The following is a 57,946-nucleotide window of genomic DNA, read 5'->3' as shown; positions in this document are numbered from 1 at the left end:
GAGAACATGAATTGATGTTACCATTTCTAATTTTTGCAAGAAACTGGGAGGGAAATTCAGCAGCCTGGGATGTTCTTAGCTGTTTGAGGGGAGGTGATGCAGAATGTCTGCTACAACGTCAATGCAAAAGCCTGGTAGCAGGACGTGGCCGGCCGTTCAGCACAGGCTTTGCCTGCACATCTCCCGTGTCAGGATCCAACCGGGCCACAGTTCATCCCAGGAGGTCCCCGTCATCCTCTTCTTTGGACAGTCTGGATTTCTTTGAGCATTTGGTGAGAAATGCTCCTGAGCTGCAAGCACAGATTAAACAATCCCCTGTTCTCCATGCCCTTTTGGAGCAGTGATGTTCCCCTCTGCCTCCCACACCTTGAATTTTAAAACACTTTCCAGACTGTCTCTGCATGAAGAGTTAGCACTCCGGCAGATTGCAGAGGGAGCACATCGAGGACTGCTGAGTCTGGTGATTTTATCACTAGCAGGGTTTTTATCCACTCTTCCTGATAGGCCAGAGCAGGAGGCAATTCTATCAAGGGTCAAGTCATTATAATCCTTATTCTTATTCTTATTCTTATTCTTATTCTTATTCTTATTCTTATTCTTGTTCTTGTTCTTGTTCTTCCTCTTGCTCTTGCTCTTGCTCTTGCTCTTGCTCTTACTCTTATTAATATTTTAAGCAAGGTGCTTCCTCACAAGATTGAAAAGAAGAGGTCATTGGAAAGCAGGATGCAGCAGAAGGGAGTCCCCATCCTTCAAGTGGTTGTTGGTAGAAATCTCTGTGATTCTTAAACACCATTCTTCCTAGGCCAGCCTCCTGATCTGTAAATCCTGGAGGAGATCAAGGGACCACAGAAGCTTGCTCAGGGCTTCATGCACCTTCGACAGCATTAGGGTTAGTTATTGTGAGGATTATTGCAAGATCTTCCCCTAATGCTCATGGTCTAGCCCAAGGAGGAGTTTCTGTCACCATTGCAACCTGAGATCTTGTGCAGTAAATGCACTCCTGGATGCAATAAAGTTTTCAAGAGCGGATTTCCCTTGCATTTGCCCCTTGTTCTCCAAGAGGGAGAAAAGCCATGTAGGACGGCTGGCCCAGGGGTGGCCTGAGGCTGTGTGTCCTGGCTGTGCTCAGAGACAGCCCTGCCTTGGGACGAGGCTGCTGAGGCCACCGGCGCTTGTGTGGATGTGCCCAGGCCACCCCGAAGGATGCTGAGCGCTGCCTCGTGTCCTGCATGCCCTGTGCAAGGGCATGGCCCCGCACTGGGACACTCCTGGAGAACAGGGGCAGGGTTTGGGCTCAGGCTGGATCACCTTTTTCCAGACACAGCGGCTGGAAACCTGCAGCTTCAGCCCCTTTGTGAGCTCCTCCCAGGGAGAGGATCCCGCTGTGTCTTGTCCCTTCCAGAAGCCAGCCCTGAACATTGTCTCCTCTCAATGGAGTAGCTTTTCATGCCGTTCAAAGGCTGATTCTTCCCAAGATCAGAAGAACATAGGCGGAGAGATGCTGTTTGATTACGCCTGAATTTTTTTTCTCTCCCCTCCTCCAAAGATCATCACGAGCTCCAGTTCATTAGTGTTTGTATAAAGCTCCGGGTGGAAAGTGCCAGATAAGGGGAAAGGCTCATCACATGTTATTGTTGCCACAGTAGAGGAAATATCAGTAGCAAATCAATCTGCCCCTTGATGTGCAAAGCCCTATTCCACATCTCTGGAGCAGCAGTCGCGCCGTGTGGGTACCACTTTATAGTCGGAGGAGCTGAGCGAGCAGCTCAGCTGCAGACTGCCCCACTTTGATGCTTTTTAGAGCGAGCTCTTTCAAGAGCTCCTTTATGGATGAGTTTTCAGTTAATTTTAGCAGCAATGAACAGCAGCTTAACACAGCTCAGGGGAGCAGGGGTTTTCAAAAGCAGGTGTCCACATTAGGCACTCCGGTCAACATCCGGGCAGCCACGGAAATGGCCACGTGGGATCTCACTTGCAGCCCTAAACTTGCTGTGACCATATTCCAAACCAGCAGGACAAATGCCAGCTCCATTCCCAGAGCCTGCTGTCATTGAAACTCTATGGGGACATCTTAACTCTGTGACACAGTAATGCAGCTTTTAGCCTCTGTATCTTCTGGTAATAATTGGAATTACTGTCATCCAGCTGCAGTGCAGTTTCATGATGGGAACACAGCTCTGTTGCTCTGTGTCAGGTTTTGTTTTCATTGGGAGGGAAATGACAGGCAGTTTTACTTATTGCCTCATGAGGCTCCAGGTACTGGCTGCAAATCTCTCATATTCTTGTTCTTTTCTGATTCTTGTTCTTTTCTGTAGCCATTTCCTTTGATTCTCCAAGGCCTTGTTTGCGTGGTGCCAACTGACACCTGGTGCAGGAATGTCACACAGCAGGAATCAGCTCGCCCTGCTCTGATCCAAAGCACATTAGTAGTTGGGAACAGATTAACGTCTCGGTGTGACTCAGACACAAGCCGTGTCACCTCTCCCAAGCAATGCAGTTCCTATGCTGTTGAGGGGTCCCTTCAGATCTGACTTCCACCTAGATGCAGGGTCCTCCAGGGATCCAAACGAGAAGGAAGGAATGCGATGGCTGATCAGCAGCTCCCTGGAGCAAACGCCTGCTGCACAGTCAGAAGCAGCAAGACTTCTCCTTCTGAGAAAAGTAATTTAGGTCAACCTGAAGCATCTCCAGAAAAATCAGAAATGTGGAACCTGCTTCCCCTCTATAGGGAGAGTGAAAAGCTCAGAGGTCATTGGAGAAGAAATGAGTGTTTGATGGTCACACAAGGGAGGACCTGCCACAACCGCTGGTCGCAGAAGGTGACAACATTCTTCTGCCTTGTATCACCAAATGATGTGAAATGTATCCAGGGATGAACAGCAGCAAAACACCAAGTCAAAACCAAACCGAGGGTTCCTACCAGGAGCTCTCTGCCAGCTGTCTATTAAAACTAGCAGAGTCACATCTCTGTACCCAGCAGCTTGTACCCAACTGCTGAGAATTGGTGCAATGCGGGAAACTCCAGGCAAATGAAAGCGTCTCTCTGCATGCTCTTACTGTAAGGTTTGTTTTATGACCCTTGGGGAACTGGAGATTGTGTTCCGAGGTCTTGAAACTCAGACTTACTTTACTGAGTTCAGCTGGGTAGGATTGCAGAGCCAGCCGACATCCTCAGGCTCCTGTGACAGCAGGCAAGCACAAGACACTGGAAATAGCAGCCACTTCAGAATAGCCATCTCCTGTCACATATGAGCTAATTAAAACTATTGCAAGCCTCTAGCATATGCATGAGCCCAGAGGTGCAGGCTCATGACAGAGTCTGCATTAAATACTAGAAAAAATAACTTTTTTTGTGATAAGAATGTGGATTGTGGTTTCTGCAAATTCCCATAATCTTTCCCTCTCCTCTTCCCAAGGACATCACAAGATGAGAGTTAACAGAACTATTTGCTTTTGTTAGGCTACATGTTGCCTGAAAATCCACAGGAAATGGCACAGAGGGATACTCCCTTCTGCGAGGCTCCAAAAAACACTTCAAGGAAAATAATGAGCTCCAGTTGATTATAACAACTATTCTGTTAAAACAAAAGGGAATGAAAACATCTTGTGTTCTCGGAGCAGATGTGTTGCACTGACACAGCCCAAGCAGGACTGAGCTCCCGTGTTGTGGAAAGGCCCAACTGCAGCAACAGTGACTAGAAACACTCGGATGCTCAAATACCTCCTAGCCAAGAAGCTGGTGTGCAATATTCCCAGGAAGGTGTGCAATATTCCCAGGAAGTTGCCTAGTGTGTGGCTTCACCTCATTGCAGCAGTTTGATGCAATGTGACAGCCACGGTGATGGCTCATCGAGCTCATCTTGGCTCCAGCTGTGGCCAACCGCACACACAGAGGAGCCAAGCAAGGCTATAGCAGTGCTCCCCAAACATAGTTTCCCAGCTGATAAGAATCCTCCCGCCACAAGGAAGAAATGGGGCTTCTTTGTATTTAATAGCCCAATAGATTTTTCTTCCATGAATTCATCCCATGCCCGTTTAAATGCGTTGCCTCCATCACATCCTGTGGCGAGGCGTTCCACACATTAACTGCGCGTTGCACGGAGCGCCACTTCCTTTTCTTTGCTTGGAACTTGCCTCCAGCTACTTTTATTTGATGGTCATAGTCTTGTATTGGAAGAGATAGTGAGTAGTCACTCGCTCCACCCTTATGTGCCACCCAGGAGCAGGCAGGTCTGTGCCATGCCTGCGTCATCTCTTTTTCCAGCGCTTCTCCATTGAGTCATTTCTCACAGAGGCTATTACAGATCTGTGCTCATCCTTGCTAGCCTTCTTTGAACCATTTCCATCTCCATTTTGAGAGGAGGAAGTGGGAGGATGCACAACTGCACCCAGCATCCTTGATGCAGGAGCATTGCTGACTTACGCAGTAACACATCATTTCCTACCTTGTTCTTTCCTCATTCTTGACATCCATTTTTCTCCTTATTTCTTGATGACAAACTCCATCAAGCCAAGGTTACTCTTCTTCATTGCCTGCAACAACGGGGCTCTGGGCACTCCTCTTAACCAGTGGCTGTCCAACAGCAACCCATTAGCCAGGCTCTGTGCTGAATCAGCAATTGCTCTTCCTCTTGCATGCTCCTTACTACCTGCTGCTTCAAACAGCCATTTTCCATATCTAAAAATGTGACCCCAGCCCCGTTTGCCAATGGGACATTGAGCAGCCTCTGTGCAGAGCTGAGGGCTCCCACTATCACCAGGTTTCCTTGCTATGTAGACTCAATCTACAATCTAGATGGCCGTGCTCACTGCCATCACGCAGGTGGTGCTCTCAGTAAGACCATCTCACTTCTGTGCTTATCCCACTTGGGCCTGAAATACCTACAGTGTTTCTATTTGATTTGTTGACACCGGTAAATTGTTTATGTGGTTTGACTCCCAGGTCCCTTTAGCCCATGGCATCCATCTCTGGCAATAGAAGCAGCAATGCAAAGGAAAGGCGTTGCTGCTTACACCACGCACAGAGGAGGTTTCAGCTGAGGTCAGGAGCACGAGCCTAAGCACGAGCCTTTCTTGCAGATGGGGAGGCAGTGAAACCTCTCAGCTTGCAGCCCAGCTCCTCATCCACAAGACACCAGCCAGGAGGGGAGGGAACCAGGGGCAGCTTCCTTGAGGTGGGTGTCCAAAGCGGGGCAGCTCCCAGGTTTTGCATTTTGGAGCACTGCGTGAGTCTCTCTGGACTGATTAAGGAACTGCATGTTTTCCTCCAACCCTAGCAATGAGGGTAATGAACAGAAAGAAAATGTATCTTTTTTTTTTTTTTCATCAGAATACACAGGCTACCTTCCACCATGGTTGATGAAAGGGATATATCCTTAGCTAAATATCCCTTTTCTCCCAAACCTGACATTCTAGGCCTCCTCTTATGCATGCAGTACGGGCTTTCATCTCCTCGGCCCAAGCAGGAGCCCTGGGGGCACTGGAGGCTCCTGGATGGCTGCCCACCCTCGTGGCCTTGCTCTCCTGGGCTCGAGACCCGCGGGCAGCACCGACACAGAGGCTGGAGAGCCAAAGGAGGTGGCAGAGCTGGAGCTGGGCCCTCATCTACCCGGATTAATAATGGAGACATCCCCTCTGATGCCGCAGTCATCTCGTGGCTGCAGGGAAGGAGATGAACTAATTGCTAGTGACGCACAGTGGAGCTCTGCGCTTGACTGGCAGAGCGCGCCCGGGTCAGGGACTAGCTGCTTTGACAGGAAACTCTGCATTGCCGGAGCTGGGATAACCTGACGTGTTGGAAGGGAGGCTGAGCCTTACGGGAACCCCCAGGGCTGGGGCTCCTGCAGCTCTGTGGAAGCTCCAGGCAAAACGGTGCCGGGTCAGGCGAGGAGAGTCCCCGCTCAGCTGCCAGACCATGGTGCCACCAGCATGAGAGACTCTTGGCCACTGTTTTATGTTCTGTGGCATTAGCTGCTATTACTGTTATTATTATGATTATTATTAGCTGGTCCTATGTCTCCGTCAACCTCTTCCAGCCCTTCTGGGTTTGCTCTCCTCCCTCTCCCTGTCACCCGGGCATGCAGCAGCCCCACCAGCACTGCCCTGTCCCATGAGACCTTCATGCCCCACCTCATGCTCCCACCTCTCAGCAGCCTCTAGCAGAAATGCCCAGTTTTCCCGGGCTGTTTGTTCATCTCCTCATGAAATGAAGGGGAAACCCAAGAGCCAGATGGTTCCACTGAAAAGACTCTTGGCCATGGACTTCCCCACCCCATGGAATTCCTTCAGTGTATTTGCCTGGAGGAGCGGATCGTGATGGGACTCCAGAGGTGATTAATACAAGAGAGGCAGGGAAGTCTCTATGGGAAGTGCCTCCACTTACCTGCTCGCGCCCTCACCTTGTGCAGGAGAGCAACTGCACCCTGGGGGTGTGTGGGGCGGTGGTGGCCTCTCTGAATGCATCGTGCGCCACTGGGAGGTGGTGACGATCCAGCTCTAGGAGGTGGGTGGTTCTAATGACTCAGCCAGGGAGAAGGCACTGGTGTAGTTGGTGTAAATAACTCAGCAGTAGAAATGGCCAGAGTTTTCTAAGCTCTTACCCTTCTCAAGTCTCTGTAGGATCACAGGAAAATAAAAGTTGTGTTTTGTTATTCAAGAAGTTATTGCTGAGGCCAAGAAATCTAGCAGATATCGTCTCTGGTTCTTACATTCACAGGAAATCTGTCTCTGGGATTTTAAAGCATGCATGTGTCCAGACCCATGGCCATTTCAGTAGCTAGTGTCACTGTCCAGCCTAGCAAAGGGCACCAGCTGGCACTTCATGGGTCTGGCCTCCTGCTCCCTCTGCACTCAGCAGAAGCACCGTGGTCCTCACCAGGATGGAGCACCTCATGAGACACCTCTCACGAGGAACATGGTTGCAGCCAGTGCCTCATGCTGGGGCATATTGGTGACCCAGACGGGTTGGACCTGGGTGGGTCCTGGGGCTTTCGTCCTTCCTGCTAGGAGAAGCCGCAGCAGAAGCCCCTCTGTCCATGGGGAACTTCTTCTCTTCCTGGAGCATGTAGACTCTGCACACTTCTGTGTCCTTCTCAGCTTGCCAGCCCCATGCATGAGTCTTGGCCAGAGGAAGATGCTCTGTGCTGTCCTGTAAACACATCTGCACAGAGGTGTGAAGACACCAGAAACAAGGAGGGCCCAGTGTGTGGGTCCTTAATGGGTAGGGATGGGAGTTTTGGCCAATCCTTATGCAATAACCGGTTTGCCAACTGGCTAGTTGTGCTCTCCACAGGCTACCATCCTTCACCAGAGCAAGCAGCCACCACCATCTCTGCGCTAATAAGAGGAAGGGAGGAAAATATGTATCGATGTTGTTTAGTTAATTGAGTAAGAGATTAAACAGGGATCCCAGCAGAACCTTGATCTGCACTGGTCACAAGAGGGTGAACACCAGCAGACGCCTTCGTATTCACTGGGCATCTAGCTTTTTCCTCAAGCCACCGTTCACCAGCAGCTGGTCCAGCTGACAACAGGGCTTGGGCCAGCTGAGTGAAGGGCCCCAGGCCACCACCCCTGGGAGGGCAATTGGGGATCTTGGGGTGGAAAAAGCAGCACAAAAACAGTAGGATCTGAGTGGGAAGAGGAGAGACCGCAGAGACTGCGGGCATGAAGGTTACAGTGCTAAAAGTCAAGAGCTGGGAGCTGCTGTAGCCTTAGACGGGCAGAGAGGGGCTGAAGCCTTGCTCCTCCAAGAAGAAGGCCTGTTTTTCCTTCACCTTTCTTTTCTTTAACTCTTTCCATCGGCATTACCTGCTGTAAAGACCCATGGAAAGGAAGGCGAGGAAGAACAGGAGCATGAAGAACGGCTGCTGTATGGTGGGAACAGAATCGCTCTCCGCGCGGGGCCATATGGACTGGCTGCCCAGCACCTTCTCCAGCATCTCCACACCATTAACAAAAGGCTTTGAAGGCCAAATGGCCCAGGCAGGAAGCCTGGGAGGAAGCAGGAGGGCAGTTGTGGCCGTTTGCCCACAGGAAATGGCTACCTGGGGTCTTAGTTCAACTTCAGGTTTCTTTTCACAGCAAGGAGAGATGAGGGAAAGGGCTTGTGCTGTGATGAAGTGACACCATGGAGGTGACAATGCAATTAGAGAGGAGACTGGCCAAAACAGAGAAAGGGATGTTCTGCCTTGTCTCACACTGCTCACCAAAGAGACCATTAGTCAGTGAAAAGAGGTAATATATCACACGGCTAAGCCAAACACAAGCTTAGAGTCCATAAATAAACCCCTTAGAAATAAAGAGCTGACATTTAATTTATTCTGCTTGGATCAAATTCTAGCTGCTTATTTTTAGCCTCTTCTCTGCCTTGGGGTGGAAGCGGTGCCCCCAGAGCAATGAGACCAGAGCCTGCAAGGAGACCAGCCAAGCTCTAGCTGTTCTGCTCAGGACGAGGCCCTCGGCATAGCCCTGATGAAGTAGGTGGGAGTAATTATCACGGGTGGGTTTGTGCAACCTCCCTTTCCTCCCACGGTGAACTTCAGCACGGGTTACGTTCGCTGACAGAAGAAGACAAAGAAACTGGAATGACATCTATGTGGATTTTCAGGAGTTGCATATACCGATGGCCATTGCTGATATGAAGAACTTGCATTTCACTGTCTTTTCCTCATTTTCCAGCCCCTTGGCTCAAATTCGCTTGCCTTACCCAACAGTATAGTCCATACAGCACACAAGAGCAGCGGTGTTTGAGGCAAAGTCCACTTCCTAAAGCTGCAATGTGGGAGGAAGTTTTGCAATTAGGATGCACCTGCAAGCACATTCTTGAGCTGCTGTTTTTTTTTTCACATGCATTTTCGTTTCCAACATGAATGGCTGTTAGCAATGTGTGCTCATAAGGTCCTTTTAAGAGGGGAAAGAAAGAAAGAATAATTCCAAAGAACAATAATAGTGGAAATGATTCAATAAAGGAAACATAATTTTCCTGTGCAAACATGTAGCTCTGAGAAGAACCCCCCTCACACACCCAACAATTATAAGGCAAATCCAGAACTGTTGCACTTTGCACGGCTGGAAGTTGCGTTTATTTTCTGAGCAAGCTCTGACTAACTCAGAGCATATCTGATGTGCTCCCAGAGGAGCCCCTGGCAGCTTTAGCTTTCGTCCAAATAGCTTCATCCTTAGGGTCTGGGTGTTTGAACCCCCCTGCTCTGGACGGTTCACAAAAAACAGCTTCTGAGGGAGCAAGGAGAAGCTGGGAGGGACGGAGGGGGCGGCAGGTTCTTGGCAGGGTCCAGGTTTGCTCGGCTGGGCGGCCGGCGCGTTCCTGGGCGAGCTCAGCTCTCGCTGCAGGGACACGTCAGCCTCCCGCATGGAAAATATCCCTCCCTCGTGCCGAGGCTTTCATTGCGATACCTATTTTGAGCCACAGCCCCGTGCCACCCAGGAGAAGATTCCCCAGCCTTTGGTCTGAGCCTCAGGCAAGAACTGCCATGCGGGGACCTTGTCATGCCAGCAGCTTGGGTTTTCTTTGGAAAACGGCCAGGGAACAGCTTGAGGAGCCCCTTTCCTCCTGGTTAAGCAGTGGTGGATCTTAGCAAGGCTGGACTGTTGCATAGACATCTGAATAAGCCTGGGAGAAGCTTCCTGGGAGAACAGCTTTGCAATGAAGCTACACAAATAAAGGTCTGTTGTGAAAAATCAGCTGTCACGCCATCCCCCCAGCGTGTTCCCATGCACCTGCTGTGCTGCGTGTCATTACTTGGTGGTTTTAATTTTCCTCCTCGCAGGGTTATGCCATTGCTAACCACAGGGCTACACTATCGCCATTGCCAAGGGTAACAGCAGACGGAACCGCGGCGTTTGGTCACTGCAGATCGCTTCGGTGTGAAATCTCAGCCCGCAATGCAAACAACTGTGCTCGACCAGCCGGCACCGATTTGCTTTTCTGCTGTAACCGGAGCTGGGAGCAGCGCTGGTGCCCTGGCACTGCCCAAAACACCCCGAGAGAGCTGAATGCCACCAGGGCCAGGGGGGAAGAGCGTGGGGCCGGCGAGCAGGAGGGAAGGAAACTGCTCCGGCAGCGTGGGAGGCTTCGGTGGCTCCTCCAAAGGACTCTGCAGCGAGGTTGTGTTGCAGGAATATCACCAAAGCGTTTTAAAATCTGGATTGGGATTAAAAACGTGCCCGAAGCAACGCCCCCGCCGGGGCGGAGCGGCCCCGAGCGCCTTCCCGCCTGGCACGGCCGGATCCCGGAGCCCGGGCAGGGCCGGGAAAGCGCTCGGCGGAGCAGCCCCCTCGGCAGCCGCAGCAGAACGGCCCTTGGGCCAGCACGAGGCCCGACGCGGCGCTGATGGGCGTGAGGACGCGGAGATGCGGGCAGCGTGTCCGAGAGCGGTGAGAGCATCTGCCCGCGCGTGGAGCCGGGACACCCCTGATGTCCCTGCAATGCCAGGCCCAAGGCACCGCGCTCAGCCTTTTCGCCACATGGGAAAGCACCCGGGCAAGACTTGACTCTGCTGTGCCGGGAAGGAGGGCACCAGTGTCCCCAGAGTGCCCAGGCAGGTAAAGCCCTCGCTGCTGCCCGCGGGCGGGTGGAGGGCTGGCGCCTCCTGGCCTGGGCTGCCCTGGGGCTCCCGGGACATCGTGCTGCTCGGGGACACCGAGCGGCCGTGGCACCGTATGGACGTGCCCCGCGTTCCTCCCTCCCGTGCCATCCTGGCGCCGTGCCGCTCGCGCCGGAGGCAGGAGCCCTCGGCCACGGCTACGGAGCTCAAAGGTCGCCTGGAGCGCAACAGAGCACATACCAGGGAGGAGAATGATTCTCAGGCTCTCCAACGTATCCCGCGCCGGGTCCGTACGGCACGGGCAGCCTGGGACAGGGCCTCCCACTGCTTTCCCATGGCAGCTTCCCACCCGGCCACCAGCCCTGTCCGGGGACCCGCTGTGCTTATCTGCTTCCCCATGCACCTGCCCGGTTCTGTGCACGCCGGCTCTTCACACCCCTTGCAGCAGGCTGCTCTGCTCCTATTTCCACATTTCTGCCCTTGAAAGTGCCAGCCTCCAAGGCACGTCCCTTATCACAGCTATGTGCGGGGGGGACTTGCTTTCGGCCGCACCGACGGCTCCGGCACCTCCTGGCCTCCCTGGAGACATTAGGGAGAAGCTGGCAGGGAAGGCAGTGGCCGTGTCCCTGGAGAAGTCCCAGTGGGAGCCAGCAAGGGACACACATGCTCTTCGTGCTGTTTGCAGAGGTTTCGCTCTGGGTTTCAAATGCTGTTTGTGACCTGCATGAGTCACTAAAATGCCCAGAGTCGTTATGGCTGGACAATGTGGATCAGCCAGGAAAAATCCAGGGCGCTGCTGTCACCTCCCAGCGCGGGGACGAGTCCCCTGAGGAGCTGTGAGAGCTGCTAGTTATCCAGGCTCCCTGTCCTCCATGGCTTGTTTATAAAGATGCAAATAGCAAGAGAGTGAAAGAAATTCACACCGAAAACCACCGGCTCCCAGCGTAAGCGCTTCCCCCCTTCACTGGGATGCGATGCGGGGGACGCCCGGAGCGAGGGGCTGCCAGGCACCGCGGAGCGAGCGGAGACGGCGCCAGGCGGGAGGCGTAGCCAGCGTCACCCGAGGGTGCCGGCCAGGCCAGGCGGGGCAGGACGCGGTGACGGTGACGCTGCCGGCTGCTTCTCCCCAGCTCCCGATCACGTTACCCCGGGGGGCAGCGCGGAACCTGCGGCCGGGCGCCCAGTTGCCGTGAGCGCCGCGGCGGAGCTTGCACAGGCAGCGCGCGGGGTGGCCGCTCGTCCCCGCGGCCGCCGGGATGGCCGCGCCGCCACCGCCACCGCCGCGGGTTGATCATTAACGTCATTCGCCGCCACCCGGCCGGAGCAACCCGGGAGCAGCCGCGGCCTCCCCGGCAGGTGAGAGCTGCCGGCGGCTGCTTTGGGGGCGCCGAGGCCCCACCGGGATCCGGGTCGCGGCACCGCTGCGTGGAGCGGGAGCCGGGGGCTCTGCGGATGGGGATGCTGCCAGCAGGGAGGGCAGCCGGGAATGCCGCGTGCCTTGTCAGCCCTTCCCGGCCGTGTGGGACGCGGTGCTGCTCGCCCGCCTGGTCTGGAGCAGCCCAGAATGGCTCTTTATTTACCATTTTGCTCAGTTTGCTGTTTTCTGCCATGTTTCAGGCACGGGGGGGGCAGAGGGGAGCTTGGCTGCCGTGTTGCCCGCAGCAGGGAGCTTTGCTGCTCGCCCGCTCCGACGCTTTGGGACTTTCGGATGCGGCGTTTGCTGGGGATGCCGTAACCCCCGCATCCCTGTGGGGAGAGAAGCTGCACCGGAGCAGCGCCAGCTCCTTCCCAGCCCTGGAGCTGAGCGAGGCAGCTCTGCATCTGCAAGGACCCTGTGGCTGCTTCCCCAGAGAGGGGGGCGTGAGTCCCTGCTCAATCCCTGATCCTCTTGTGGGCTAAAATATTCCTTTAAGGCAGGCAGAGGCTGCGGAGATCCCATTCGCCTTCCTTTTCCTTTAGCACCTCTTTGCTTTCTGCCCAAAGCTGAGATTTCTTTTCCAGCAGCCAGGTAAGGATTTCCCAGGAGGGAGCATCCCTGCTGCCCGGGGTCCTGCACGGCTCCATCCAGGTGTTAGGTTGGTGTTGGGCTCTGCTCTGCTCCTCTTGAAGCCTTGGGCTGCCAGGGCAGGGTGCTGGCCGGGCTGCTCTGAGCTCTGCCCCTTCCTCCTCCGCACCAAAACGAATTCAGGATCTTCCCCGGGAAGGAAGTGACATGAATTCTCTTAGATTTTTCATGCTGACCCCGAGCAAACAGGAAATCAGAACAGATCCAGCTGTGAAAAGCGGATCGGTGGCTGCCAGTGTCTCTGATAAAGGCACCTGCGTCTGTTTTCATTTCTTCTTTTTCCCCATCTTTTTGGGCTCTCCTACGCTGCTGCCTGCAGCGAAGTGGCCCCGCAGCGGCTGCTCCTTTCCGTACGTCCCGCTGCAAGTGCAGCTGGTGCGACGGGTGTCCCGTGCCCAGCGCCTGCCTCTCCTAGGCATGTGTCTCCCTTTGGAACACGCTGCCAGGGCAGGACTTGGAACCATCGGCAAGCATGGATGCAGGAGAGGACAACCCCAGGCACAGGGTGCCTCATCCCGGCTCGGTTGCAGACTCCTCCTAACCCTCTTTCCAGGGCTGCGGCCGGCATGGCGAGCTCGGACACAAGCGAGCCCGAGTGCTCTCTCTGCGAGGAGGTGCTTCCCGACGAGAGGATGGAGCACAACCGGAGGCTGGCCGTGGAGGAGCTCCTGGCCACCGAGGCGAGCTACGTCCACAACCTGCAGCTGTGCATGTCGGACATCCGGGCCCACCTCCAGCACAAGCAGGTAGAGCCAGGCTCCTCCGCGCTGCGGCATCCAGATGTTCACAGTTGTGCTCCCGGGTGGGCTGACGGAGGGCTGGAAGGGGCAGAGCGCCCGAGCCTGCAGGTCTGGGTGACTCCGAGCCTTTCCCTATTGGTTTGGTCGTACTCAGATGCTTTGGGGAAACCTGATTCCCACCACGTGATGTTTCTTTGCTGGTAACCGTGATGCTGGACTAAGATACGAGAGGGACCAAGTCCCCTTTCCAAAGCAGGCTGAGCAGCTGAGAGCCATTCAGCAGTGGGCAGGTGAGTCTGCAGGGTTAGGTGAATCTCTGCGGAGCTGTGAAACACTCAGATCCTCAGCAGACCCGGCCTGAGGGTTGACGGAAAACAGTATGTGCTCAGCCTGCTCTTCTGTCTTCCCCAGCTCCCATGAGCAGCCATAGTCCTGGGTTGTACAGACACTTGGATGGACACTGGCCCAGTACAGTTGTCCTAATACTACAACCTCTACTTCTGTATCATTAGAAAGACCTCATTACCCTGCACAGGAGCAAAGACAGGTCTCAGTATTTCCAAATAGCTCCTGAAATGGAGTCTTGCTCTCAGAAAGCTCCTCAGGTAACAGGGGAGGCAGGGGGAAGAACACTAGGACATAGGACAAGCATGTTCTACCTCTGTCTAACTCATGAGGCTTGTCCTGGGGCAACTTGATTCCTTTCAGCTGCCTGATCTTGACCTGGAAGGACTCTTCTCGAACACCGATGACATCCTCCATGTCTCCAGACGGTTCCTGGAAGGCCTTAAGGCTGCAGCTGACCAGGAGTCCGAGCAGCTGCTCTTCATCTGTAAGTGGAGCGGGAGCCGGAGAGCTCTCCCAGGCCAGGACCACACTGGTGCTGTGATCTGTGGGATCCCGTACGAATGGACTGGGCTTTGCAGCCTCGGTCTCCTTCCGCAGGTGCCCTATTCCAGGAGTTCAAGGAGGAGATGGAGACTGTCTATAAGATCTACTGTGCTAGCTATGAGCATGCCCTGATGCTGGTGGAAAGCTACCGGAAGGATCCACGGCTGCAGGAAGAGATTTTGGACACCCTGAACACAACAGTGTAGGTACCTAATGCTGAGGCCACCGGACCCCCATCTCTGTTTTACATACTGGGTTTGTCCTTCTCTGCTGCCCATGCGGGCACATGCCCCCAGAGCCTGGTCAAACCAAGCGCTGTGGCCATCACCCTCACAGTGACCTGGGTCTAGCCCAGGTCCTGTCCTAGAGCTGGGTCACAAAGAGGTGACCTGAGCCCAGAGAAGCAGGGATGGCAGCAGGGACATGCTGGTCCCGTGTTTCTGGGCACAGTGACATGGGAAGGAGAGGAGCTCCCCGCCGCCCCCGGCGTGGCGCCGATGCCAAGGCCATGAGCTGAACAAACGCAGCACTGTCCAGTGCGGCGGGCGCCCACGCTGCGGCTGGCACTGCCTTTCGGGGGCTGGCAGGGATGGCACTGCTGGACGCAGGGCACCACAGCCCCGCAGATGGCCCAAAGCAGGGATTCACAGCCACAGCAGCCCGGGACACGGCGTCACGGCTGGAGAGGCCGGTGCCTCCGCCAGGAGCGCGCAGAGAACTTGGGAGAAACAGAGGAATGACGGGGCAGGAGAAGCAGCCTCTGCGCAACCACCGTGTTCCCCCTCTCCTCCTCAGGCGTCACACAGGGGCTTCAGACCTCAGCTTCTTTCTGGTGATGCCGGTCCAGCGGGTCACCAAGTACCCACTGCTGCTGCAGAAGATCCTGGAGAACACCCCCGCCAGCGCCAGCGCCTACCCGGCCCTGCGGAGCGCGCTCAGCGCCATGGCCGAGGTCAACACCAACATCAACGAGTACAAGCGGCGCAAAGAAGTCGGTGAGCAGGGGCAAGCGGGAGGACCCAGCACCTGGGAGGCCCCAGACCAACTCCAGTCATGTCCTGTCAGTGTTGCAGTCATTTCTGTTTAAGTCGGTTTAAAAAAAAAAATCTCCCTTTTTCCCTTCCTGCACCTGCCTCATCCACGGGAGCTGTGAACCCTCCAGATAGGGACAGCCCTGAGCATTTCCTAGCTCTGACCCCACATAGGGCTGCAAGGCACTGCTTTCCCGCTCCTACTGCCAGTGTCACTCTGGGAAAGAAGCAAAGTAACAGAGTGGCATGGGGGGAGCTGAAAATAAAAAGGTCTGTTGGCGTTCCCAGAGCTGAGAAGTCGGGAGGAAGAGTCCTGCCCTGGGGACAGAAAAATGGAGCTCTCCGCCTTGCTTGCTCTTCTTCTTGGTTTTAACAATTTTCTTGTGCTTAACTGATCCTTCTTTGATATGGAGCACTGGAACAGGCTGCCCAGAGAGGTTGTGGAGTCTCCTTCTCTGGAGATCTTCAAACCCGCTTGGACGCAGTCCTGTGCCACGTGCTCTAGGTGACCCTGCGTGTGCAGGGGGGTTGGACTAGATGATCTCTAGAGGTCCCTTCCAACCCTGAGCATTCCATGATTCTATGATTCTATGGGTTACCCTTGCTCAGCTGATCTCAATTCCTGGATTCCTGGCCTCAGTGCTGTCCCCAGCCTCACGGTTCCTCTGTTTTGGCTGCTTGGGCTGCCCAGGGTTCACACTTGGTTTCATCAGCCACTGCTCTTTGTTGCCCATGCTGGCCTCCTTGCTGCCCCATCACGAGGACATTTCCATGCAAGGCAGGGGCAGTGTGAGCAGCCTCTGCCTCCCTTCCACGAAGGCAGTGCTGTGCGCGTGGGGATCCCAGGGGTTCCCGTGGCCTGGAGAGGGTTCCTCTCCCCTCAGCGCTTCTTTTCCTTCCCACCTTGTGTGCCCTGCACCCGGGGCAGCCACCAAGTACAACAAGGCCGAGCACCTGTCGCTGCGGGACCGCTTGGCTCGCCTCAACACGCACTCCATCGCCAAGAAGACCACGCGGCTGAGCCGGCTCTTCATGCACGAGACCGGTATCGCGTCCAAGGTAGGGAGCCTGCGGGCAACTGGCCACCCCGCAGCCCGTATCCTCCTTCCTCTGGCCTGGAGATACCTGGTGAGGGGAACAGAGCTGAGCTGAGCCAGGGCCACGCAGCCAATGCTGACACCCAGTGGTCCATGCAGTAATGGACACATTTTCAAGCAATCTAGCAGTGGCTCCTGGGCCCTGGCTTCAAGGACCTGTGCAGTAGTGGGACAGTGCTCAGGTGTGGACTTCCCCCACTTCCTTCCTTCCTTGGGGAGCGCTGGGAGCATTAGGGGTGAGGACATGTTGGCCCCCAAAGATGCTACAGGATCCTTGGGCATCCCAAGAAAAGGAGACCAACATAGTGAAATGAACCGTTTCTTGAGGCTGGGCTCCACAGGCTCCACATGCTCTTCTAATGTCCTGTTTTTGCATGTATCCTCAAAACCCTCAATTTTGGCCCTTTTAGATCCAAAGTCCTGAAGTTTCCCAGGTTCTCCTTCTCCCTGTCTTCCCAGCACTGAGTCTCAAGCAACACCTGGCTTCATTTTACATTATGATCCAGTGGGGGGCATTGCCTACACCCAAACCATTCCCTGGCCTGTCTATGACTGTCCAGGTCTGTGGGATAACTTGGCCTTTGCCTTGCAGACAGAGGACAAGGAATATGATGACCTAGAAGAGAAGTTCCAGTGTGTGGCATCCAGCATAACTGCGCTGAAGGAGAACGTGGGGTCCTACCTGAAACATTTAGAGGTAAAAACCCTGACCACTTGCAAGGCAGGGGCCCCATCCAGGCCCAGCACCCACTCTGTGGGGTTGCAGGATACTTTCAAGTATCCTGCCACTCATAAGATAAGATCAAGCACTCATAAGATCCGTGGAAGCTCCATACCAGGACAGTTTCTAGAAGTCTTAGGCCTGATTTCTTCCTTGGCTTCCTTCAGGCGTTCCTGCTGTCCACCCCACACAAGCACGAGCTGCAGATCGACGAGGGGGCTGCCCAGCAGTACCGCCGCTTCGCAGAACGCCTCCATTGCAGTGTCCTCCCTGAGTTTGTGAGTGCCCCTTCCCCTCCTGAAGGTCTCCTCAAGCTAGGCCGGTCTGGGGGAGGGTTTCAAGCAGAGATTTGGGCCTGTCATCCCGCAGAGGCAGCGGCTGGACAGACTGGTGTGCCAGCCCCTCTCCAGCCTCTCAGACATGCTGGTGGGGCCACAGCAGCTGGTCAAGAAGCGCCTGGACAAACTACTGGACTACGAGGAGATCCAAGAGCGCAAGAGCGAGCTGGGCAGCGTGACGTACGATGAGGAGGCCGCCATGAACACCTACCTCGCCATCAACGCTCTGCTCGTGGCCGAACTGCCACGGTTCAACCAGGTGGCCCTGCAGCTGCTGGGACAGATCCTGTGCTCCTTCACCGTCCTTCAGCGGGACTTGGCCACACAGGTCTTGCAAGAGGCAGAAAAGGAGCTAGAGCAGGTGGGAATGACCCTATGTTATATGTGCCTAAACTGGCCAAATTTCCATTTCTTCACTGGCAGGGATTGTCCTGTTCTGTCTTTGAGGAGTACTAGATTTTATTGATGCGGTGTCTGACAGATCGGTGCTAACTCTGAGCTCCACTGAGCTCTGTGCCAGGCAGGCAGAGAAGAGTCACTCCATGGCCTGGGGAATGAACATCACTCAGAGCACAGTCTCCTGGGAGTCATCTCTCAGGATGCATCACTATACACAGACTTCCTAAGCTTGACGTTTGCAAACCTGAGGATAATAGTTCAGGCCCTTGGCTGACTCATGATCAGATGAGAACATCATGCAGCCACATAAAGATATCCTCTCATGGTGTAAGTATCTAGTCATGAGAGCTGGATTCCCCCAATCAGTCTGAGATGCTTACGGTGCAGGTGTCTGCTCCTGAGCTATATCACACCCTGTCTTCCTTTTCAGTCAGATGGTTTATGAATCTGCTGGAGCAGGGGGTTGGACTAGATGATCTCTAGAGGTCCCTTTGGACCTTAACCATTCTGTGATGAAGGAACAATTCTTCTGCCATGGCCAGTTTTTGATGTAGGCTTTAGGAAGAGACAGATCTACCACATGTTCTACTGATGGAAGCAGACAGGTCTCCCCATCCCTAGAGGGAGCCCAGGACCACTGCTTTCAAGTTGATAATCCCACTCATGTTGTGGTAAGGCCCCCCACATGTGCCCTTTTCAGCTACCCTGCTCCAGAACATGCGACCCAAAGTCAGAAAGGGGCAACTTTTGTTACCAGAAGGGACTGGATCTTAGGTGCAAAGAGCATCTTTAGAAGCAAGGCTTGTTCTCTTGCTTTTTCTCTCCTTTTCTTTCTGCTCTTTTGATATTATTCTCAGCTCTTCTCTAAGGACTTCTCTAATCTCAGGGTCTGTCTTCACAGATGCCCCACAGCCATATGCCGCTGCCAAGTTTCTGGAAGTTGATGGAAGACACTTTGCAGCAGTCTGGAGCTCAGCTCCATACCTTCTGCCAGAAGTTTGAAATGGTCATGCCAAGCCCTGTGGCACAGGTAGGAGCTGGGAAGGGGCTTTCCTGCAGGGCTGCTGGATGAAGAGGCAGGACTGAGACCTCCTAGCACAGGAGAACATCTCCTTGGAAGGGAGGTTGGTTCAGAGATAGGGGCATGGGGGGGTTTGCCACAGCCATAGTGTTGCCTCTGGCCTTCGAGAGGGGCTGTCAGGGAATAATGGTGAACTGGAAACACCCTTAATTTCTCTAATTCTGGAAACTTGCCTCCAAACCATGAAGATAGTTACTATGAAGGAATTTCTACTCCAATAGCTCACTGGGATGTGATTGCTCAGAAAGGAGAGGGAGGGGGGCCTCAGGATCCTGTGTTTCCAGTCAAGTGCTCCTTTGTCTCTTGCTCTCCTTTAGCCTCTGAATCCTGCTGAGGAGAGGAAGGTCCATTCCCTTGTGAGCAGACATGGCCCGGACAAACTTTACCAAGTGACAAGCAACATCAGCGGCAACAAAGATTTGGACCTGACCTTGCAAAGGGGACAGATTGTAGCTCTGCTGCAAAGCATGGACACTAAGGGGAACACGAGCAGATGGCTGGTGGATGCTGGAGGTACTGTGAGGGCTTCATGGAGGCTTTGCCTGCCTCAGCATGAGGGTCAGAAATCAAACCTGAACCACATATTCATCTTAGAATTGAGGGACGGGTTTGGATGAAACAGCAGACATTTTCCTTCTGGGTCTTCCTCTGCAGGGTTTGCGCAGTTAAAACCCTCCTCTGCTTTGCCTGCTACACCTGTAGCCATTAGATGAGGTTTCCCCATCCATTCCTTGTGGGAGTGTTTCTGATGTATCATGGCTGGGAAAGGAGAATTCCCCACACACAGAAACAGCCACTTTGCTGGGTTTTGCTGCTGGATGTCCCCAGAGATGGAGTGGTTCAAACAGGGCTCCTGTGTCTTGCTAGGCAGTTAGTATTCCTGACTCCTCTAACTAATCCTAAGCGTGCATCTGGGTCCCCATGAACCACGTGTGTGCCTGTCCTCCAGGTCCCCGAGGGTTTGTCCCTGCTGCAAAGCTCCAGCCCTACTGCCCAGTACCAAAAGAGCAGCCCAGGATGCAGGTGCCAGCCCTGGAGTGCGGGACGGAGAGGAGGCGACATTCCTACGCGCTACCTGAAGCTCCCAGGGCTCCGGTATCCACGTTCGCCCCAGCTTTCCAGGTGAGAATGTGAGACATCCCAAGGATGTCTCCCAAATACTAACCCCTGTGTTTGCAGGGTATGGGTGGATGTATGGCCCTGCTTTTGCGGCACACGTGGTCGTCATGTGCTGCCATGTGCTCCACAGGGCGGTTGGTGCCAGCCAGGCTCAGTGCCTTGCCAGGCTGGTATGTGCCCTGCTGGAAACTGGTGCAGATAGAGTGGGATGAACCATCCTGAGGCACAAGGGCCCCTTGGAGAGCGCTGCAGGTCCCATCTCCTGCTGGGACCAGGGAGGCAAGCAGCAAAGGGCAGCGATGTGCAGGCGGCAGGAACACCATGCTGCCTATGTGCCATGCTGCTTCTGTGTCCATCCGTCCAGAAAGTCAGCAAAGCCCTCTAGGGAGTTGTGCTTATCGGCCCACAGTCTCCCTGCACTGATGACAATACTGGCCTGTCCTCTTGGAAACAGCCTCATTTCCAAGGGAGTGAGACCTCGGGTGCCTTCTCTAGATCATGTCCTGCTGTGCATGCCCTTTCCCTCCCTGACTGCACTGCCAGAAAGGGCTTCCTCTGCTCCTTCTGCCTTCCGCAGGTGGTCGCAGGTTTCTCCTTCGTGGCCAGGAGTCCCCACGAGGTCAGCGTGCAAGCGGGGCAGCCGGTGCTGGTGCTGGAACCGCACGACAAGAAGGGGAGCAAGGAGTGGAGCCTGGTGGATGTGAACGGCCAGAAGGGCTACGTGCCCTCCAGCTACCTGGTGACCGTCCCCGTTGAGAAGCCCCTGGGCTGGAGCTTACCCGTGTGACCGCTGCCAACCCGGCTTCACGCTGGTCTCAGGAGAGAGCATCTGCTTGGCACCTACGCTGCTCACCGTGGAAAATGACGGAGAGGGAGGCAGCGTGGGAGGGCCCTGGTCAGGGAAGGAGGTGGGAAGTCCTGGAGAACATTGCCCAGCGGCCGGGGTGCAAGGAGTGAGTTTAGGAGATGGGTTTTGGCGCCTGCAAGGGCAGGACGGCGCAAGGGTGCCCCATACGTGCTTGCTTATCATTAGGCAACGGGGAGGAACGGCTCATGAGGAGAAGGCAGGCAGGCTGCTGGTTTTGAAGGGGTTTACTGAAATCCCTATCAGTGAGAAAAGTGTCCCTGAGGCAAGGAGACAGAAGCTGCCCCAAATTAGACCAGGTCCAAGCTGCAAAGGGGGTTGTTAGGCTGGCATCAAGTTATCGGTGCATCCAAAGGGGAGGATGGTGGTGTGAGTGCAGAGACAGGGAGCCCCAGAGACTCAGCCCCCTGCTCCTGACAGGGACTGCCCGTCTACACGGCCACCCCCCATGAAGTGCCAGTTTGGCCCCTTTGGCAGCATTATCCACGATGCCTCGTGGGCAGAGCATCGGGCCGAGACTCCCAAGGCTTCGGTTCCTCTCCTGGCGACCATGTGCCACCCTTGGCCTCAGTTTCCCCCTCTGTACAGCGAGGCTAACACTACTGATGTCCTTGTTTGCGCTGCCGTGATGCGAATCGCTCTGTACGTGACAGGTACGTGCCTGGCCAGCGTTATTTACTGACACTAGTGTGCTGACAGGACGGGATATCTGCACATCACGGACAAGGCAGCGCTGCCGGGTTTGGGCTCCCCGCTGCCGCCCGGTCCCGGGGGCTCTCGCCAGGTCACTGCACAGCTGAAGCTCCCCAGCACAGCACTGCCAAACCTGCAACACTGGACATTGCTACTACATGATAAACACTGACATGAAAAACAAATAAAAATCCCCAAATAGTTGAGCATGTCGTCTTACCGTCATTTTTTTTGTTTCCAAAGAGATCCATAACATTTTCTGTTGAGTTCAAGCAGCATTCACCAACAACTGGCTGGGCTTCACAGATCAGGGCTTGAGAGCCATGGGATGTTTATTGAGAGGTTTCTCTCCTTTCACTCCTGATTTTCCAAAGCTTGTTATTCTGTCACGCTGCAAAATTATCCATTTAAAAATAAGCACAAACCAGGCGGAACGCAGGAAAGCAGCTATGTTAAGTCAATTGCATGGCAGCAATATAAACTGTTCTTAAAGTTAATCCAAACAAGAGCATTAAAATTCAGGAATTGTACTGCAAGCAAAAATATTTTCACATACAGAGATTACGTTTCATAGGAAGACATAATTGAAGGTATTTAGATTTGTGACAAGTATATAGCTTCTTTCAGGCTCAATATCACTTATGTGATATTCTTTCCATTTCAAGATCTTGAGCTGATCTTCTCACATTACTCCCTCGCTATCCTTGTAGTGAATAAATACGGTACCACAAAGATAATGTCCAACTCTCTTAACGTGAAGAGCTATAGGTTTTTGAGGATATTACATGATGTTGTAAAGGTGGTACTCGAACCTATCCAATATATATCAAATGCAATTTTTCTCACTTGCATTAAAATACTCACTTGGCAATAATTTAAAAAGGGCATTTAAAATCAATTTCATTGTAATCTTTTCCAAGCATACCTTATTAAAAACAAATGTGTTTAATCAGACTGTGATGGTGAGATCACTTTGAAGCCATAAATGAAGCTTAGACACGGTTATTTTATGCAATTTCTCCATCTCAGTCAGACAAGTGGTGATTAACTAGAGAGCCAGTGAGCAGCCAGCACGGCTTAAGCATCATATCTAGAAAGCCAAAATCAGTAATTTTACTGCAATCAATTTTGAAACAATTAAATAGCATACAGTTTATATAAAATACTTATCAACAAGTCACAAAGTATTCAAAATTCAAAAAGTGAGTGCTACTGAACACAGACCAGTGCACAATTATCAGCCAGCATGGTTCAATTTGAATCATTTTGCAATTGACTTTGAAGAACATCTGCAAATCCTTTACTGTTAACAAGAAAAATAAAAAAAGGAAGTAACATTCCAACAGTTTGAACATATCTGCAGTGTTTACTCAAATATTTCTGCAGATAAGAAGCTCCCTTTCTCCAAAATAACAATTTTAGCTGTCTTAGCTCTTTAAGCTGATCTGGAGCCATTTTAAATCTATCAGCTGAAAATCAGTCCCCTTCTTTGCACTGACTTGCTAAAGTCCAGCTGCTTTGCCAGGTACTAAAAACATCTATTCCATTAGAGGTACCTTCTCCCATAAAGTCCTGCTCAGCACTGCTCTTGATGCAGTGACATAATTAAGTTATGGAGAAGAGGCTTGCTGCCATCAGCACACTACCAGTGCTCTTTGATGAATTGTATGTAGCAAGTTTTAAAAAGTGATTTTGATTAATCTGCATAACTGTAACTTGGCAAACCCTAAGCCGTGAAGCTGAACCAAACTCATTGCATGCTCTCTGTAGAAACACGGTGACAATTTCATACTTGTGCAAACCCAAGGATTTTCTTGCAGAAGTCCCAAACGCCTCCTTAATCTTATTGTTACAGTAACAAGAACTGGGATGAGATACAAGCAAAGTCACTGTATTTCTCTGAAGTTTTATACTGAATTTGTGTAGATCATGTTCAAAAGAAGTCTACTTTCCTCATCAATACATTCACTCCATTATATGATCAGAGGGTGGTCACATTATTGCAAAGTTCCTTTCAGAAAGCAATTAATTCACACAACATATTGCTATTCAAATCCGTGCTCTTGCTGAGCTGTAATGATTTCCTCGAGACAAAAAAGCATGTACGATCACGAGAACTCTATTATTACTCTAATATATTTTTTCACTAAGTGTAACAAAAATCAACTCTACTCCAGTGACTGCAGGACAGAAGAGAACACGCGGTGGGAAGAGCTGGCCTGCTTAATGTGATTTTGAGCTCATTTCATGCTTGATTTTTGAAATTGGATAGTTATTACATAACAAAGTCTGTCCTATGCTAGAAAGAAATTCAGATTCGGGTCCACAGCTTCAAACAGAGGCACTGACCCCTCCACGCAACATTTTCTCAAGGACTTCTCTGTGAGCATCTTCAGCCAACCTTCCTCACCATTTGAGCTGCAAGACGCTTATTTGTATTACGACTGTGCCAGAAAGTTTGCTTGTAATAAGACCATAAAACAAAGCAGGACATTATGTTTGATTAGGCTTGGTTAAGATATACACAGTCGCTTTAAACACAAGCAGATCTTGATTTATTCAGTATTCTGGTTTTCTGTCATCCTCATAAATAACTGGCACTTTCCGCAGCTTTTCTATGCCTCATAGGTTACCAATTTAATATTCAGATCTTACTTGCTATTGAGCGGTCGGTGAGCTGCCATGGCATTGTCAGGAAAATACATTAGTCTGATTTTTTCCCCCCTACCTCTCGTTATAATGAAAACAAAAGTTAAGTAGTCATGCCCCTCTTCCCATAAAAATAATGCAGTGGGTGTGCGCAACCTTCCTAGCAACCCATTAAGAGAACTCGAGTGAGCTGAGACCTGGCATGGGGTAATCTCTGCTATTTTTCTATTATGTGCATTGATCGCCTAATAGAAATGTCAGGTTGATGCTGAAGTTTGGATGATGCATGAAACGACACTTGGCTCGGCACCTTCTAACTAACTTTATAATGTGACAAATAGTGATTATTACTTTGGAGCTGAGGCGCAGAGGGGCAGCAAAACCTTTGGCTTTACGGAGGGGACAGCTAGTGCACAGGGACATGCTGGAGAGCTGCGGCCTCCTGAAGGCAGCAACAAGCCAAAATCCCAATGCTGGGAATAGAAGGGATTTTCAGAGATCCTAGCAAAGCCGTCCCGCGGCGGCCTCGGCAGCGTTTAACATCAGGTGCTGCTCTAGAAAACACGTGTCATGGGACACAACCTACCAGATCTTGCCTCCGAGCAATTTCTGAACAGAATTTGCTGTTTCAATATATTTTTAAAAGGCTTATGCCTTCATTTTACTTCCAAATTTCAAGTTTAGGTTGAGAACAGAAAAGCCCTGGGTAGCTATCGCTCCTCACGCAGTAGCATTTTAGCAGGCTCCAACATAAAGCGTCGCTTGGTGAGAGAACTGCAGCATTTGTCAAGAGTTTCAGCACCCACGTCGTGCCACGCAGATGAGTGATGGCTTTAAAGGAGCGCAATTAGCAGAATCACAAAAGGTTCAGCCTTGCAGCCGTGAGTTACAGGAACGGAGCAGGGCAGGGGATTCGGGAACACGCTGCTTCCCTCTCCTGGTTCACCCACGGGGATCATAGAGTGAAGCAGGCAGCGAGGGTATCTTTAAAAGCAGCCTGTGCTTAGCACTAGAAAGATTAAGTCCCTCACCTGCCTCTCAAAATGGCTTTCTAAAGCTACTAAAATCACACCAGTCAGTTCTGGGAAAGTGAAAGGGCACTAAATCCATTCACATTTTAAGCCACTTCATGTCTACTAATAGCATTGCCACTAGGCATTAGCAGTATGGGGCAAAGAGCGCACAGCTGGCTCCTGAATATTGCACGGGAGACATTTATCCAGGGTAGGAGCCACAACCCATCCTTCTGAACAGCGTTTAAAACTGCCTTACCTTTAAGATTAACTTCTGAGAGTTTAAGAGCTTGGTTAATTCCAAAGGAAAATTCGGGGGAATAAAAGTCGCTTCTGTGAGATAGCCCCAAACCACATGAGCTGTAATGGTTGACCTCATCAGTTACAGTATGTAAAGTAACAGGAGAAAAAAAAAAACAAGTATTTGTTTAGCTGATCCATAATTGTATTCTAATTAATGAGGGCTTTCACGTGGGCTTCATATACGTTAAGAGTGCCTTGAACAAGAGAAGGGAATTTCCCATACTGCCAAAATACTCATGTAACTTAAGATGTTCTTTCAAGCATTGAAGACTTCTGTGTTTATTCTTCCTTCCTTAAATGATGCCACTTTGCCTCTATCATGCCCGCTGCCACAGGCTGCAGAACCCTCACCTTTCTAGCTATGAATTTATAACTCTGAGAGCTTTTTTTGTGTCGTAAATGGCAGGTTCTCAGAATAAACCAGTCTTAGGTACTGCGGGGCCGCTCGGGTTGGCTCGCCCGGGTTGCAGGGAGGCTCCTTGGCGCGCGCTGCTCACGCGGCTCCTGCCCCACGTGGGCTCACGGCTCCGTGAGCCACAAAATGGCTTTTGCTTTCCAGCCAGATTCACTTCTTTGGAACGGCTCCCTGCGGCGCATCCGCGTGAAATCCCCCGCGGAGGAAGCGGCAAAGGAGGAACAGAAACTGCTGCCGTCGGTGCCGCGTCTCCGAGCGCTCCGTTAACGGGAGTTTCCCATGGGCTGCTCTCTCCCTCTCCCTTGGAAGCCGGCCGTGGTCTCGTGCAGCGCCAGGAGTGACGCGGTTGAGGAAGGACACGTGGGCAGCGGAGCCAAGGTCCTGCACTGCTTATCCCGGCCCTTCCCCAGGCAATGCTCGTCCTGCCGGAGGGCACAGCGCTGTTTCCAAGCCACGCAGGGTGCAGCAGCCCCGCGTTCCTGCTGCTGACCCTTGTGCATTCCCAAAGAGAGGGAAAAACCCTCCTCCGAGCCATAGGAGCAACTTTAACTGCAGCGCGCTGCTGCGGGGCTTGATTCTTGTTGCAACAACACCCCCCGCACCACAAGGAAAGCCAAACATGAGCCTCTATCCTGGGAAAAAAATAAAACTGGGCTTGCTGAGACCGGGTGAGCAGTGTAGGGCACAAGGAGAGAAGGGATCTACTGGCAGATCCTGCGGCTTGCTGCTTGCACATGGATTTGCTCCACAGTCTCTTTGCACCTCGAGGTGACCTGCTGAACGGGTCACATCCCAAGTAGTAAGAACCTTTGCTCCTTCGGCTGCGCACGGGGGACTGCGAAAGGGAAGCTTTGCTTGGTGACAAGTGACGTCACGCAGATGCCTGCAGGGTTATTTCCAACTCCCTGCCTGAAATCATTGCTGTTTGCTTGTGCCAAGGTCGTTGTGCAACAGGCAAGCCTGAACCAAGCCTTCCTAAGACTGTGTTGCTTCTCCCGGATATCAAGGTGGCCTGGATTCCCCCCCAAAAAAGACAGTAAGTTCCCCAGCCTCCTATAATCAGGAATTACCCCCTTCTCAGGGGTTTCATGGTAGCACAAAGCATGTCCATCCCATTCCTACCTATCTGCACTACTCTGAGGCTGCACAGGAAACAGCTGGGGAAAAGGAGGGCTGAAAGATGCTATGAAAGGATCTGCATCTTTCATGGAAAACTGCTTTACAGGCTGAAACGCAGGAAACACCACTGCCCTGTGCTGAAAGGTGGAGTGCAGCTACCAAAAGAGTTGATAGAAAGAAAGATGTCCAGGTGCAGAGCAAAAGGTTGATTCAGTGGTGAGAATCGGTGAGCTAGGCTTGAGGAGAACCCCCTCCTTTGGCTTATGTAGGGATGAGCGTGAGTCTTCTCCCGTGGCCCCAGAGCAAAGTTTGCAGAATTGGGCACAAGTTCAAGGAAATTACTGTTTGCTTCATTTGCCGAGTTCCTATTAAACCTTCCATAGTTCCCCTTTCAGACTGAGACAGTCACGCAAGCGGGTCCAGCGTGTGCTGGGCTCTGTGGGTCCTCTCCAGCCCCCTGTTTGGACGGGTCAGCTGCAACTGTGTGTTCAGAAGTGACTTGTCTTCAGCACAGCCTCGGGGGCTGCCCCAAGGGTGCACATGGGTGTCTGCAACCGAGCTCTGGGCCAACACAGAGACCGTGTCCACCCTGGCACCCCGCATGGAGTGACGCGCGTCCTCACTCACGTGTCCACGTCGTGCTGTGCCACGGTGCACAAACATGTCACCCACAGGAGCAGGATTCGGGTGGGATGAGCCCCACAGGTCCCTCTTGCTCAGATGCAGAGCTGGGATGAAGAGGTGCAGTTGTACATGGGAAAAGGCTGGCAAATATCTCAGTGGTCCATGAAGGCCTTCAGCAGGTTCTGGTCATCCCCAGTTCTCAGGGGGTTGTATGGCCATGGAGCAATAGGGGCACTTCCAGCTGCATCCAGGAGAGATGTAGAGATACAGCAGGGCCAGGAGCCAGGTCACTCCCATCTCCATCCCTCACAGCTCAAGAAATTTCAGCTCTCAGATTGAGAGATTTAGTGCAAAACAAGCAGAGGATGGCAGCAGCACTTGGGCATTGCTGTGCTGCCTCTAGGGCTGATCTAGACAGCCTAAAGCTCCATCCAAAAGCTGAGCAAAGGGGCTGCTAATCAGCTGCAGTCATTTTATTTAACTTGTCAGGAATCATCGTCTGATTTATTCCAGCTGGGTAAGGATGTTTTGAAGGGCTTTGCAGGGTTGTGGCAGTGGTAGATAAGGAACAGGAGTGATCTCAAGATTAGTGCAAGCTAGGGGAGGGTGCAGGAGCTGCATGTTGGGGCTCTTGCTGGCTTTGCAGTTCAATCCTTGCTGTCTAGAGAGCTGAGCTAGGGAGAGTCATGTAGCAGTCATGAAGTCTTCCTGAGCTGTTCCTGCTTCTGCCTTGGTTTTTCAGGGTGGAAGCAGGGCTCTGGGACGCGCTTGACCACGGCAGGAGATAAGAGCCCAAGAGGGCCTGAAAAGACTTTGCAGTGCTTTAGGTATCACCCTTCGTGCTGGTCAAACACCCTGCAGGGACGCGGGGCTTTTCCAACTGCCTCCGCAGCCTGTGAGATGGGGGAAGTGGGGGTTGCACAGAAGTGCAGTGCAATTGCGCAAATAAATAAATAAAGAAGTAAATAAAAAAGAGCAACTTTTCCTGGCACCAAAGGCAAGCGGGGGACAGGCCCTTGCGGGGGGAACGGCCCTGCCCGCTCCGCAGCCCTCCTGCCGCCCCCTCGGGGGCACCGAGCCCCCGGCCGAGCCGTCGGGTGCCGCGACAAGAGCGGAGCGGGGACCTGCGGCGCGGAGCTCTGCCCGGCAACCGGTGACGCGGCGCGGGGCAGCCAATGGGGCGGCTCCGCGGCGCCCCGGGGCCGGGGGTATTTGGCGGCGCGGCGCCCCCGACGCCCATTCCCCGAGGGCAGCAGCGATGGCCGAGGAGCAGCGGGACCTGCTGTCCACGTCCGACCGCGGCAGCGCCGTGCTGCGCGTGGCCGAGCCCTCGAGGTGCGGGGCGCGAGGGGCACGGCGCGCCCGCGGGGTCCAATGGGGGCTCTGTTGGGCCAAGGGGGGCTTGGCGCGGCCGCGGGGTGGGAGAGGGCACGGGGAGTCCAATGCAGGCTCTGTTGGGCCAAGGAGGGGCTTGGCGCGGCCATGGGGTGGGAGAGGGCACGGGGAGTCCAATGGGGGCTCTGTTGGGCCAAGGAGGGGCTTGGTGCGGCCATGGGGCTGCTTGGGGCAAAGTTGGGTCAACAGCGGCATGGTGCAGCCATGGGGAGGGTGGAGGCACTGTTGGACCATGGTGGACTTGGCTTGGCTATGGGGCACGGTTGGACCTGTAGCGATGTGGTGAGGCTATGGGGAGGGAGAAGGCACTTTTGGACCAAGGAGGGGACTCGCCGCCTCCATGTGGCCCCTTGGGGCACATTTGGGTCAATAGTGGCATGGCGTGGCCATGGGCAGGGGGGTCTTGGGGGACCATAGGAGACTTGGGGCACAGTTGAGCTGAGCATGGCCATGGGGTGGAAGGAGGCAAGTTGGGCCAAGGGGTGGTGTGGTGCAGTCATGGGGTCAAGTGGAGCCCAGCTGGGCCAAGGGGGGCATCGCGTGGCTATAGGGCCCATTGGGGCCAATGGGCGTGTACGGATTGGCTGCGGGGCCAAATGTGGCCCATTTGGGCTAAGGGGCGTCTCAGGGTGGCTATGGGGCTGCTAGACATGATCTAGAGCACAAGGGTGCCCAGGTTGGCTGTGGGGCGCAGGGGGTTTTGTGATGACGTAGGGTTGTCCACCCTCTGTCCCTGCTCATGTCCTGGCCACCTTCATCCACCCTGGACGGGAGGGGGAGGAAGGCAAAACACCACAGCCAATCAGAGAGCTGGAAATTGCTGACATCAGAAGTAGCCGGGTAGACAGGCCAGGGACGAGGTTGAATCCTGCTGCTCCCTGGGGAAAGGCGGATTCTGAGCCAGCTCCACCTGGGAGAGGAAATGAAAGTGCAGTAGAAAGTCTGCACTATAAATCCATCCTATTCTTACCCCTTTTATTTTGGGGAGGAAGAAATCATCCATCAGTCCCGATTAATAGAACAGGACATGTGAAGGAGCCCAGGGTGGCCCAGAAGTGCTTGCCTAGAAGAAAAGAGCAAGAGGAAGGAGCCTGATTGCAGGCACGGGGAGAAGGAGGGGACTGTGGGGACTTTCCCCTTGCTCTGGCATCCGGTGCTTCTGGGCCACCGCCAAGCCCTGCCCCTGCCACCTGCGGAGGGAGCCGCGCAGCTCCCCGCTACGGCCCGATCCATCCTCCCACCCTTGGCTCCCGAGAGCCGGCGCTTCCTTCCTCTGTTTGCATTTCCCCGGCACCTCTTTGCATCCTGCAGTGTCGCTGCAGCCAGCGGGCTCAGGGCAAAGAGCTGCCAGTGCCAGCGCGGCCGTCCCCGCTCCTGTGCATGGTGCACGGCCGAGGTCACCTCGGCACGTCCTGGCATTGCTGGCCGGGTCCCCACTCGACCCTCGTGCGGCCGCGGGACCTTCCGCACACGCTTGGCTTTGGCGCAGCGCGGTGCCTTCCCTCTTTAAAATCACGTCCTGTCTGGCCTCCCCTCTGCCCGGGGGGACCCGTGGCCTCTCCTGCAGCCCACGTTGAGGGTCCCCGCAGCGTGTGACGTGTCCCGAGCCCCCCTCGCACGCGCGGGTGCCCGGACTGCCCCCTGCTCCCGCCTACGCCCGGCGCTTTCGGTTCCCCCTTAAGCGCAGAAGTGACCTGCGCGGAGCTTTCACTTCTGCTCCCTGCCCCCCGGCCTGCTGGCATTTAAAAAGTACCTATTTAAGTGTCTTAAGTCACTTTGTTTTCTGGCTGAAGAGTTGGCTGAGGTTATTTAGGAGAATTTGTGAAAAATTTGTGCAGCAGAGATGCACGAGGGCAAGTGTGCTGCCTCCAGCCTCTGCCGCAGCCTCCTCGGTGCTGACTGGAAATCCCCGCTTGGGTGATGGACGTGAAGGTTGGGTGAAGCATCACAACCGCATCTCCTGCATCCTGCCTCAGGGCCCAACAGCCGGGTTTTGGGACCATTTCCAGCTGCCAGGAGGAGAGCGGAGCGGGGCCTGAGCTCCCTCCCTCGTGTCTTGCAGGTCGTTTGGGCGCAAAGCCGCTTTCTCGGCGCTCTCCATCCTGGTGGCCCTGCTCATCGTGGGCCAGGCCGTGACCGTCTACTTCGTGTACCAGCAGAGCGGGCAGATCGACAAGCTGACCAAGACCTCACAGACTCTGCAGCTGCAGGCGCTGCAGAAGAAGATGCCCTCGAGTCAGTAGCTCATGAGGAGGCGGTGGGAGGTGGCTGGGGACAGAGGGGGGTGGTCCCTTTTCTTGGTCCCCCTCACCCTGGACTTCCCTGGCAGATGCTAAACCTGTGAGCAAGATGCGGATGGCCATGGTGAACATGCCCCTGGCCATGAGGGATCTGCCGCTTTCCCCCTCTTCGGACAGGATGGTAAGAGATGCCCACCCTGGCCTTGCACTGGCCACTGCCTCTTGGCCGCTGCCAACCTTGGGCTGACTCTTCCCATTTGAATTTTCTCTTTAGCCTGCGGATATCATGGGGCCCGTCAGCAACAAAACGGAGGATCAGGTCAAGCACCTGCTGCTGGTAAGGTCCCCATGTGTCCTCTGGAGCATCCAGCCTCCCACAGCTACCCCCGTGCTGCTGGGGGCAGTGGGACACTGTGCTTTGAGCTGTCCCTGGGCAAGATGGGCATCATTGGGGATTTCCCTCCTGCACCCTTGGGGTCTCCGAGCTGACAGGAGCTCCTGTTCTCCTGTAATATCACTCTGGTTGATGAGAGCTTCATCCCATCCCTCCTTTTTCCTTTGTCGTCTTTATCTCACTCTGGTGGTTGACTCTGCAGCAAGCAGACCCACAGAAGATGTTCCCAGAGCTGAAGGACAACCTGATGGACAACCTGAAGCGTCTGAAGAAGTCCATGACTGATGCGGACTGGAAGGTCAGTGTGTGGCTGCTCTCCTGCCCTGCCCCTTCTGGAAGCTTTTCCCTCGGGAGGCACTGGCATGTGTCCGCCTGGAAATGGAAAATCCTTATTGTGTCGGGCTCGCATTCCTCCACCCCGAGGGAGGGGACGAGCACGCGGCTGTCACCGCTCCCAACTGGAGCCTCCTCATCACCCTGTGCTGCTTCCCTTTCTTGCAGTCCTTCGAATCCTGGATGCACAAGTGGCTGCTGTTTGAACTGGCCAAAAACCCCCAAAACGGCGAGAAGAAGGTGATCCCAGCGGAGAAAGGTATCGCAGATGGGAAGCTACTAAATTACGGGAGGGTTGGGACAGGCCCTCCAGTGACAGCTGCATCCCAAGAGGGGACAGCACGAAGCTGCGGCTCTGCCTTCCTCGGTGTCCGGCCAGCAGCTTCATCCGGAGCTGCCGGAGGCTCTTGGGCTGTTGGTGGGCGAAGACGCGAGTCCAGGGCAGCATCTCCAGGCTGGAGAGAGGGGTTCAGGCTCTCCCCTCTCTCGGGGTTTCAGCTTTTGCAGAGGTGTTGAAAGGGCAGCCTGAACAGCAAGGCTCACTGCAGGGCCGCTCGTCTGCACCTTGGCTCCCTCTAATCTGCACCAGTAAAGCCCAATTCATAGGGATGGGAGCAGCTCCTCCTTTGCAGAGGAGCTGTTTGCTTATAGGACCGTGGCTGAAGCCAACCAGGACTTCTTGAAGGAAAATCCATGTTTATAGAAAGGGCCAGCTGTGGATGTGCCATCAACAGATGAGAGCAGGTGCAGAAGTGTTGAAAAAGAGAGCAAATGTCTGGAAAAACAGACCACCACTTCAAATCCCCCTTTGGTTAGAGGGAAAGCTTTAAAAAAAGCTCCTCATCCTCAGGGTGGGGTTTGCACTTCCTCCTTTTAAATTTAGTTTATCTGCTTCCAGATAAAAGCTCAGTGCCCATCACGTCATGCCAACTCATCCCCTAGGCCTGCTCAGACCAATCTCCCATAGCAAAATTCCTGTCGACGTGGTCGCTGTTAAGTAGATCGGTACCGTTTGCTGTCATTAGGGTTAATGTTCCCAGGAAGGCAGTCGTCCCAGGGAAGGCAGGATTTTGTTGTTCCCAAAACAAGCATGTCCCGGTTGCTCCCCTGCTGATGTAGTGCCAAGGGGCTGGCCCAGGCCTTCTGCAGCCCTGTTGGGTGACGCATCCTATGGGCAGATGTTGTCTGGACCGTCCTCTGGTCCGAGCGACGCTGGAAGGCTCCTGGGCAGCAGCGGCCCGAGGTGCTCACGGTGTGTCCTGTTTGTTCTTATTGCCCTAGTGCAGACTAGGTGCCAGGTGGAGGCCAATTTTGGTGGTGTCCATCCGGGTCACTTCCGCCCCCAGTGCGATGAGAACGGAGACTACCTTCCCAAGCAGTGCAATGCCAGCACGGGCTTCTGCTGGTGCTCCTACAAAAACGGCACCAAGATTGAGGGCACTGAGACTCGGGAAAAGCTGGATTGCCCTGGTAGGTCGCCCGGGTGGGGGAGAAGAGGAACAAGTAGCACCTTCAGTCATGGTTCCTGGTTTCTCTTGAGCTCAGTGAAGAGCAGAACTCGATAGGAGTGGGGAGGGTGCCCAGCAGCACTCGAGCTGCTCAGTGCATTGCAGGAACAGGCAGATCCTGCAACGTACCCTGTTCCAGAGAGCCCAAGGTGGCACGGGTGACTGGTGAAGGAAGAGGTTCCTAGAGGCAGCAACACCCATCACCTTTGCGCCCCTTCAGCACTTCCACACCATGCAGTGACATTGTGTTATGGACACTCTCTGAAGGGCACCCTAAAAACCATAGGAGTGAGCGTTGGCCCTTGCCTAGTGGCAGCAGGAGTTGAGGCCCTGAGTCTTGCCCTCCTGGCCTTGCTTTGAGGTCTGAACTTAGCTGAAGCAATCCGATCTAGCTGAAGCCCCTCAAAACAGAGCGGAAGGACCCCAGCTTTTAGGGGAAGAACATCCAGGAGAGCCCTCGCTTCCCTCTTCAGTCGTTGCTCACCCTGGTGTGCACTTGGTCCCACCACGCCAGCACTCAGTGCGTGGCCGTGCTGGCCTGGCAGCCCTTGAGGGGCAGCAGGGCCGTTGCAGTGACTGTGGTAGCAGCAGTGCAGGTCACCTGCCTGGGTTGTCCCAACGCTGAAGTTGTGTGTCCCCCACAGCTGCGCCCAGGGCCGTGGAGCCGGAGGAGATGATCTTCTCAGGGGTGGATGTTCTCAAGCTGGACGCAGGTGAGCAGCTCGGCACGGTGGAGACGGCATCTCCAAGTGGGTCACCCGGGTCCAGGGCAGGGTGGCTGGGAGGAAACCCCTGGGTCTGTTGGGGCACAGTGGGTGCACGGGGCTGCAGCCCCTGCGCTGTGAAACACAATCAGCCCCGGCCACATCTGGCCATGGAGCAGGAGCCAGGAGCGTTGGTGGCCGGGCCAGAAGGGATCCGGGTCTCCTCCCTGCACCGGCAGTGGGAACAGGGCAGCTCCTGTTAGACCCATGTCCTGCATCCTGGGTCTAACCAACTTCCCCCTTTCTGTTTCCCTGCAGGAGCTAAGTAGAAGAGGATGCCTCCAGGTGCCTTGTCCCATCTTCAGCGTCCCCGCTCTTGTTTTTGCTCTATTTCATAAGTGCTTTTATATTGCTCTTTCAGAAGCTATTAATAGCAGGCAATCCCGAGCACTTCTGCCCAGGCGTTAATTCTCCTCCCCTACTGCAGGCCATGGAAGTGGGTTGATCGTATGCTGCCTGCAGGCTGCCTCCTGCCTTGTGCTAGCAGCACAGGAGGAGCCCTCCCTTTGCTAGAGACAAAATGTTCCCTTACAGGCATGTCTGGTAGAGCAGGCTGGAAAATTATTTCATATTTCAACCACATCAGACCCATAGTTCTTTCCCCTTTTGCTAGTCAGATACAAGCTGCTGAGCATGAGCTTTGGGCAACAGCAGCATCACTTGAGGGGAGTCTCCCAGGAAGATGCGGGTGCTGAGACCAGTCCTGGGTAGCAGTTTGCAGCACCCTGACCCTAGGCAAAGAGCAGGAGGCCCCAGGGCAAGCGTAGGGATCAACCCTGCTGAAGAATGAGCCACTAATTAATGCTTTCTTGTACTGAACGATCATTAAAAGACAGCAGCAAAATGGAGTCCACCTGCTTCTTAACGCTGTAAGTTGGAGCCATATTTGACTATTAGAGATGTTAGACTATTGAAGCATCTTTCTTTTTTTTCTTCCCTGAAAATTGCTAGGTTTTGTAGTGATAGGTGCTCACCTGCAGCTTTTCCCTTCAGCGCCGAGACCAGCCAAGCAGGGGGTAGCAGCGAGAACAGGAGCTAATGCTGGGGTTAGGGGGGTTTGCATTGGTTTGAACATATTTCCTCTATAAATGAACACACAAGCTAATACAAGCTGATGATTTCAAATAAACTTTTGAATAAGAAACCCTTGTGGCAACCCTGGCAGGGCACTATATTCAATCCTTTTGCAGCTATTTCATATAAAAAAGAAAGGGGGGGGGAATACTAAAATACATTCTGTTGAGAGCTTCTGGGCAGATGCTGATCCCCTCTGTGCCTTGCTTTGGTGCCCATTTTTACTCACACTCCAGGGCTGGGAAGGAGCATGGATGCAGGTGGTCACTCGAGGATGTCCTGGGCACCCCATGGTGCATGCAGCATGTCCCATGGTGCCGGCAGCACCGAGGGCACCAAGCACTGTCACCTTATGGAAAAGAGCAGCCTTCCCCCAGCACGGAGGGTGCTGGGGCTGGGGACACCCCAGGGCTTTGCCCTGCTCCAAAGCACCCCATGTCCATCCTGGCAGCAGTTCTGACCAGGGCTGGTGCTTTGGGCTCCCTGCTCCAGAGATCTGCACTCAAACCCCATCCCCAGGAGCTCCAGGTCTGCCGAAGGCTCCGGGCAGGAGGATTTTAAGGAATTCCCTGCCTTGGGATGGCAGGGAGCAGGGTGCAGTCCTTACCCAAGGCTGCTCCACAGCGGCGGGATGTGTTGGAAGGAGGAGCAGGAGGGAATCCCTAGGGAATCCCTCTCCTATTTTCCTCACCTCCTAATCCCTAGGGCAGGGAATGGAGGGATGGAGCCAGGCACCAACCCAGCCCTAACCGCAGGCAGTAGCTCCTGAGCACCAGCTGCTCGAGGCTGGAAATAGAGAACAGGCACAAGGGAAGGGTGACACGTTCAAACCTGGCCCAAATCAGGCTGCGCTCACACCTGCCCCACAGCAGTGCAGCATTTTAGTAATCAAAATTAAACAAAAACCGCCACGACCCCCGCGCCAGGACCATGTATTCAAAACCCGGGAACAGCAGCATCTGCACCTTGGGAAGCGGGCACAAAAGAGCTGCTTTTCCCTTGGGGGGTGTCAAGCTGGTCCTGCAACCCCTTCCAGCCACAGACGAGCCCTGTCTGCCCCAAGGATCCCCTCACGCTGCCCCCAAGCACCACCTGCCTCCACTGCAGCCAAGAGGGGCCCAAACCCAGGCCGGGGCCTTCTCGCCCCTTCCCTTCAGGGCGGCTCGAGCAGAACGTCACCGCTTCTCTTTTATTGCATTTTCCATAAAAAAACTCACGAAAAATTAGGCAGCCTTGGCTGAGCACAGCTGCCGGGCACAGCTGCGCAGCACAACTCCGGGATGGGATAATCGTCGTCGCCAGTGTCAGAATAGAAAGTAAACCCAGGAGCTCTCTTCCATAGGTAGCAAAAAGACTGACACCACAAATCACAGGAAGGAGGAAAAAAAAAAAGAGTAAAAGTTTCTCTTAAAAATATAGCTCTGTGAAGAGAGAGGAAAAAGGATGTCTGGGTGTCAACTAGGAGGAAAGCAGTCTATGCAAGCTGGCTCTTCTCTGCTCAAACTGCCTCCTTTAGTTCAGTTCTAGTGCAACAGGCGAGCCATCGGGAGGGGAGGTAAAACGCTTTTCCAGGCCCCAGCAGGACAGGAGGAGGCAGAAAGTTACACCACTCTGCTCTAAAAGTCACAGTTAAAAGGAGGAGTTATAAATTACTATTAAAAAAAAAAAAAAGTTGGAATTCTCCTGTTGGGCTTCCTTTTCCTCTCTTCTGCTTGATCTTCGGTTCATAAATCCTTACTCACAGGGCCACGGTACCTTTGAGGAAACGAGTTAGAGTTAGGGATGAGGGAAGAAGGGAATTGCCTACAGCTGAGCAGACTCATCCTGTCCGCTTGCAGGTGGCTACAAAATCACCCTCTAATTCACACTACTTTTCCAAGCTCCCCATGGTCAGCAGGGACTGACAGACACTGTCGGAGGTCACTCATCTCTGCTGATGGCAGAGGACATCAACATCTAGGCTGGATATCCAGTTTGGGCAGCTAAAGAGATAGCTGAGAGCAACCTCATCAGCAGAGGCCAGCACCCTGATCAGTGACTTCCTCACACTGCTCTGCTCTCTGGCCCCCTCACATGAGGCCAAGCTGCTTCATGGGGTGGTTGTTAGCAGCCACACTGGGTTCCTGCAGCTGGCCCAGGAGATTTGGCAAAGGCTACTGCTGTTCAGAGCGCTACCAAGTGACACTTGCCACAGGCCGTGTACCTTTTCATAACTCTTGAGGCTCGGTTGTTTTCTTCTTCTAAAAGGAAAAGGGAGAAAATATAAATCAGTATCATCTGCACCATCAGCACACAGAACCCAGCAAAGCCAGAAGCCCTAAGAGGCTTCTCTGCTGCCATCTCCACTGGGATAAAATCCACAATGAGGAATACACCCTGTTTTCTCCCTTTGCCCCCTTTCCTAGCCTGGGGATGGGATGCAATAGCCTGCTAAGCCCCCACGGGCTCCAGTTTCTGCTGAAAACATCACTAGAGGAACAGCAGGTAGCAGGGGAAGAGCCCTCAGTCCTTGCACAGATTCTCCACCAGCAAACCAGACCCTGAGTGGGACCCTTCCAGCAAAAGGTTGCAAGAGCTCCAAAGGGATCTCTCCTGGGGGAAAAGACAGGAACGAGCCCTTCTAGCCTTGCCAATCCCAAACAACCCACGGCCAGAGAACATTCCCAAGACCAGGCCACAGTCAACTACAGTCCACGAGATGAGGACACAGCTCTGCCCCCCTCTCCAGTCCCACATCTCCAAGGGACCAACCAGCCCCACCGCTGGGACAAGCCCCACGAGCACTGCTCAGAACAGCTCTCCCTGCTGTAGCCTGGCCCAGGCTCCTGCACATACCTTCTTCTTCTTCTTGTGAACTTCAGCAGAGCCATCTGCTGTTGTCTCCCCTTCTGAAGATGCTTTTTTGCTCTTCTTCTTCTTCTCTTTTCCATTCTTTTTTTCTAGGCGAGGGAAAGAATTTAACTAAGACAGGGAATCTGCTAAGGTCAATGGCCGAGAAGCGTTTGACTTCACCCAACACTGGAGGAAGCTTAGTTAGAACAGGGGCATCCCCAGCAGGTCCTCGACCACTTCTAAAGCCTTCCGGAGCAGTAACTCCGGGTGACACTGGAGTCCTGCCACAAGGCAGCTGTCCTCAGGGCCACTTCTCCAATGCCATCGAGCCGGAGGCTCCAGTCACCTCTGTGCAACACAAGCACTGACGGACACGTCTGTGTATCCTCCAAAATGAAGGGCTGTTTCTCTGCAGAGCAGAAACCCTAGCAGTTCTGGCCCACCTGTTCCATCTTCTCTCTTATTTTGAGAGAAGCCTGCAAGAGCCAGCACAGAACCAGCTCTAATTTGCAAATGCAGTCTGCACTGCGTAGGCAAAAAAATCCCCTTTGCATTAGGGCAGCAAACAGCATTACAGAGGCAGGCAGGGCAGGAAGCACTCTCAATGAGGAGCAGTGAGCAAAAGGCTGGTACTACCCTCCCCTTTCCCCTGGGGTTTGAAAGCAGCAGTAATAACCCCAGGTCCAATCTCTGAAACGAGCAGCTCGCCGTGTTGTAACAGGAGGCACCGTGACCAGGCAGGGCCGGGAAGGGGCTGTCACCCCAGGGGAAGCAGCAGCTGCCATGGCAGATGCCAGCACGGATTTCAAGGCTGATGTTTCTTGTAGAGGGGGCACGTTCAGGCAGCTCTGACTAACACAAAGCCCTGTGTATATGAATGCTGTATATGAATGCTGTGTATATGAATGCTGGCCTTCATCTGCCATGCCCACGGCTCGTCAGGCTCCAGGGAGGAAAGAGCTTTTGTGCCTGCCCTTCCCAGCTCTGCTGCAGCTCAGCTCCCCATCAGCACGTGTTATATTTGCACTAGCAGAGCCATTCGCCCTGCAGATGGGGCAGGGCATCGTGCAGAGCCCCAGAGCAGGCAGAAACCAGCCCCGAGGCTTCGTGGTTTGCAGCTAGCCAAACCTTGCCCCAAGCATAGGGCAGATGGTATAAAGTCCAAACACGGAGCACAAACAGCACCCAGGAGCTTTCATGGAGACACATCTAAACCACTGCCTGCCAGAGAGCTGCTTCCAGCCACAGCAAAGGCCAGGAAAGCAGAAAAATCCTAGAGGAACAGGTCACATCATCATACCACTGAAGATACACAGGCCCATCAGCTTGCTCTGCAAGCAGCCAGGATCAGTAGGACAACGAGTATGAGCATTATGCAACTCCTGCTGTGCTGGGCACAGGACAGAGAGAGACACAGGAGCCAAGTTGGCTGCCTGCAGCACAGCTTGTGATGAGGCTGCAGAAACACACTGACGTCGTGGCTTGAAAACCTGCCACTGGCTTTGGGTGGGCCAAGCAGGAAGCTAATGGGAAAGCAGGTGCTGTTTACATGGCCCTGCACCAGAGGCTGAACATGCAGCAGCAGCAAAAACCTATTGCAAATGCATCCTCGGGGGATGCAGAGTGCTCAGATTCTTACTTTTATTGGATTTTTTCTTGTCCTTGCTCCCTGGTAGCTTCTCCAGGTCACCAGCTGCTTTCTTCTTTTTCTTTTTGGGCACTTCTTCATTATCCTGCCCTTTCCGCTTCTTCTCCTTGGGCTGCCCAACAGCTCCATCCTCTCCCGGTAGTTTCCGCTTCTGAGAGCCTTTCTGCTTCTTGTTCTCCTTGTCTTTGCTCTTGGGTGCTTTCCCAGCCTTGTCTGCTGCGGAGGAGGGTTTCTTCTTTTCCTTCTTTTCTTTTTTTTCCTTCTTTTTCTTCTTCTTCTCTTCCAGCCCTCCCAGCGTTTGCACTGCAGGGATTTTGGCAGCAGTGGTGGCCTCGCTTTCGCTGCCCGAGCTTGGCTCCTCTGACTCGGGGATGGAGAGCAGTGCGTATGGCAACGGGTTTCCTTGTGTCCCTTTTGTCCCAATGTCATTCTGCTTCACCCCAAGGGCTTTCTTGACTGGGGAAACTTTGAGGCTGGCATGACTCGGTGCCATCTTTCCAGCTGCCTTCTCTTTGCCAGTGGGTCCTGTGGCTTCCTGCCCTGGAGGGGGTTTGTCTTCTGCAGAAAAAGTGACAAGAGAGATGTCAAATTCAGGGAGTTTTTAAAAATAAACACACACAAACAAAAAGTAAAAACAATCAAATCAAACACACTACAGGCTACACAGTGTTTAAAAGAGGGGCATGCAGTTCTCCCCCCAAGTAAATCCCCTAGGTACAGCAGGGAGAGATGCCTTGGCCCTGTCACTACGTATCTGGGAAAGGAAATGGGTAACAACAGGCAGAACAGCTTTGTCCACGACCAAGGGAAACTGGGACTAGGCTAGTGCAAAATGAAGCATAACAAGGGTGAGCAGAGAACAGCCCTTCCCCAGGAAGTCAGGGACCTCCCAAGGCAGAGGTGGCACCCACAGACCATATCCAGGAGGCACCAGTGACTTGTCTGCCAGCACCTGGGCCTTCCCTCACACTTCACACCTACTCGGCAGCTTGTTGCACAACTTAATGATTTACCAACACATTTGAACCTCAAGAGCTGGTCAGAGCTCAGGCAGAGCCAATTTAGGGGTACCAAGGTTGCAGCAGAGCAGAAATATCTTCCAGCTCTGAACTTTACAATTCAAAAAACAACCGAGGAGGCAAAGAAATGGTAGGACATCTCATTTTGGAACAAGCCTTCCCATTCACTTCCCTTTCTCTGCCTTCCAGACATGCAAAGTGAACAGAGCACAGAGAGACCACAGGGAGACTCGACACCAGCACTGTCTAGTAGAGGAGGCTCCAAAGCCAGTGTTTTCAGGTTCACCAGGAGCTCTTGCTACTGCAGCACAGGGACACCACGAGCACAGGCAGCAGGGGCAACCTGCCTGCTCCCACGGGCTACAGTAATTACTGCCGTAATTTGGAGGAGGCCAGAGCACAGCCAAGTGAGAGAGGACGTGCACAGAGGCCGTGTCATGGCTAGGGGAAGCCAACAGACGGCAGCAGTGCTCCACAGCCAGGTTCTGTAGCACAGACACACAGGGAAGAGGCCCCGTTCCAGCTCCGCAGCCAGCAGGGCTTTGCTCCTGGGCCAGGCAAGATTTTTGGCCTTGCTGAAGGACCCACCTGCTTTTTGGGCTGCAGGCACCTGCTCAGCGTCCGTGTCGGAGTCACTACTGTCACTGCTGGAGCTGTCGCCTGGGGCTGCTGTTACGGAGGCCTTGGCCGGGGGGTTCGCAGCAGGCACTGCTGCTTTTCCTTGTCCTGTTTTGCCCACAGGCAAGGAAGGAACCGTCTTTGGTGTCTGAGGTGCTGTTGGGGCCTTGGAGAGGCCCGGATAGCCTGTGAGGAGGGACTGAAGAAAGCAGAGACTAAGAGTCACTGCAAGACAGTCTGTGATATACCAAGCACACAGTTTTGCCCCATATTCCAAAAGAAGGGCCTGCTTTTGGTTACCTATGGACTGACCCATGCGCTGCTCAGCCAGTCCCCATCTCTGCGGAGAGGGCAGGACAGGGCACGGCGTCCAGGAGGAGGGGACAGGCCTCACAGGGGCTGGCTGAGCCCAAGGCTGCAGGAGATGACGGGACAGGGTCGCTGCTTTGTTCTCACCCAGCTGAGCAGACCTGGGGGAGGCTCCTGGCCACAGCTAATGCACTACCCGTGTGCTGCACGCCCTGCACATTGCTTACAAAGGGAGTTTAATGGCTTGGGTATGGGTTAAGTTACAAAAACAAAGCAGGGGAAGGTGGGGGGAACCCTTCTGCTACTGGCAATGCAAACCAGTTCTCCTGTTTAACTCTTGCAAAGTTGTGCCTCTTCCCATCTCATGTAACAGCAGAAGGTACAAACCCTGCACCCAAAGCTTGGCTTTTGGGGAAGCCCTCCCAAGAGCTCAGATTCAAAAGCTTCTCTCTCCCCTACTCTGCACTGCAGAGCTGCCACTTCCGTGCTGGCAACCTCACTGAGCATCCTGCCTGCTCTGACTGGGAATGCTGCCCTCTGTCCTGCTTTGAGGCCAGATGCAAGACCTGAGAGGATGCCAGCCTGGTGCCACATAAGTACCTGTGATGCTGTCCCATCTTCTTCCTCGCTGGACTCCGAGGAGGAGCTGTGGGCTGGCTCAGTGCCTCCTGGTTTCTGCAGCAAACCTGCTGAAGGGCAGAGTTCATCCCATCAGACCCATTGCTGCCTCTTGGGGCTGAATCCACCCACCCAGCACACAGGCACTGCTGCCAAGGGGACTTCTGCCTCCAAAGAAAGGCGAGTGCTCAGCAGAGCTAGGGAGCAGAAATCCCTTTCCAACCACTATCTGAAAGTGACATCTCCCAAGGGGCAAAAAAAAGGGGTGCTGCCCTCCAGGCTAAGGTTGTGCATGAGCACACCTCTGGGCACGACACAGAGGGCATCTCCTCAGGGGAACTGACCAGGTTTGGGGACCTCCTTGGGCGTCTCCTCCTCGTCACTGTCGGAGGAACTGCTGCTGTCTGAGGTCTCCTCTGCTTGGGAGGGCAGCGTGGCCTGGCTCAGCCTGGCGTCCTGGGCAGGCTGCCCCCCTGGCTTCTTCTGCACAGCAGTGGGATTTCTGGGCACTGAAGCAGGCTGTGGAGCTGCAGCGTTGGCTGGAGCTGCTCTCCCTGTGGGAGCTGCCTGCTTCGGGCTCGAAGGTGGAAGGACCTAGGGAGAGGAAGAAGAAATATATCTGAAAGGAGGAGTAACTGCTGATTCCCCTGAACTACAGAAATCAGCTCTGAATAGGTGGGCTTGGACCACCTGGACTCTCCTTCAGCCACACTGCTCCAGTTCCTGGCCAACTTGAGCCCAGCATCTCCCAAGCAGGAAGATGAGACCTCCAACTTCCCCAACCAACAAGGCAGGGAGCTGTGGCCTGGTAGGAAACTCCTGACCGTAAAGCCTGCTGCTATTGCAAAAGGAGGAGGAAAATAAAGCCAGCTGGGAGACACCAAAGGTGCCAGGGCTACCTTTCCCTCATCTGCTTCCCCTTATCATAAGGGAATATGGTTTAAAACAACCGCCCCCATCTCCCACACGTGCTGCCCCAGAGGGGGCTGCTTCCCTGGCACCCCCTGCACCCCCATGTGCCCGCCCTGCCCAGAGGGGCTCCCCCAGCCGTCACCTCTCCCACGGGCACGTCGCTCTCCGAGGAGTCGCCGCTCGAGCTCTCGGATACCCTGCAGGCTGCCGGGGCGGCGGGAGCTTTGGTCCCCTTCCCCGATGGCATCGTGGCGTTGGCCTTGGCAGCCGCCGGGCTCGCAGTCTTGCTCGGTTTGATGTTCTGCTGCGACAGACTCTAAGGCACATATTGAAAAGTCAGGCCAGAGCACAGCTTGAGAGGGAAAGGAAGCAGAAGCACAACTCAGGCCACCACCTCCAGACCCCTGCATCATTGACACGATAGCCCCAAGGCTGATATATTTTCTTCCTTCACCATTTTTCTCCACTGCGAGCCTCCAACTAGGGTCTCCAGCAGATTCAGGAGCATCCATGTGAGGGGCAGCACATCTGGGTGTGCCTGCTGCATTAGCCCAAATGGCATCTGGCTGAGGGCAAGCAGCTGAAATGTGACACACGTAGCCACCGACACTGCTGCAGCACCAGGAGGACAGCAGGATGCGAATGCTATTTTGCTGGATGGAGATTCAAACTCCAGGATGACTCCTACACTCAGACATCACATGAGGTTTAATTGGCTCAGGGACATCAATGGTAGGACAAATTTGTCCTCAGGTTCACCAGCAAGTCAAGGATTAGACAGCAAGTTAACAAGAACAATTCTGTTTCCTGACGTCTGAATTGTCCCCTGTATTAACTAAATAAAGAGGAGTTAAAAATGGAAGAGCCAGGAGCATGGATGAGGGAAATCAGGCACTGACATCACATCCAAGGCACAAATGCCAGCAGAGGAGAAAGCAGGAGCGCTCAGTCTCCTGGTTTGTGTTACAAACACAGCTGCGTAAGCAGCTGTCCCTCCCCAGGTCTCTGTTAAGCCAGGCCTTTGTGGTCTGACACTTCTCACACACATCTGGCCTCCAGCGAGGAAGGCAGCGCTCCCCGGCACGGAGAGCTGCCCCTCCAGCATGCGCTTCCAGACGTCCTGCTCGCAGCTCAAGTTGCAGCAAGCGCCTTAATTTTGTGCCATGGGGGTATTGCAAACAAGCTGCCAGCAAGGAGAGCGCTCAGGCTGGCTGGCTGCCCACCAGCTGGGGAGAAGGCAGCCCTTTCATCAGGGCTTCCTCGAACGCACGGGATCCTTCTCTCCCCACAACGGCGTTGACCACAAAGGGGACATGTGTGCATGGGCAGAGAAGGGCCCTGGGCTGCTAAGGCCTGAGCCCAGAGCACCTGCCCCTTTTGCAGGGGGGAAACCACCAGCAAGTCGGAATGACAGTAACGCTCCCCAGTCACAGCTTCCTCACGGGGGTTCTTTCCTGGCCTCAACACAGAAGTACAGAGAGAATCAAGTGAGAAAACAGGGATTGAGTCCTCCACAGTCAGATCACCCCCACCGTGTGTGAGCAGAGATCACCCGTGAGCAAGACTCAGCTGCAGGGCTGAGAGGGACACGAGGCTGCCTCCATTCTCTGGGAATCTAACTCCTTTTCTGACCAAAAGGCAGCACAGCCCGTGCTGCTCCAGGTGGTAGAGCAAGAACCCAGAAGTCTCTGGCTGTAGCCCACACCAAGGTGGGCTTGGGAGGAGGCAGGGTGCAAGTCACCTTGCAACCACCTGGCTCAAGGAAGGACTGCCCATAAGAATCAGGAAGTTTTTCCAGCCAGTTTAACTTCTACGTCTAGGGAAAGGGGATAGAGTCCAGGAGATCTGGGCTCGTGGGTCTAGTCATGTTGCTGCCAAAACAGCTGCATCCTCCCCTGCTCACATACTGCAAGCTGGCTGAGGCAGAGATAGGTACCCAGAACTCAGGTCACTGAGACCCAGAAATGCTGCCAAGAAGCCTTGATCCAGCCAAAAGGAGGGGTCCTCTCTGTATCATTCATCATCCACCCAACCATCACCTTGCAAGTCCAGAGTTATCTCTTGAGTGTGTGAGGCAAAGAGTGCCCCTGTGGAGCAGGTCGGCACCTCCTTACCTGTGAAGGGGGGATTATTTCCTCCTCGGAATCCGACTCCTCGCTGGAATCGTCGCTGCTCTCCGCAGGCGGAGGGGCTGGCGCTGGCACCGGGGCTGCAGCTTGGGCCTTCTTCCCACTTGCTGGCTTGGGCACAGCGTTGGTTTTCACTGCAGAGAAAGCATGGGAGATTGGCACCAAAGCAAGAGTCGCCCTCCTTGCCTCTCCAGGGCAGGAAGCATCACATCAGCCAGGGCAGAGAAGGAAATCCAAGAGGTCCTTACCACTACCAGAAGGAGCCTTACCAGCTGGTGGAGGCTGTTTCTGTGCCACGGGGGTCTCCTCTTCACTCTCAGAAGAGTCGCTGCTCCCACTCTCGGAGGTCTGGCTTTTCAAGGTGCTTCCTGCTGGCTTTTCGGGCCCTCCAACTTTAGCAGCCTCACTTGGGTTGGGAACCTGTCCAGACTGTTCTGTTAATCTCTTAACAAAAAGAGAAATACAGGCACAGAAGTGCAGTGTTACCAGATGTTTTCGTTAGCGGTTTAAGGGCATTTACAGCTCAAGTTAGGTTTCGTTTTGCCCTTAAACAGCTGTTACTAACACTCACTCCATCCTCAGCATGTCAACAGCGGAAATGGCTTCAGTTACTGCCTGGACTGAGCTGCTGAGATGCATACGCTGCATTTACATTCCTCTACTCAGCCCTGGTGAGGCCACATCTGGAGTATTGTGTCCAGTTCTGAGTACAAGAGGGATGTGCAGCTGCTGGAGAGAGGCCAGCGCAGGGCTACGAGGATGATCAGGGGCCTGGAACATCTGCCCAATGAGGAGAGGCTGAGGGAGCTGGGCCTGTTCAGCTGGAGAAGAGAAGGCTGAGAGGGGATCTAATCAGTGTATATAAATACCTCAAGGGGGGCAGTGAGGAGGATGGTGCTGGTCTCTTTTCACTGGTGGCCACCAATAGAACTAGAGAAAACGGCCACAAACTGAAGCACCAAAAGTTCCACAGGAATTTAAGGAAAAATTTCCTAACAGTGAGGGTGACAGAGCACTGGAACAGGCTGCCCAGAGAGGTTGTGGAGTCTCCTTCTCTGGAGATCTTCAAACCCGCTTGGATGCAGTCCTGTGCCACGTGCTCTAGGTGACCCTGCGTGTGCAGGGGTTGGACTAGATGATCTCTAGAGGTCCCTTCCAACCCTGAGCATTCTGTCATTCTATGATTTAGCAATGCGCCTTTGCGAGAAATCCAAGTGCATCTGATCTCATGAGCGTGCAGGGCTAACGGTGCTCATAAATCTTGCTGCAACAAGACTTCAGGAGGAGCCTCCTGGCAGAGCAGGTCAGTCAGGACAGCTGCTGCCCCAGGGCCCCTCTGTACCGCTAGCTCTCGGATCAAACCCTCAGCCAGCAGCACCTCAGGCAGCCCTGCAGCTCCTTAATGAAGTGGAGACAGGCTGGGAGGAGTCTGAAGGGAAGAGCAGCATTCCAGCCCTCAACCCCCCTTCCAAAGCCTCTCATCAGAGCACAGGCTCTCCCTAGCTCAAGGAATCAGAAGGAACCTGAAAGCCTAGTGCCAGAACATTTGTAATTCTAAGAAGATATCAGAGCAGCTACCCCCAGAGCTGCTGGAGAACTCAGCATAGAGACAGGTGGCCACAGGAGTTTGGGAATGCCAGAAGCAGGCAGAAGCAGACCTATGGATATGACTGAAGCCCTTGGAAATTAACTTGTCAACAGGTCTAAAAGAGTTTGTGAAAACAATAAAAAACTCACTTGGGCTGTGCCATTCCACAGCACACGTATCTACACTGATAGCCAGGACACAAGCCAGGCCAAGAGGCTGGTGTGTCAGCACCAGGGAGCTGGCGTTATTACAGCACCAAGCACACAATTCCAGGGAACAGCTCCCATTCCTGGCCCCTCTCCCAGCTCGGACACAGGGCTGGGAACATCCTCCCGCACACCTGGGCGGGCAGGAGGGGACAAGGGACTTGCCCGGAGGCACCCGGGCACTGCTGGCCCACGTGGGGCTGCTCCTGGCCGCCAGCCCAGCGGCTTCCCAGAAGGACGGATCTTATCGCGCTTCCTGGCACGGCCCCGCCGAGGGCTGCCACTGGGGCAGTGTTTATCATTCCCAAGCCAAACGCTAAACAGACAACAGCATCTGCACGTTTAGCCCATCACAGAACAGCTCTCCGAACAAGCCACGCACATTTTGACTCCGCTCGGAGAAACAGAAACCCCCACGAGCGCTTGGGGAAGGGGCAAAGCTCCCTTGTCTGCTTTGTTTGGATACCCGTGCGTCACTCTCTCCAGGAGAGAGGCCAGATTTGCAATGGCAAAGACAGAACTGCTTGAGGCAGAGCAGAATTCGCTTGGTCTGTGTGAGCATCCACCCCGAGCACTGGTACCCGCGGGGAGAGGCTGCCGAGATCAAACCCTGCTCGCTCACTTCTAAGGCCTTCATCTCACCGGGGCTGGTTTCTGCTCTGCGCAGATGCACAGCGTGAGCTGCTTCCTGCGCTCCCCAGAAGATTGGCAGGGAGCTGTGGAAAATCTGCACGCAGGCAGCCTGACACAGAAATAACATTACAGCATCCTCAGAGAAACCTCAGGGAGGTTTGTACAGCCAGAGGATTCCTTGGACCCTCTCCGGTGGCAGCCAAGGTCCCACCATCCCTGTCACCTCAGTCCCTGCCAGAGTCCAGCAGGTCCCACATCCTCTGGCCCAAACAGGCTCAGTCACACCCAGGGATTGGGGTAAGCCAAGCGGGCAGTTTCTGACCTCTTAGAGAACGAGGTAGCTTGGGTAGCTCAGACGAGGAGGGAAATACACTGGAACAGGCTGCCTAGAGAGGTTGTGGAGTCTCCTTCTCTGGAGATCTTCAAACCCGCTTGGACGCAGTCCTGTGCCACGTGCTCTAGGTGACCCTGCGTGTGCAGGGGGGTTGGACTAGATGACCTCGAGAGGTCCCTTCCAACCCTGAGCATTCTATGATTCTATGATTCTATGAAATAACTCAAGAGGAAGACACTTTTCCTTCTCCCTCCCCAGCCCTCAGAGCAGGAGCTGCCTGCGGATTGGGATGAGAATGATGACTCAGCTGCCACACAACCCATCTGCCACTCGCATGGGCCATTTGCACCATGCAACTCTGCCTGACAAGAGAGGGGGAAGCAGCGCGGAGCCACGTGTGGGATCATGGGCACGACGCTCCGGCGCTGCCGGGCGCAGGGAAGGCGCCGCTGGAGCATCGGAATCAGAACTGGCAGCTCAGGCGTGGGGAAGGGAAGGACTGCGATCCACACGGAGCAGGGACAGGATTTGGGGCGGAAGGGACATTGGGCCTTCCCTCACTGTTTCTGAAGCTCGTGGGGAATAAAAAATAAAATAAATAAATAAATAAAAAGGTTTCAGGCAAAGCTTCTGCCAGTGCAGCCTGCACGAGTTGCCTTGGATGATCAAGGAACATACAGGATCCCAAAGTACACATGTACAGAGAGCTCAGCTCAACACTGCTGGGCAGAAACCAGAGCCTGCGCACGGAGAGGTTTGGTGCCACTTTTACCCCACAACGCTCAGGAAAAGGGAAGCAAAGCAGAATCAACAGTTCCAAAAGCAGCAGCTCACGGCATCTTTAAGGTCAGTCCAGACTGTCCCCCACCACCATTCTCTTCAAAAAAAGCCCTGCAAACACCTTGTCAACTTCTTTGACTAAATATTCCTGAGTCTTCAGGGGGTAAACATACCAATTAAGCAGTTCAATTTAGGCATGATGTTCATTTTAATTGTGCTAATCCACCCCCACAGGGAAAGATGAAGCAGCTTCCAACGCTCTGTATGTTTGGATCCTGCACAGAAGCCAGAGGAAGTTGCAGGATGCAGTAAGTCAGTGGTTAGCATATGCCCAAGTAGCAGATGGTGAGGATGAGCTAAGAGGAGCTTGACTGGGAGGACAGGACTGTGGACAAGGATATGCCTAACGGCTCAAGTTCAGGCTTCACTCACCATGTCTGCTTGCAGGCTACTAACACAGGCAGAAACAGCCTCTTTGGCAAAAATAGAGCTTCCTTGATGACAAGTTTTTCCCCGCTGACTGTGCTAGGTGAAGGGCAGTCACCAGCTTGAAGAGGAAAGATGATGAGGGGGTTAAACAGCCATCAGCAAGCACCGACACTGGGGACAGCAAACCCAGCCCAGCAGGTCCTTCATCTCCAACCCTGCTTAAGCAGGCAAGCCATGCTGTATAGCAAGCACCCCCATGGCAGAGCTATGGGAATAGCTGCTCCTGCCACCCAGAGCTGAATCTTCACAAAAAATCATGCAGGAAGAGAGCAGCACAGAGCCAACTGTTAGAGATGCGTCCCCCTCCACCCACGCCAGCAGGCCAAGGCTAGAAAGACAAAATGCAAAGCCTCTCCTCTCCGGCGTCTGCCTGTCACTACCAAAAGGACGTGTTGACAAAGAGCCTCTTTGCAAGGACACGTGAGGCTCTACCCCCAGGTTCTCTGCCTCCCTAGCAAATAACAGCTGCCACCTGGGAAACACGGCTTTCAGGCTGCTTTCTGAAAGGCCCTGCAGCTCTCTGTCATTGCAGGACTCTCCACACATCAGATCTAGGATTACCAAGGCCCTCTTTCACCATCAGAAGCACAGCAAGTCCCACCCTGCGCAAGCAGGCGGATGCTCTCAAGAAAGGATTTGTCTCCCAACAATTGGAGCCACCTAAACTTGAGCCTAGTCTGGGTTAATGACTAACCCTAACCCCCTCCAGCCCACTCACCACAGGGCCAAGCTGCTGGTGACCCCTTGGATTAGCAAAGCATGAGCAGAGAAAAATCAGTTTGTGTCAAATAGGGAGGAGGGTGGGGAGCCCTAATCTATTTGCTGCTCACAGACTGCGCTGCTGTTGGGACACCACCCCTCACCTGGGCCTTCCTGTTGCCTCTCACAACAGTTTTTGCTTCAGAGAAGAGCCAGACAAGCTCCAGCACAAAGACAGATATCTGGTAACTCTCAACTATCCCCTCGTCTTCATGTGGTGGGATAAAGAGGTAAAAATAACAGGTAAACAAAGCCACATATGAGCGAGAAGTTATCATACTCCTCTCCAAGTAGAAGGGAAGACTCCTCCCAGGGAAGGCAAGGTGCAAATGCGCTGCCACTCAAGATGATTATCAGTAGCACCTAATGGCTGAATTACTGCTCTGTGCACACTCTCATCATTAAAGATCGGGTTGAATGGGGCATCACCAACCTTCTGGCTGATGGGCACAGAGAGATCCTCCTCTTCACCATCTGAGGAGTCAGTGCTCTCCGCTGGCTTCGTACTTTCGGCAGGCTTTGCGCCAACAGCAGTCCTTTCCAGGCCATTTTTGCCCTGCTTTGGCACTGGTGGTTTTGGTGTTGCCTTCCCTTGAGCTGATGGAAACGTTTTTGCTGGAGCTGCTTTGCTGGAGAGCGGCGCTGCGGGTGTCGGTTTCACTGGGGACGGGACGGCCGGGGAGGATTTTGGAGGTGGCTTTGTCTGCAAAAGGACAACAACAGCATGAGCCAAGATGAACCCCACAGTCACACAATTCATACACTCAGACTGGAATCAAGAGATTTCAGCGTCCCCTGTAAAAGGCAAATGCTAATGGAAGATCAGCAACTGGCAGGAAAGATAAGGCATTCCTTCACCCAGCTCTTTGGGGACAGTCTCCAAGACACTGCTTGTCAGCCTGCAGATACTACCAGTTCCCTGCAGTGAGGTGAGGTTGAGCACTCTGCACTCTTTACAGCAGGGAAACTAAGTGGCACTACTACAGCTTGCAAAAATCAGACTCCGCATATCACAATTTATAGTTGAGAGCCAAATTCAACCACAATGACTTGCCTGTTCAAGTAGGAAAGGAATTGCTGTATTTTTATTAATCAGTGTCGTTAAATCTAAGTTTTCAGTTCAAATCCCCCACCTCCTCCAAGAAAAAAAGGGAAAAAACATTTTGGGGATTTTAACTGCTCTCCCTGCAAACATGACTTTGCTGTATGCTGCATCTGTTTAGAGATTTTTCCTTCACTGCAATTCTTAGCTTTGGGGAGGAATGCAAGGAGAGACGGGGTCTCAGACAGACGCACTTGGGTTCCTGATGCAGGTTCCTCGTTTTCACTGTCTGATGAGTCGCTGCTCTCTGAAGTGTCATCGGGCTTTGCAGCCCCAAGAACCGTTGCTGGTCCAGGCTTGGCCTGGTTTGGTGCCACTGCTGCTGGCTTTACTGCTTTCTTCTTGGTGGACACTGGACGGGCAGGTGTGCTTTTCACAGGGGCTGCATTAGCCTGCACTGCTTTCACAGCTGGTTTTGCCTGGAAACAGGAGAAAGAAAAGTAACATCTTACATTTTTAGGAGGGAAGAAGCTGGTTGAGGGTTGCAACTGTGTGGAGCCTGTTTTAAGCAAGGCCATTTTGCCAGTTTGGCTGGGATGACAGTAGGCTTGTTCAGAACTATGGGCTGTGGAGCATCTGAAGCAATCTGATTGCTTCCTCTGAGGGACTGTCTGACCAGCATGAATCCTCCTGAATTTGCAGAAACTGTGGAACTGCCTGCCAGTCACCTCCTACGGATCCATGACTCTCCCTCTGCTTCAGGCACTAGGAAGAACTAGGACAGAGTGGCTGACTGGCAGGGGTTGGTGGGGCTCGGTCACACTGTGTGTCCCCATAGCCTTGGGTTTGGGGATCCCACACACTTCAGGAAGAGAGTGTTGACAGACTGCAGCAGCACTGGGCTCTCATTGCATTTTCCTCTCCCCTCAGGGTTAGGGAAGTGGTTTCCTAGGACCCTGGACTGGAGAGGTTACCTGGACTGTTGAAGGTGTGAGCTCCTCCTCAGAGGATGTCTCATCACTCGATTCCTCACTGCTACTTTCAGCCGCCGCAGCTGCCTGCTTCAGCTCTGAAACACAAGTGAGGAGATGTCACAGCTGCTGCCAGTTCTGAGTCCTTCAAGTGAGATGCTAATGCAGCTTTTGAAGTCAGAAGGGGAAAAAAAAGGCAAAAAAAAAAAAAAAAAAGGCAAAAAAAGGAGGCAGAGAGAGGCAAGAGGCAGACTTGCAAGGAACAGGTCTCATTAAAAGAGCTGGTGGCCTCCTGGGAACAGCCTCTCTAGAAAAAAGGGAAAAAGGCCTGCAAGCACTATTCCTCAGCACGGGCAGAGATGAGAAATCCCTCCCGGGTAGTCTCAGACTGTAAGGACAGTTGCCCAGACAGACACAGCATCCTGCAAGAGCACCTAGTCTGGCTGCATCTTATCTGAAAAGCAGACGACGACTGAACTTCTAAGCTCCATTCCCTCCCTCATCTCCAAAACAACAAAAGGGATTTTCTTAAAGACTTTTTTTTTTAATCACTTTGCAATTGGGACCGAACACAGAACCCCAAAGAGTGTTTTAAGAAAGCTGAAAACATCTGCAGTATTTGCTCTGCAGCTTCTCCAAATGTATTATCATCTCCAATGCTGTAGTGCGGGATGCTGCTGGAGATGCTGACACATTCCCTAAGCACAGCATTTAGCACCCTAGGTGTGAGCAAGCATGCTAGATTCATCCCAGGGAGCTCCAGAGCTGCCAGCTTTGCAATATTTTTGCAGTCTTCCTGGGAGCACACTGTCCTCTGGGCTGTTCAGGGAGCTGGCACAGATCAGACCTCATGCCCAGCAAAACCAGAGCACACATGCTCTCCCACACCCTGCTTACCCGCTTTGGGGGCTGCTGAATTCACTGCTGCTGTTTCCTTTTCTTCTTCACTCTCTGAAGAGCTGCTGCTGTCGGAGCTCTCTGCTGCCTTGGTTTCTGGTGCTTTGCTCTGACCTACTTTGCCCAGGGTTCCTCCTGGATGTCCCAGCTTCTCAGGACTGGATGGTTTTTGCCCAGCCTTGGCCAGAGGTGCAGACACAGCTGGCGTATTGGCCTTCTGCTTATTTGAGACCACAGTTCTGTGCACAGCAGAGGCCACCACTGCCTTGTCTGCCGGAGCAGCGGTTTTATTAGGAGAATGCAGGGAGTTGGCAGCTTTGCCACTGACCACAGCTGGCTTCACCTACAGGAAACAAAAGTTAGAAGACCGCAGACAAATAAAGGGCTGAACTAGGTATGACACATCTTAAACAGCACTCCAGCAGTTGGGCAAGCCACACAACTCTTTATGGAAGTGCTTAGGGGATGGATATCTATAAGAAGGCTTATGCCAGCACAGGAGGGTCATTTAAATGCAAATTTCACCCAGCCCACATTACAACACATGCCTAAGAGGCTGGGATGGCCCTGGCCTCAGAACAGCACGAGCCCCTAAGGTCAAAATAAACACGCTCTTACCGTAACTACACCTTTTCCTGCTGGTGCCTCTTCTTCTGATGAGGAGTCGTCATCCTCGCTGCTTTCTACATTCACTGCTGAGTTGGTGACCAGGGGAACACTGGCTGCAGCACAGGAGAGACCAACAGAAGCCATGCAAGAAATGCCAACCATCAAAACGGTCTCTGGCCCACAGAAAGGCCCCAGCACACAGGGCAAGGCCCCATCTTTGCACCTGCCCCAACACCAGAGCCACTGCCCCTGCAACAGGCAGGTCCCTCCAAACCCGGCTGTTTCCACGGCAGGTCCAAGGGCAGGTCTGAGTTTCTTATTAGACTATTCAAGCAAATGTCTCAAACATTAGCTGCATCAAGGATCCATTCCCACCTCAGAGGCAACAGGTTTTCCAGGGCAACTAGAAAGTCCTTCTTCCCTCATCTGTGAGGCAAACCTCCCTTTGCTGGCCCGAGAGATGCCACACTGATCAGATGATGCTCCCCCGTTGGGTACCATTAGGTTCCCAAGGTTACATCCAAGCTAGGACATTCATCCCTTCTTACGATGAACCACAGCAACTGACTCTACCAAAAACAGAGACCCATTCACAAATTCCACAAATCCAAGGAAAAGGGCTCCCTGCTGATCTTCAATTCAGCAAACCCAACAAGAGAGAAAGAACAACAGACTCTTGGGTCGACTTCTGAGGGTGGGTTGCAGACATCAGGGTAGTGTCTAAGTTGCTGTCCTAACCCATCAGTGATGAGTGCTGGGAACAGGAGAGAGCAGGGCTGTACAAATGCAAGTTAACTGGAAATCCAGCAAGTCAAGTGCTGAATCCAGGCACTGAGGAGGCTTTCGGGGCTGGAAAGGGTGGTAGCAATAGGGACGACAACTCTTGCTTCATGATCTACATCCAGCAGGATACGGCTCTGCTCAAACCTGAGCTGTGTCTCTGGGCTCAGCCTCCCCAGGGACATTAACTTACACTGCTCTCAGGGCAGGTTTCTGCCAGTGCCAAACTCTGGCATGGGGCAATGGGGGCAAAACCACAGAGTTACTGTGGCAGCCACCTCCATGTCAGGAGCAAAGCACTTCTCCAAGGAGCTACGCTCATCCACACCAATCAACAGATCCCACGGGAGGAACAGAGGAAAAGTCTATACGGGAGGAAGAGCAAGAGAGCAGGAACGAAGAAAATGGATCTTAAACCTAACCCCTAATACCAGGGCCCAATTCCACAGGCTACTGCTGGCTTTAGCAGGCATCTCTGCTCCTCAGAAGCTCTGCAGGAACACAGGTGCTCAAACAGGTGCTCTATTCTCCTAGAAGCATCAGGGAACGGCTATCCCTTTACAAGCACTTTCTCTGGCCAAAAAAATTGGGCTGTTCTTGCACAGTCCTACTCAGTCAAAACATGGGGAGACAAAAGGTTCCTACCCTTGACAGCTTTGGTCTTCTCTTTCTCATCGTCTTCTTTCTCTGAGCTCTCAGAGCTGCTCACAGGATCAGGAACTCTGATCTTTTCTGGGATGGCTGCCTCCACATCACTTGCCTTTCTTCTCCTGGAATTCGAGGGAGTTCTGAGGAAACAGAATTGGTAAGAGTAAAGAAGAGGTGTCAAAGTGTCAAAAAGGGGAATAACTCTTGAAAAAGAATGAATCTGAGCACTCAGTAATTCAGCCCCTCCTAGGTCTGACAGAAGTCTCAGGACTGTCATTCCTTCACAGCTCCTGTGGCCATGGGAGAGGTCCATAGGGAACCTGCAAGATACATCTCTGTTCTCCTCAGGCAACTCCTGAGGAGAAATTATCCTTGCAACACTTGGAGGAGACACTGGATACAAACTACCTAGGACATGGAGAGAAAGCATCTTCCTCACATTAGCAGAGAAGAAAAACGTATTTGCTCAGGCTGATGCTGACCACAGAGCGAAGGCAACAGAAAATAGTGTGAGAATTTCAACTGCGTTCAAAGAGTTTAAGGAGAGCATCAAGGATGACCCCAGAGGAGGAAGAGGCGCAGCACAGAGCAGGGGAAGGCATTTTCAGGCCAAAAAAGCCTGTGAAACGAAAACAAGACGTGAGAATCAGAGCTCCCCCACATGAGAGGGCATCAGCTAAGCAGGGTGCTCCCTGGGTAAAGCACACAGGGGGTCAACACGTCCCCCACTGCGACTGCAACCCGGACAGAACAACAGCAGGGGACAAGAAACAAGAGGCAGACTTGTCAGGAGAAACTACAGCATAAGGGTGACCACAGAGAGAGGAGCTGAGCGTGACGTGGTCCCTGGTGCTCTCTACAGTTTAACAGTCTCTGGAAAGGTGTGCAGCAGAGCCCAGGGGACCGGGCACACACAACAGCCGCCACCAACACCCAAGGGAGCAATAAACTGTTAGAGGGAGGAACTGCAAACCCAAATCCACAGTTACATCTTCACCTGCTTCCACAGCATCTCTTCTGCTCAGTTAAGAAGACAGTGGAGAAAATGGTTAAGAAAACTGTAACTGTGTCACACTGAGCCCCTGCTAACCTGGCTCTGCAGGTTCAACCATGCCCATCTCCACAGCACTTATTTCTACATTGAAATAAAGCACCACCTCGCTCCGCAGTGAAAGCCTCTTTGCTGCAGACGTTCCCAGGTGCAATAAACGTGAGGACCAAACACAGGAGCACACGCAAGGGCAGGCTGCAAACAAAAGCGCCTTCCTTTAAACCATAAGTTGTGTGACCTGTGCCAGGATCTAACAGCAGGAGCAGCCGAGACGGGCACCGCTCGGCAGCTCTGCTCACAGCGGCCACATCCACGCAGAGCACGTGGCTCTGAGCAACTGAAACAAAACTGGAAGTTACTTTTTGCCAGCAAAACATAACTTGAACCCTAGCAACACTCCAGCGTCGCCCTCACAGGCAAGAAGAGCGCTCGGTTTTCAAAAATAGAGTAATAATTTATCCCCCAGATAAAGAAATGTTATTTTTTCTTTAACACCAGAAATAAAGCTATGCGAACGCAGGGCCTGGGGAGGAAAACTTGTCATTGAAACATCCCGGCAAAAGGAAATGCCAACAAGTAATAACCACAAGCAGGACGGCGCTCGGCCGAATCCCGCTGCACGGGATGCACGTGAGGGCAATTCCCTCCACACGTTTATGCTGTCGGATCCCGCACGCTTTCCTGCCTGATCCCGCACGTTTATGCCGCCTGATCCCGCACACTTACCTTTGCCAGTGGGTGAAGATCTCCTCCAGAGAGGCGGCCAGGGAAGGCAGCAGCTTCTGTGGGAGCAGAGAACACGAGTTGGTCGCGGAGGAAGCGGAAAAACCGGGACCCCCGCGGAGAAGCACGGGGACGTTTCCACGATCCCCCTTCCCCTCTGGGGGCCGCAACTCCCCCGCGCTGGCCCGGGCCAGGCCGCGGCGCCGCCCCCGCCGCTCCGGGCCGTTACCTGCCCCAGCTGCGCCTGCAGCTCGCGGGCCGCCCGCGCGTAGCCGCCGCGGAGCAGGTGCTGGTGGATGAGGGCGAGCAGCTCCCGCTGCCCGCGCGTAGCCGCCATGGCCCGCTGAGGGCAGGCCCGGCCCGGCCGCGTGCCCGCGCGGCGCCGCTTCCCCCGCCGGCCCCGCCCCTTCCCCTCCCCGCGCCCGCCCCTTCCGGCGCGCCGGGGGCTGCTGGGAAATGGAGTCCGGCGGCGCCAAGCGGGCTGGGCGGAGCGGGGCGGGACGGGGGATGGACCGGGAGCCGAACCGGGAGCCGAACCGGGAGCCGAACCGGGAACCGAACCGGGCTGGGGAGCCGAACCGGGAGCCGAACCGGGAGCCGAACCGGGCTGGGGAGCCGAACTGGGAACGGATCTTGGCTGGGGGAGCCGAACCGGGAGCGACCCGGGCTGGGGAATGAACCAGCAACCGAACCGGACTGGGGAGCCGAACCGGGAGCGACCCGGGCCGGGGGAGCCGAACTGGGAACGATCCGGGCCGGGGGAGCCGAACCGGGAGCGATCCGGGCTGGGGAATGAACCGGCAACCGAACCGGACTGGGGAGCCGAACCGGGAATGGATCCGGGCCGGGAGAGCCGAACCAGGAGCGATCTGGGCTGGGGAGCCGAACTGGGAGCGGAACCAGGAACTGAACTAA

At 53.8% G+C, this 57,946-nt stretch overlaps 3 protein-coding genes across 3 annotated transcripts; 2 read left to right on the top strand and 1 right to left on the bottom strand.

The window, feature by feature from the left end:
* Positions 1–13,196: 13,196 nt before the first annotated feature.
* Positions 13,197–20,982, top strand: ARHGEF37 (Rho guanine nucleotide exchange factor 37). Its single transcript, XM_088536946.1, has 12 exons — positions 13,197–13,376; positions 14,079–14,202; positions 14,316–14,463; positions 15,057–15,256; positions 16,221–16,351; positions 16,982–17,086; positions 17,278–17,388; positions 17,480–17,809; positions 18,749–18,877; positions 19,246–19,441; positions 19,878–20,050; positions 20,625–20,982. The coding sequence occupies exons 1-12, from the start codon at positions 13,197–13,199 to the stop codon at positions 20,832–20,834; spliced, it is 2,037 nt and encodes a 678-aa protein (XP_088393072.1). The 3' UTR covers positions 20,835–20,982.
* Positions 20,983–28,969: 7,987 nt separating this feature from the next.
* CD74 (CD74 molecule) lies at positions 28,970–35,004 on the top strand. Its single transcript, XM_088536960.1, has 9 exons — positions 28,970–29,063; positions 31,186–31,358; positions 31,453–31,544; positions 31,638–31,700; positions 31,960–32,055; positions 32,259–32,349; positions 33,372–33,560; positions 34,243–34,328; positions 34,635–35,004. Exons 1-9 carry the CDS (start codon positions 28,987–28,989, stop codon positions 34,698–34,700), a joined length of 933 nt encoding a protein of 310 aa, XP_088393086.1. The 5' UTR covers positions 28,970–28,986; the 3' UTR covers positions 34,701–35,004.
* Positions 35,005–36,611: 1,607 nt separating this feature from the next.
* Positions 36,612–57,408, bottom strand: TCOF1 (treacle ribosome biogenesis factor 1). Its single transcript, XM_088536879.1, has 18 exons — positions 57,261–57,408; positions 57,035–57,090; positions 55,255–55,397; positions 53,839–53,942; positions 53,221–53,563; positions 52,327–52,421; positions 51,607–51,831; positions 50,744–51,013; positions 45,791–45,965; positions 45,507–45,655; positions 43,535–43,708; positions 42,825–43,074; positions 42,463–42,551; positions 41,524–41,752; positions 39,908–40,474; positions 38,272–38,375; positions 37,640–37,673; positions 36,612–37,191 (listed from the first exon to the last, which is right to left on the bottom strand). The coding sequence occupies exons 1-17, from the start codon at positions 57,366–57,368 to the stop codon at positions 37,644–37,646; spliced, it is 3,111 nt and encodes a 1,036-aa protein (XP_088393005.1). The 5' UTR covers positions 57,369–57,408; the 3' UTR covers positions 36,612–37,191; positions 37,640–37,643.
* Between the last annotated feature and the right edge of the window lie 538 nt (positions 57,409–57,946).

This window comes from Tinamus guttatus, unplaced genomic scaffold (genome assembly GCF_059628265.1).
Source record: "Tinamus guttatus ecotype Peru unplaced genomic scaffold, ASM5962826v1 Tinamus_guttatus_pri_ptg000710l, whole genome shotgun sequence".
Taxonomy (NCBI): Eukaryota; Metazoa; Chordata; class Aves; order Tinamiformes; family Tinamidae; genus Tinamus; species Tinamus guttatus.
The sequence above is the reverse complement of the archived record's forward strand: the minus strand, read 5'-3'. Positions and strand labels throughout refer to the sequence as shown.

Coding starts and splice junctions, on each gene's coding strand:
- ARHGEF37 (XM_088536946.1), top strand. CDS start 13,197: ATGGCGAGCTCGGACACAAGCGAGCCCGAGTGCTCTCTCTGCGAGGAG. Junction 16,352..16,981: donor AGACCGGTATCGCGTCCAAG/GTAGGGAGCCTG, acceptor TTTGCCTTGCAG/ACAGAGGACAAGGAATATGA. Junction 19,442..19,877: donor ATGGCTGGTGGATGCTGGAG/GTACTGTGAGGG, acceptor CCTGTCCTCCAG/GTCCCCGAGGGTTTGTCCCT.
- CD74 (XM_088536960.1), top strand. CDS start 28,987: ATGGCCGAGGAGCAGCGGGACCTGCTGTCCACGTCCGACCGCGGCAGC. Junction 31,359..31,452: donor GCAGAAGAAGATGCCCTCGA/GTCAGTAGCTCA, acceptor CTTCCCTGGCAG/ATGCTAAACCTGTGAGCAAG. Junction 32,056..32,258: donor TGACTGATGCGGACTGGAAG/GTCAGTGTGTGG, acceptor CCTTTCTTGCAG/TCCTTCGAATCCTGGATGCA.
- TCOF1 (XM_088536879.1), bottom strand. CDS start 57,368: ATGGCGGCTACGCGCGGGCAGCGGGAGCTGCTCGCCCTCATCCACCAG. Junction 52,422..53,220: donor TTCAGCAGCCCCCAAAGCGG/GTAAGCAGGGTG, acceptor CTTGTGTTTCAG/AGCTGAAGCAGGCAGCTGCG. Junction 37,674..38,271: donor TTCACAAGAAGAAGAAGAAG/GTATGTGCAGGA, acceptor TCCTTTTAGAAG/AAGAAAACAACCGAGCCTCA.